The sequence below is a fragment of the Aricia agestis genome, chromosome 4 (assembly GCF_905147365.1).
Source record: "Aricia agestis chromosome 4, ilAriAges1.1, whole genome shotgun sequence".
Lineage (NCBI taxonomy): Eukaryota > Metazoa > Arthropoda > Insecta > Lepidoptera > Lycaenidae > Aricia > Aricia agestis.
The window spans coordinates 18,691,095-18,763,183 of record NC_056409.1 but is presented as its reverse complement, the minus strand read 5'-3'; the positions used below and the strand labels follow the sequence as shown (position 1 = coordinate 18,763,183).

Sequence of the window (72,089 nt, the reverse complement as noted above, 5' to 3'; positions counted from 1 at the left end):
CACCAAGCGAATTTCCCTCGTTTAGGTCTAGAACGAATTCGGGTACGTGTTAAAAATAAAAAGATCTGAATTGGCATTTCGTTTGGCTCCGAAAAATCTGCTCGCGTAAATGGATATTCCTTCGAATTGTGACTGATGAAAAAAGGAATCTTCCCTTTATTGCATTTCTGAAATCCACGCGAGAGGAGTGGAACTATTTCAAATTATATGCTAGTTTCGAGCAGTTTTTATGTTGGTAAATATGGCTATGACACAAAGGCCAAATCGATACAATATGCTCTGCCTGGAGGCAGCTGGTGGCTAAGGAAACCAGTAAATTCATGAAAACAGAACTGACCCCCATAATAGGGATGACGACAAGGTCAAACATTAACTATTTTTTAAAATAAAATAAAGGCACAACGATAAAAAATAAGTATTCTCGAAACAGATTCATAACTTATGTACATTTTTTTTGTTATGAGCCTTCCAAGTTTGACAGTCAAGTCGATTTTTTTTATAAAATTTCTCAATTTTTGTTTACCATTCGATAAGTTTTGAAATTTAAAACATTTTTTCTTATGAAACCACTTTCACAAACGCAATATTTTACATAGCTATCAAACAAAATCTTGAAAACCGCGATGCATACAATCTAGCTAGGTGTGACGTTATAGAACTTATGCCCGTTTTCTCCAACATCACCTAAAATTTAGATGCCCCTTAAGCACAATAAGGGGCACCTAACGTCAGTTTTGTTTTCACCGACGTTTGAGTGACACCTAAACCATTATAATTTAGGGGATGAATTATTGACAACTCCGTAACACTTCTTAGGTGACGTATATCACTACATACCTAATATAAAACAACGGTTTTCTTTAATAGATAGAGTGATTAAAGAGGAAGGTTTGTGATAAATATGAAGATATTTATGGGAGTTCGCTATTTTACAAGTAAAATATCAGACGGCCATTCGATAACAGATTTATTGTCAAGGCAACCGTTACCTAAGTGTTACGGGGTCATCAATTCATCCCCTAAATTATAATGGTTTAGGTGTCACTTAAACGTCGGTGAAAACAAAACTGACGTAAGGTGCCCCTTATATTGGCTTAAGGGACACCTAAATTTTTGGTGATGTTGGTGAAAACGGGCATTAGTATACAGTGTGTTAGTGTAAACCAAATGAGCCCGTCAAAATGAACAACTTTTTCTATGAGAACAATGCTGGGAACTCAAAAAATATGCCGTCTTCATACCCATACGGATGCCCGAATCGTCAATTTATATGGGTATGAAGACGGATTTTTTTCAGTTCCCAGCATTGTTCTCATAAAAATTGTTGTTCATTTTGAGGGGTTCATTTGATGGTTTCAAGGATAACGGTGTTTACACTAACATCTTGTATTTTAGTAAATAACGGCCGCAACTCCGTTACGCCAAAATTTGTTCATTGCGCGGAAACCTAACATTAGCGTAAAGAGGTAACTGATAGACGGACCGATTATCATGGATGCCTTTTCCTGCATTGTCTTCCTCATATTCATAATTTTAAGTTGTATCGCTAGCTTTATTAGTAACATCTTGTTCGTTGTATCTCACCAGGTTCTACGTAAATAATTTTAACATAATTAAAGCATGATTCTCGCCCATTTACGTCGGTTCTCGGCGCGTAACTGGGTGAGACGGTTCTAATTGACAGCATTGTTCGCAACTAAATTGCAATCTCGCGAGGAACCACGTACGAACTGCTGAAGTGAGGTATTGAAAGGTTCAGATTCCTAAAATTGGCGCAGAAATGACTTTTTATTGAAAACATTTGGCCGCAATAAAAGTACCATAAGTCCTCAAAGTATTTCTATAATATAAATAATAAAAGACTGACTTAATGGGACTTATGAATAATACGTGGGAGAGCCATGCTTCGGCACGAATGGGCCGGCTCGACCGGATAAATACCACGTTCTCACAGAAAACCGGCGTGACACAGCGCTTGCGCTGTGTTTTGCCGAGTTAGTGAGTTTACCGGAGGCCCAATCCCCTACCCTACTCCCTTTCCTACCCTCCCCTATTCCCTTCCCATCCCTACCCTCCTCTATTAACCTATTCCCTCTTAAAAGGCCGGCAACGCACTTGCAGCTCTTCTGATGCTGCGAGTGTCCATGGGCGACGGAAGTTGCTTTCCATCAGGTGACCCGTTTGCTCGTTTGCCCCCTTATTTCATTAAAAAAAAAATATATATATACTGTCGTATTTTGTTGTCGTCGTCGTCGCGACTTCGTCCGCGTGGACTTAAGTTTAAAACTGGTTGTTCCCGTACTTCGATTGAATAGTTTACGCACAAATCATAAAAGTATATTGTGCGGGAAGTATATTTTCCGGGACAAAAAACATTCCTTGTCTCCGAGATTCAAAGTACCTCCATACCAAATTTCATCAAAATAGATTAAATAGTTTAGGCGAAAATCATAAAAGTTTATTGTGCGGGAAGCGTACATTTTCCGGGACAAAAAGTATCCCTTCACCTTTCCCGAGACTCACAGTATCTCCATACCAAATTTCATCAAAATAGATTAAATAGTTTACGCGCAAATCATAAAAGTATATTGTGCAGTAACCGTACATTTTTCCGGGACAAAAAGTATCCTATGTTCTTTCCCGAGACTTAGATGACCCGTAAATTTCGTATCACCGTATATCCCTGGACTACCATCAATATTTGAAGACTAAAATTAATTATTAGGCACATCAGTTCAGCCGTTCTCAAGATTTAGAAGGCCTAACATAATTAAAAAAAAACATTATTCTTTATATAAATTGAGTACCTATGGATTAAGCTTACTACGTCATCATCAATCGGGTCAATTACGAAAAAAAACTTTTTTGTTGTTGTAAAAGAAAACGGGTCCATGGTCGAGAGTTATTTTAAACTCTACAACACAAAACCTATGGGATCCATTCCACAACTGGAGCATTCGTGTACTAACCCTCATAAAAATTGTGTATGGAGTTATGAATGCAGTTATGTTCTTTAGATGATTTAGAACAAGACTGCATTCAAAATTTAACGGCCCAAAAAACTGTGGGTTAGGACACTAATGCTTAACAGCGACCAACTATAGTATTCAGCATTACCACAGAATACATTATTAGTACAAGGCATGTTACGAAAAAACTTGAGAGGTGTCAAGTTTATTATTTCTTATGTACAAAAAACCTGTAAACACTAAAAAAAAAAATCGTTGCAACACCACACTGTTCAATGCGAGAGAGAAAGGAAAAACACGCGCTACCGCATGGCTTACAACTATAGCATTTTTGCTACAGTTGTAAGCCGTGCGGTTGTTACGACACTTTTGTGTCGAGTGTCGTAACAACTTTCTTTTTTTAAATGAAATAAGGCAAACGAGCAAACGGGTCACCTGATGGAAAGCAACTATGGTCGCCCATGGACACTCGCAACGTCAGAAGAGCTGCAGGTGCGTTGCCGGCCTTTTAAGTTGTAGGCGTTGGTACGGACGGGTACTGTCTCTTTCTGTAGCTCTACCATGAGTTTAAAGCTATAGTATTTATCGATACTCGATACCGACTACCGTAAATTTTTAGTATGGCAAATTTTACAGCGCTTCAAGCGGTTACTTGCGGAACTAAAATCGCCGTACTAAATATTTGTCGATAAATACTATAGCTTTAATCTCATGGTAGAGCTACTGTTCAGAACACCTGCAAGCTTCTTCGAATCTATCTTGGCCTTACCCTCTAGATGATATCGAAACTGGACTTCGCTTATTTTTTTCTGTCTAGCTAGCCCCTTTTCGCAACGCGCGATAAGGAACTTCGTTCAAAAAAAGCAGGCATAAAATTTCGAAGTAGGTAAAAGGGGATGTTACTTTTCTCGTGTAACGCACTGGTATTGTTTCGAACAGTAACAATTTTCGAACATGTCACGTGACCTGTTCGAAAATTGGTCAGACGCAGGATTCTTACCAATTTTCGACCTGGTCACATGTCTTGACGAGTATTCAACATTTTTAACTATCCCAAAAAACTTCCTAATGCCTCCAAATAAATTTTCTCTTCAAATAAAAAGTAACCGGCAATTCCTCGTTTTTGAATTCAAAATCGACCAAACAATTTTGGACGAGGCGAGAATTAACGATCGTGGTTTACGACTTTACACTGATAATGTAAAGCTTGATTATGTATTTAGAAGTGTATTAAAAAGCCTTAAAAATTTTATGGCGATGTGCAGGTTTTTGTTATAACACCATAAATTTCAACGGTTTATCAGAAACATTAAATTAGGTTTTGATAACAAAGTTATTATAATATAACAAATAATTACAAGCTAAGTTCAAAATATAAATAAAAAGCTTTACTAACTAAAAATTTGTTAATATGACCTTTTTTTTGACCTAATTGAAAAATATTACTTTAACTAAAGACGAAAAAATAAAAAAAATACATAAATCAATACTTATATCAATTAATAAATAATAGCATTTTAAAAAGATAAAACCGACTTCAAAATAAAACAAAACTACTGAACTGATTTTGATGAAACTTGTAGTATTCCCTAAGGGCTAAGTGGAACAAAACCTACTACAACAAGAGAAGAATCACGTAAATCGGACGTAGTTTGGGAGATACGCGAGCACAAACAAAAAATATAGATACATACACTTTGCATGTTGCAACATAAACAAGAGATTATCAAAAGCAATAAAACAAGATAAAAGATCTAACAACGAACCACGACAATATTTCAAATGGCAACACTAATTATTTCATCAACACGGAATTAACATGTCAAAGTATTACGGAGATAATTGTAGATGTTACCAGTCACCAGAATTGCTGGTGTAGGCGTGATTGGTTGCTACAAATTATAGGCTATAACGGCTACTGTGATGAGATCGTCTAAAACACCTTTAAGAGCCTGTAATATGTGGCACAGATAACATAATAGGAACATTCGAAATTCCAATTTGAAATTGGAAATTGGTATAATTTTTGTCTTGAAATATTCGCGGAATTTCAGGGAAGGTTTGTACGGTGAGAAAATATTATGTTTGGTGTTACGAAGTTCAGTCGTTTTGTGAATGATATTATTAAGATGCCTTCCACGCTAGTTTCAGTGACGGTAGTAGGTTTCATTGAAACTAGATGTGCTATATTATTAGCTCCATTGCATTGTCATAAGTTCATAACCTGGAAACTACATTTTTCCAACGCGGGAATCAAACTCACGACTTCCGAAGAGACATTTTCTCAATCACTGGACCACGGAGAAGTACATAGTATCTATTATTACAGAAAAAAATATTATTATTAAACTTTTTAATCGGGACTTAACGCGACTCATTTAAGTAGTAATGCTACTACGAGTACATACTTTTTCTCGACGTTAAAATGTTAAAAATATTATTAGGTAAAAGTAAGACAAGATACACAATAAAATTTAGTTTTATAAAACATTTAAAATTTTAAACACAAAAACTGGATAGTTCAATAATTTTCCCAACCATTGCCTTCTATTCATCATGATATTCCGAATGTATTTTTGAAAATTTTAAATGAACAATACATTTCGAAATTTAAAACAATACAGAGAATAAAGTAGGTAATATTTTTGTTTAAAGCTGTACATTGTAAGGCATACTTCATACTAACGGCTTACCCTACTTTTACAGCACCTGATAAATTTCATCGCCAAATACACAACAGTGTTGCCAATTTTTGCTCTTTATCAACACCTACTAAAAATGCTATACAAAGAATACGCTATACAATATCCTTATCCGATACATTAGAAAGTCGAAAAGAAAAAAAAACTTGTGCGTAGCATTGTGTAAATATTTATAGTTATGGAGAGGGAGGCTTGTTAAGGATGTATATAAGATCAAATTGCGTACTACGTCCAATTAAATTATGAAAGTACTAAATATGTAAAAAATTGGACACCCAGACACTTATTAATCAATGATTTTTTATAATAGATTTTTAAATAACTATTCGACATTTAATTATTATTGAAAAAAAAGTTGTTGTAATTTGACTACCGCAAATGGCGGCCAAGAAATCTCGGCAAAGCTATAAATGAAGGTGGCGAAAAAGGAACTAACGCTGCCACATACAAAAACGACATATTTGACAGTTCTTCTTTACCAGCAGCGCCCCCGCCCAAGTTCATATAAAATCTTGTCGCACCCTTCGAAGGATAATTTTCATAAATTTCAATTTGAAATAATTATTTCCCCAGAATTACCGGTGAACCCACCTTTTTTTGGCTTAAAAAATCGCAAATCGTACAAAGAAATTGATAAGCAGATGTTCATCTTTGATACAAAGTTACCAATTCTAAAGAATTCTCAAAAATTGTAACATTTCCGGCAAACATTACGTATGATAAATGGAAATTTTAAAATGAATTATTTCACGTAACTTATCGGTAAGGTATTGATTTTTTGGTATCAATCGATGCAGGATGTTATATTTTACTATATGTTTCGATTTTAGGTCAGAATCTTTGAATTTATAAATGTTATATACATCCTTAAATCTTAATCTGCTGAATCATTGCTTAAATCAGCTGTTAGAACATTTTTTTCTTTGAGATCTAGTAATAATTAATTATTATTTATTTATGACTCAAGCAATTAATATGAAAAAATTAGTCCTAAATATTAGCTAAATATTAATAGAAGAATTATTATTACCTACGTGCTATTTGCAGAACTTACATATAAATTATAATATAATTTATATAAAAAACCAAACCAACATAGTTTTGGTCATACATCGCACAAAATATTTGAACTACTTTCTTTACAGTGTTGCCAGATTAAAAATTGTCAATAAACTGCAGGGTAGTTTCAGTTTATGTTCGCAGCTTAGTGACAGTTAAAATTACAGTTTAGTGTTTGGCAAGACCGTTTAAGATTTCGAAATTATGGCTTGCCGTGCAGTTTCTGAACCTAAATTCTAAAATGTAACAATAAATAGAATATCATAAATTTAAATAATTATTACTTACCAGAAATAATGAAATTGTTATGTGGATGGTTACCATTTTTGAATATTTTCTGCTATTGGTAGGTAATAATATGAATCAGTGTCTGAGTGTTAAGGGCCCCGGCAGGCCCGGCCGTCGCCTGGCAGTTAATCGGAAAAGAGCACAGACTCACAGTTCCTCTGACGATTTTGTAGATTTTGTATAGACGGAATGACTGTCAGGCAGCCTGCCGACCAGAGCCTGCAGGCGGACTGTTAATGTGTGGGACCCTTTACACTCAAATCTCAACATACACAAAAAGATTCTGCGTAGATCGAAACGCAAACAAAAATTGATGAATCTTCGGGTAGTTGAAGAACTTCAATAAATTGGACGCCTGTCACCTCAGTCCACCCGTGACCACGGCCGCTGTAAAGTAGCCGAAACGTCGGGATGAATAAAAGTGCTCCGCGACAGAATCCGTAAGTGTTTGAACCTTGCAATATAATGAGTGATACTCGCGTAAGCCTAAGAAATCATTACACACAAAAAGATAATAATAATTTAGGTAATAGAGGGAGGTAAAGGATGGTTTTCATTACGTAAAATTAATAAAAAGAGTCTGTTTAAAAATGTAAATATTAACTCTCTAATATTTCTTTTATTTGTTGGTATAGAGATTAATAAAATTAATAAAAGATAAAAAAGACCACAACTAATTTATTAGCTTATTTACTACCTTTATTTTGTAGTAAATGAGCTGAGAGACAAGTTCTCAAGTGCGAGTACTGTAAAAGAAAAATTATAGCCTTTTTATAAGTTTTCCGACTAATAAAAACTTTTTGATGTCTTCATGCTCTAATAGCTAATGTAAGTACAGCAAAGTAACTTTGAAATGTGCTTATTCAATGTTATATTGGATTGAATAATAATAATAAATAAGTAATTCATTTTAAATAAGTAATCAAATTTCATTTACGACGAACAGAGTGATTAGGTTTGATTATTTGCATCGAGTATCGACTAAGCTCCGAAACTACTAGTCTGATTTTGTCATTAAAGGCTCAGACATAGATTACTACAGGGAAGTATTTAAGGGCTTACGTAACTGCAAATTCGCATCGCATCGCAAATATCTGCGACAACTAATCTACTCTATGTCTCTGCCAAAATAGGGCTCCGTAAGTCACAAGACATATCCGATAGAAAGTAGATAAATGTAAGATTACTAGGATATAGTTTTAACGCGGACGAAGCCCAAAAGTTTTAGTCATAGATTTATTAATGCGCTCGCCCAAACGCGCGGCTTGGCGACAACACCGTGACATCACAAGAAATTGTAAGAAATTGTAATAGTATAATTAAATGATATACGATGAGATATACGTGGGAGAGCCATGCTTCGGCACGAATGGGCCGGCTCGACCGGATAAATACCACGTTCTCACAGAAAACCGGCGTGAAACAGCGCTTGCGCTGTGTTTCGCCGAGTGAGTGAGTTTACCGGAGGCCCAATCCCCTAACCCCTACCCTATACCCTTCCCCACCCTCAACTATTCCCTTCCCTTCCCTTCCCTACCCTCCCCTCCCCTATTTCCTCTTAAAAGGTCGGCAACGCACTTGCAGCTCTTCTGATGCTGCGAGTGTCCATGGGCGACGGAAGTTGCTGTCCATCAGGTGACCCGTTTGCTCGTTTGCCCCCTTATTTCATAAAAAAAAAAAAAAATGAGAGCGACACTGCGTTATTTGCTTGTGATCTCGCGGTGCAGTATAGCTCCGCCTAGCCGCGCGTTCGAGAGGACCCATATCCAGCCTTAGTTAAAACTTTGCAGTTATTACTTTTGTATTCATAGAACATCTTTGAATAAATCCATATCCAATATCAGAATGTAAAAGGAAAAAAGGATTTTGTGTTCCAACAGTAATCGAAACGTACCTTTTGAAACGGAATATTTCATTTCTATAGTTGACGCTGAGCAAAGAAAGTCGCAGCCCGGGGCTAGAGATATCGAGAACATAATTTATATCTATTGGATAGTCGTACATCCATAGAATTATTGGACGATGTACCTATTATGTGTGGTAGATAAGATATAATGGAATAGACAATACAAACGAGTGCTCGTCTGTGATACTATATGTCTACCAGAATCTGATGGCAAATTTTGATGGCAGATTTTCAAAAAATATCCTTGATCATTGAATAAATTTTTATATTTGCATATTTCACATACAGAATCAGCATCTATAAGGAAAAAAAATCAGTCAAGTGCGAGTCGGACTCGCGTACGAAGGGTTCCGTACCGTTATAGAGCGCAAATAAGGAAAAAATGGTGCTTTTTGTATGGGAGCCCCCGTTTATTATTTATTTTATTTTAATTTTATAATTTAATATTAAAGTAAAAATTTCAAGTGTCTTTATGTTGCCATTATGGATTACGAGCCAAAAATACCAAAAAAATAAAGTTTGTTGTATGGGGCCCCCCCTTAAATATTAACTTTATTTTGTTTTTAGTATTTGTTGTTATAGCGGCACCAGAAATACATAATCTATGAAAATTTCAGAAGTCTAGCTGCTATAGCGGTTCTTGAGTTATAGCCTGGAGACAGACAGACAGACAGACAGACAGATGGACATACATTGAAGTCTCAGTAATAGGGTCCCGTTTTTACCCTTTGGGTACGGAACCCTAAAAAGGATCAAAATGTTTTATTCCAATCACCCCGGTATTGCTAGAGTCAATTTCTTTTCTCACATCAATTATTATTTATTTTATTTATCTAGTACAACATTAGACAAAAATCTTATGTTGTACTAGACCGAACACAGTCTCAAATAATCTCTGTATAAAATTTCATCAAAATCGGCTTAGCCGTTTGGGTGTGAAAGGTAACAGACGGACAGAGGGACACATATTAGCATTTATAAAATGTAGAACTTTATGTCGTACATAATATGCCGTTTCAATTGTGTTACCAGTTACCACACCAAACATTGACTGTCATACATACAAATTGTTAAGTGACATTATCATGTAGGTGCAATGACTATTTTCGTTGTATTTATTAGTCTCTAAGTTTTAAGCACCACCAGTCGATTTTCTGAAATGAAAATACTTTCAACTTTTACCATAAATATCAAAATCCCTTCGAGAAAAAATAAGAAGAATATTACAAAACAATTACATTAAGCGAAATCTTAAAAGTCTCTGAGAGGCCAAACCCCATTTCAGAGCAACACGACTTTTCCATATTACACATTATGAATACTTTATACTCCGCTAAGTTGGGAGGAACTATGTATGGAGGCTGGGCGGACTGGCGACTACTTTTGTTAAAATATTAAATCCGTTTTATATATTTATCACGACTCCGTTAGTTGGTTTATTTGTAAAAGATCTTCTTCTATTTAGGGCTCCCACACAAAACTGCGAATCCGCATCGCATCGTAATGTCATTTTCATTATAAATTTTGTCGCAGATATTTGCGATGCGATGCGAAATGCGAAATCGCAGCCCTAAAACTAGAGTTAGTACTACTCTGTACTAATAAAAGTTTGTCTGGCAAATTAGCACAGTTACATCGCAAATAAAAATCTGAAAGACACAAAAGTGTTTACATTATATTATTTCATATTATGTCGTTTAAAAGTGAAGAAATAAAAACGTTTTGAAGTGAAACAAAATTACAAGATGTGTAAAACCTACTTTAGGTTTTACATTTTTTTTTCGATAACAATGAAGACAAATTCCAAAATAAATTAGATTTGAAAATCGCCCGTCTGCGCTACCATCTCTACATTTGTATATTGACAATACGACTGACAGAAGTCTAAAAGCAAGCGCAAGGCTGCAAGGTTGTGTGCGATATTTGACTGTAACTCAAGGAGGTTATTTTTAAAGCTAAAGCTTATACGAGTATAAGACGAATATCAGCGAGACTAAAAAAAGTCACATTTAGCAATTCCTCTCAATCAATTCAGCAAATGAATTGTCAAAACTGTCAAACTGACGAATTCAAATTGAAATTCAAATATTTATTTGCCAGAATATGGTACAAATTAAAATTAAATACAAATCAAAATATGTCAAATTACTACGAATTACTAGACATGAATTGCAAGCAGAGTGACCATTTTGCAAATTTTAAAAATGAATCATATTATTATGATTCATAACTTGTTTCTCCAAAGCGACCATTTTAGCGCCGCAATTTAAATGATGTACTATCAGAGAAGTTGATTCCTAGGCAGATGGGGGACCTACGTAGTTTGGTGGCGTTATCAGACCCAGCCGACAGATAACAATAATTAATATTGAATTGATATGATCCGACCAAATGGCGTTGGTCTGTCAACTGCCTAGGAATCAATTTCCTCGATGGTACATTTTAAATTAATTTTTGATCTAGGACTCAATATTTTTTTCTGATCATTAAAATTATACGATACTAGCTGTCCCGGTGAACTTCGTGTCATTTTAAAACCTTCCCTGGGCTTCTACGAATATTTTAAGACTAAAATTAGCCCAATCCGTTCAGCCGTTTTCGAGTTTTAGCGCTAACACAATTGAAAATCCATTTTTATATATATAGATTAATAAAATCTCCATTTATAAATCGATTATTTTTGTTAATGTTCAATAGTTTTTTTAACTTCCATTTGACTTGAAATTTGATTTTCTGCTACATAGTAACCGCAGGCAAAGCGCAGACTTCTAATTCCATTTCTGTAGTTTTTCCTGGAATTCTCGTATATTCCTAGCCTAAGTCTTGAAGTAAGTAGATTATCAGTATATCAAATCTGTGGGATCTTTGTACGGCTTCTCCGAGTTCAGACTTCAGGATTCAGGACATGCGACGTCTTCAAAGAAAGGCAAAGATAACGTCCTTTCAAGCATCAAGTAAAGTAAAATTCAATGCTTTAATTCCTTTAAGACTCCTATAGTATAATAATACAGAGTCTAATTTTGTAATTTAATTTTACCATCATTTAACCATAATTTTGCAATTTAACTATACCCATGTATAGGTCTACCAGAATCTGATGGCATTGGCTACTTTTTTCTATTTGCATGTTTCACGAAAAAAAAAAAAAAGGATCTAAATGTTTTATTCCAATTACCCCGATATTACTAGAGTCAATTTGTTTTCTCACTTTTTGCCATCAGATTCTGGTAGACCTATAGTTTTTTACCCTAGTACTCCTTGACTAGGACCCCTTGCCTCTATGTCTGAAACTAAAAGAATCATCCCGCGGTAATAATACATTTTTCCACGACATGATATTAAGAATGTGTCTTAATATCATGTCCTTCCTCGTGGTCTACTCTATATATCTATGCCCATTAAAATCACTTAATGCAAACAAACTTTTCTCTATAAATACTCTCAGATAGTGAAAATGAAACGACAAATGTAGTTTTAATATTTTAAGGCACTGGGAGAGTTTGTAAATTGTATTTTAATTAAAAATATATCGTAGGTCTTAATTAGCGGCTAACTGTGCAACAGTTTCCGGCGGCTAATCAAGAAAAATTTTAGTATCGCAGTTAATTAAAATAGTGCCTTGAGGCGTGGTCTCACTGCGAGCGGGTGATTAGTATTACCGACTGCGGCGTAGCCTAAAAGGGTAATGATGTTGGCAGTCTATGCATCATGCATGTATGTAAAATATAGCGGCTAAACTACTGGTCTGATTTTAAAAATGCGAGGCTTATTAAAAACGTAGCCGTGGGTGACAAAGGCTATAATTTTCTTAATTGTTTTTTACGTAGGTTATAGTTTTTGCAACATATTGCTAACTTATTATATTAATGGGCACACATTTTAGAACATTTTTGTGGTAAACTATGAATTGTAAATACTTCTCATAGATAATTTTGACACAAATTTAAAATTTTACTTATTTAATATGCAGTAGTTTTGATTAAATTGATTATGGTCATTGTATTCTTACAATGACCATAATCAATTTAATCAAAACATAACACTAGAAAGACCGGAGCGGTCAAATGACCGCATTTTCGTTTTTAATTTGCGATATTTTGGTAACCGTTGCGCGAAATTCGTTTTCCTCTCGTGACATTTAATAATTTCCGATTGTTTAAATTGTGATAACGTGTTTTTAATGATTGCTCAATAATCATAAGTTTTAAATAACAACCTACCTAGAAAGACCGCAGCGGTTAATTGACCGCTTGAATAAAATTTCTAAAGAAAGTGGGTTTTTCTTGCAAGTTTTATTTGTCTTTCAAATTTTTTATTATTATTATGCTTTGTTTGTGTATTGTATTTAAAATTTGATTTAAAATTTATAAAAAAACTCGACTGAAATAGACTTGTCAATGACTCTTAGGACAAAAGTGGGATAAATTCTTTTATTTACATAAATGGTCTAAAATTTTACATTTTTAAATATACAAATATTGGTATTATATTTACAAATATAGTATGTGCACAGATAAAACCTTTTGCCTTGCCTGTTTTGATATTGTAACGTATTTCAAGTTTTTTGCCTAATGAAAACCTGTTTTTTGAAAATTATGAACGTTATTACAAAAATCAGTGTCAATTTTCATAGTATTATTGTCTGAGTTGACTTAACACAGCCATGGTTTATTAGTAGATCGAATTTCAATAAAATATTTATATTGAGTTAATTTTATTTTTTGTTTTATCTACACAAACGAAGCAAATAACAAACTAAAGGTTGCGAATTGTAGTTCTATGAAAATATGATAAAAATTGTTATATTTATGCTAATTTTCAGTATATTTCATTTCTAAAGCATATTTTTTGTACTTTTTAGCTTTAGTGATATTTTTTTTTTATATTGTGACCAAAAATACGACACGAAAAAATAATATTTTTGTCCTCCAATAGGGTATATTCATCAAGATGTTCATGGGTTCTAGACGTGAAATAATAACTACATAAGAGTAACTTCACCATTCTATAATTGCTAAAATAAGAAAATATAAAATCTGAAAAAATTTGGTTTTTGCTCAAATACAGGAACAAAACCAATAAATCTTGTGGAGTCATTATAATGACATTATAATATCAGTACTATATCAGTAGCAGGTCTATAAAATGCTTTTTAAATAATTTTCTTGAATATTTGTTCTATAATTTAATTTAGTTACATTTATAAATAATTACATAATCAATAAAATGCAAAAGCAAAATAGTAAGACACAGAAAAAAAAATTAAAACATGCGATGGGTTTTGACTGCTCTTGGTCTTTCTAGGAAGTTCAGAATTCCGGTCTTTCTAGTGTTAACAGTACCAATAGAACAACTTTTACTAATTAGCTTTAAAGAACATTAGCAACAAATAAAATTATTATCCCCTCGTAAGCTCAACTTTATCAGTTAGTTGAAGCAATAACAGTGAAATGAGATGTTTAATTTTGATAACTCTACTAAAACATTATTACAATTTTAAGGCTAAGCGATAGCTATACAATTATGGTTAAAATGGCCGAAAGTTTGATACTTGTGAATAATTTTGATGACCCAGCAGAGGCATTTCAATTTTCAACTCCCAATCTCAAAACTCACCGTATTGCGTTTAGACTTAGCGTAGACTGACAATACGACACCGGAAATATCACTTAACGTAAGGGACATTTCGGCGTAAATGAGATATAATATTATATATCATTGGATTCAGAATTTCGAGCTCTATCGTTTGGCATACTTGAAATTCCTATGTCTTTAAAGAAAATGTCCTTTACAGTACACATTTTTGAAAGTCTAGATAGGTTTTTTCCTAAAAAAATTGATTTAACGGACGTAAATATTTAAACGTGTTAAAAAAATAACTTAAATGCTTCTTAAATATATTTCAGTCCCTTACCTAACCTTAACCTTAACCTTTAGCTTAGTACAATTCTCTTAAGTTAAGTATTGAGACATAATTATTAGCTTCAGTAAAATTTGTCCTTTACCTTAAATATCATTTTTCGAGTAAGAAATAGTGATAAGTTTTCAAATCCAAATCGAACGAAAATTGATGACAATAAAATATCTCCACACGAATCACATAATAGAAATGAGCGAAGGTTTTATTCAAATCATCTTGTATAAAAATCACAAACTGCTTTCAATGTCTAATTAATAGTTTTTAAATATTATATCTTATATCTTAAATATATCTTAAATATTATAAACAGTAACAGCCTGATTTTCCCACTTTAGTAGCGTGAAACGCTTTCCTGGTGCAGTGGCACCCCACCTTATCCAGTCAACAATGTAGTATAAGCCGCTCTGTGCACTTTATTGAGTTTCAGCGAAAATTCCTAACACATGCCACCCGCCCCGACTTTTAATTCATTATCTGAACGTGTTAACACTTTCATAATAAAACTTCGTTATATTAATATTTCATGGTGGGAAAATTTTACATTTTTCGATGTAAACTTTCGCAATTTACGCCAACAAAGGACTAACTTTTAGATTTTTACTTCAACCTACATTCTGGTTTTGTAATTGCATTTTATAGAATTTTTCCGTCGTATGGAAAATCACATATTAGGTATAACAAATATTTTATAGGTGCTGTCAGTTTATTATTTATACATAAGTAAACGTAAAATATAATAATACTGAATTTTGGTTGTTTTCATAATATGATATGATAATTTAATAAAATGCTAACCTAACCTTAGTTTGCGTTAGATACAAAATATTAGGTATGTAAATGATAAGAAACAGATTTAAGATTTAAGATTGAAGAATTGAACTAGAACGATAGTTAATATTAAAACCAGCCAATTAGGTTTATTGAAAAGGTGAAAATTGAAGATAAAAGTTCGTCATTTTAGAAGTTAAGTAACAATACCATAATAATATTATTTAGCCATGATATAATTATATGTCCCAAGATAGCTATATAACCCAAGAGCCAGCTGCTACTACCAGACTTTCGTCATATAAATAAATAAATAAAAATAAATAAACGTTTATTCCCCTTTTTTGACCATTACACCACAAGAATAATACAATTAAAAGACAAAAATAAATACATTTAACGTACTAGTACAAGATTGCAGATAGTATACAAAACAATCGACATTCCACAATAAGTAAATGTTACAGTGTATAGTGTATACGACAATACAAAAATATTATGCACATTTATTAGGCATAATAAGATTTCAAAGTCCAACGAAGCAAGGCAGGAAGTGTAATGATCAAAACCTGAATTGGCATCCACTCAGGTAGTGACCGCGATTCGCAGTCCCTGATTTTCAGTGGATCCAGACTGTCAGGTGAATGACTGACCACACAAGTCACCAGTCCTCTTTTAATAAATATTATATAATACAAAATAATATACATATACCTACAGTCATATTGTGTACTAATTGCTAAGTATAGGTACTTTACATATGTGTACTTTATGTAATAACTTCAATAACTTAATCACGACGCGAACCCGGAGGAGACGGGAGGCAACACCTGCCGCGCTCTCCGCCGCCCGCGCCGCGCCGTACCTACTCTGCGCGAGGGCTTTGCGCTGCACAATAGTTCCTTTCTAGTTTCTCCATTTAGCAATATATCAGCTGTAACCTTGTAAGCTGTAGTAATCTCGTCGCCTACTGCCGGACACTTATGGCAGTTATCCTAAAGAAAATATAATAAAATAGTTTAGCTTCATACTTTATCGAAGATCAGGCCTTCAGAACTAGAAACTCTATAGTTTCTAGTCGTTCTGACCTCTATAATTATTATTTGTCATATACAGGAAAACTTTCAGCTCTTATAAAACGACGAAAGTCTAGCTGTCCCAGGCTCCTACTATAATAGCACTGACAAGCTATGAACAAGACTTTTTTTTATGAAATAACGGGGCAAACGAGCAAACGGGTCACCTGATGGAAAGCAACTTCCGTCATCCATGGACACTCGCAGCATCAGAAGAGCTGAAATCTTCCAAAAAGGAGGAGGTTATATTATGTTCGGCTGTGGATATTTTTTTTGTATGTTCAATGTCTCAATCTTCATAATTTTGAAGTCGGTGACAGTTCCAAAATTTTCAAATACCTATTCTTCAGAGAAGGAACTGAAGATTCAGCTATCTGGTACCGACTTCAAAATGATGAAGATTGAGTACAGAAATAGTTGAAGTTTAGCCGAATTCGGAAAAAGGCACTATTAGAAAGGAAAAATGATTTAATACTTTTTAGTTCATAATAATTTATTATAAGGATGTTATTGTTTTTACCTTGGAAGTCGGTTTTAATTTTTTGTTAAAAATAATAGTTCGATTATCATAACAATAATTATAGGCCAGCAACGCACCTGCAGCTACCTCTTCTAATGTTGCTAGTGTCCAAGGGCGATGGTATTTGCTTTGCATCAGGTGATCCGTTTGCTCGTTTGCCGCCTTATTTTATAAAAAAAAAAAAAAAAATGGCGGCCCCGTACTTGTATGGAACGCGGTCGTAACTAATTGTTTTCGGAAACGTTTTATGTGATCGTATTTCACCTCAAATATGATTTACAAGTTTCCCGCTGGCGAAATTGAGTTTTTATTACCTACACAGTCAATTAAATCTCATAAAAAGCAAATATAGCGTATTATATTTAACCAAACATTGTACAAAATTTGGAATGAATTGTTTTATTTTATTTTGATTATTATTATAAGTTTATTGATGTAATCAACTTTGTTTCAAACTGTGTTTATGAAAAATGAAAGACAAAATTTTATTATATAATATCTGTAGAGTGTAGACTATAACTATAAGCTTTACTTATCATCTATTAATCTACAATTATATTGGTGCATAAAATGTTTCTCTATAGACTACATCCGATATAAAAATGTATAAAACTGAGACGAGAATAAAATCCATTTCACAGCTTTGTAAAAACTCAATTCCACAATCCCAAAACAAGTGAAATGCAATCCCGATCGAGAAACACGCTCGATGAAACCTGCAACCTTTTGCCGCCGAACAGCACAAGATAACTTAGCACCAACGATTTTGAAAGTAAGGGTAGGTTTCTGCAAACATTTTAATAAATACCATCTTTGTGTGAGCAAATTAGGAATAATTAACGGCTTTGCCTGTGTTTGGTCGAATATATTGTAAGTATCCTATTTGTATTTAAGAAATTAACTAATGACAAGTTGAAATTGTCAGTTGATCACTGTTAAAATATGGCTTGTTAATAATTGCAAATTAGAGAAGTGAATAAATATAATATTTATTAACGCAATTACAGCATTTCAGTTATAAAAAAACCTTTTAGTAGTTTGAACAACCTGGTTGTTGCATTTGTACCTAGTGTATGTTTCGAGAATCGTAGACTCGTCGGTCATAGATTATCCATTTAATGAATATGAACATTATAGGCACCAATCAATAAGAAATCTGCTCATCAGACGTTGACAATGAAAGACAATGAACAACAATTTTATAATTTGCACGAATTACGCACAATAATTCAAGTACTTATAAATGTATTAACTAGTGTATTACAAAATTAAGATGCTGGTCGAGTAACTTTGTAGACGTTAACGCGTAGGTTACGTTCTGTCCTTACTACTATAAAAGTCAATGCTTAGCACTAACGCTGGTTAATCCCAGCCGTCATCGAGTGAACAGGCCATGAAACTATCTGGAAGCCAGCCAGTTCTATTATCCTGTATAGTTTTAGATGCTGAGCACTTGGCATAAACGGTCTCATAAGTTAGCTGGAAGATCAGCACATTAACATGCAGCTGACTGCGTTAGTGAATACGACTGTGTTTTATAGACAAGGATAGCTCAGATGAAATTGACATGGATGTGAAACATCTGTCATTTCATGACACCATCGAAGATTTCTAATTCGATCATGAGATTACTTGGATGATTTTGACTGCATGTGTGTAAATCTTTAAAGATACTTTACAAGATGGTCGTTACTTCTAATAAGGACCGCACGCCAAAACAGCCTTATAGGATTATATTGTAAAGCGTTTCTTTGCTATCGAGCACGTAACGAAAATACACAATTCTTGTCCGAACATATCATGATTTTGTTTTAAAATGGAACTGTTGGTGTGATAAACGCTTTCATACGTAACGCACATATTAAAATTTCCAACATTTTGCCGCCGGGGTCGGGCGCCGGTCACCCTGTTGCCGGAAGATGTCAAAAAGGGGTACAGTGCAGTACTGCTCTAATGGGTATGTGCCCGAAGTGCACCAGTGCAGTGTAACGAACACCAGGGCATTATGCAGTTTTGATAAAAAGTAAGTACCTACAAAATAAAGAAATGCAAACGCTGAAAAGAAATGCAAAATGCAATTAGTCCGCTACAATTTCGACATGCAGACAACTTAAAAAGCAATTTGTTACAAAAAAGGTTGTAAATGTTTTTCCCGTTAAAGCAAACCTCACATTAGTATACTTTCAGGAGCGGATCTCAATTTGCCGGCTTCCTGCGCGGAGTGGGCCCCGAGTGGGCTTCCATGTTCTAATCGCCATCCGTCTTGTCCGGTTATCGCTGACGTTTTTAATTGACTACCCGCGCTCGCTTCCGAATAGGGATGCCAGGATTCCGGATAAAGCCGGACATAGACTTTTTGATTGCGTGTCCATCCAAAGTTTGAGGTAGTCCTTCTTCTGTGGAGCTTTTCTAGGTCAGAGCGTCTGCATGAGGCCGAACATAGTCAGACTTTTTGATTGCATGTCCGGCCACAATTTGAGAGAGTCCGGCTTTTGTAGAGTTTTTTATATGTTTTTTGTAATATTATAGAGATACTACTAATGCTAGACAATTTAAATATTATTTATAACTATTAATAAATTATAAATGGAATATTTATAAGCGCTATGCCAAACCTATTAATACTTAGGTAGGTACATAATATTATACTGAGGGCTTGTTTCACCACTTTCCGATAAAGTGCCTATAATAGGCTATTCACAACTTTTTTGACAGATTCTCCATACTTGATCTGTCAAGGTAATTGGTGGATAGCCTTATCAGGAAGTGGTGAAACAGGCCCTGAGAGATTGAGATGCTGACTACTCAATAGTAAATATATAAAATATGTCCGACTTAGTTCTCCGGCAATTACATTTGGCGAGCTGGCAACCCTACTTCTGTATGCTCTTTACAGGTTGCAAAGGAAATGGCTCGTTTAGATGTTTATGTGTTTACACGGTTCTTTTCTTTATATTTTTTATTTTCTGTCACGCTACGAACTTAAACACGGTTAGAAAAATAATGTATTAATAGACAAAATATAGAAGATGTTTTTGGTTGGGTTGTGTCAAACCTAGTAAACATAATATTAAACTATTTATTGAGAAATTGCAGAAAAAACGTAGGTACCTAAGCAGGCCCCTAGACCTACATTAATATTACACGATATATTATTAAAAGGCGGGCGCGTTCAATATTAACCGTAGACGGTCAATAATATTGCACAATACCTGCGTGATATTGCACAATAATAGTCTAGGAGCTATGTGAAACATACTCGCATTCTGTTAACTTAAAAATAAAATTGAATTCTTGTAAAGAAACAGACTATTATAGTTTCATCTATCACTTCATTGTCAATCGTGGTTTATATAGAAAATGACAAGTTTTGACAGGGAGTCAATGACCGCTACTGACAGAATTCCGCGATTTAAGAATAAATATTTTTAATCATAATTGACGAGACTAGGCTTATTATAACATAATATATTATAATATATTAATTAATACTGACATTTTTTTTTAAGTTGAATGCCTTGATTTGCAGTATAAGAGGCCTACCTATCCTACTTGTTTTATTTTATTACTTAAAAAAATACGTTTATTTCAGGCTTTTCAACCCATATAAAGTTATGTTCATAATAGTTACAAAAATAAATTATTTTAAGTATTTGCCACCTTCTGGCGCCCCGGACACATGCATAGTGCATATGTGTATGGATCCAGTGCCCCAGAAGGGGGCTGTCCAGCTTGATGCTAAGCACTTTCAGGATGCTGTTGGGGCCGCCCCGCGTGCGGATCATCAGCGATGCTATGCGACGTCGCAGTACGGTGTGAAAACCGTCTGTGCGGGCGTGCGCAAACATCGCCGATGCCCTACACCAGTGAGGGAGGCCCACCAACACCCTGAAAGCATTATTATATTGTACTTGCACTTAATTAAACATAGAGGCTGGATTGTATTAAATATATCTCGTAAAGCTTCAGCTATTTCTATTTGCAAGAATATTTTTGTGGAAAAATGTTTGAGCCGGATAATTTGAAAAATTTAAATAATTTTCCGCTTAAAAGAAATTTCGAGACTAATTGAGTTGTCTAAGGCCAATTTAAGCTTAAGCTCTGCTAATAAACGTTATTTTTTAAAAGAAAATCTCATGCCAAGGGAAAAAAAATAATTAAAATGTTAAGCTTTTTCATTTATAATAAATTTTACGATTAAAATATATAAAATTATGATATTATGTAGATATTAAGAATTCCAATGCAACGTCGGTCATACGAAGAAAAACGTAGATAAGTAGGTATAGACAAAACACGATATTATTCCATTTTCAAGGCACAACAAACATCATATTTCTCAACCCTGCCAATTTGTTTATACAAAGAGGCTAACAATTCGAAACAAATATTTTGATTTAACATTCAAAGGATAAACTCAAAGGGAATTACAAATATTTCCGACAATAATTTAATGCAGGTCGAATACCGTTTCGCAAAAATATACGTGAAAATTACTCTCCTGGGCTAATCTGAGTAAGTTCGAAATTTACATAGCATCCCTATTACGAGTGTTTGGAATGCGGGCGAAATAAATTAATATTATTTTGTTCTGTTTACAATACGCGCCTGGGTTTTGGAGGTTCGATGTAGACTATCTGAATCATATTCTAAGGTTATATAAACAACATCGCCGATTCGACTAATTTTACTCTTGAATTATTCGTTTAAGTCCAGGAAGGTTTATTATGAGGAAAATGATACAAATTCACCGGGTCATCTAATATTATTAGACAGGCGCGGTCCGAAGGGGCCCCCCCCTTCGGACCGCGGGGACATGACTCACAGGGGACATGACTCCCCCCAAAATCTATGGTCAAATTGAAAAATCTCAAAATCTTGCCAAATAATAATTGGGAAATTTCTAGCTATCCCCTAACCACCACTGCGTCCGACCTTAGACAGCAGCTGTCAACCCAGAACCGTCCAAGGGCGCAGAAAAAAAAAATAGTGTAGTGACTAGTGAGTGAATTTTTCATAGATTTTCTATAGCTTTGATCAAAGTTCAACTTCATAGTGTCTTCAAATATCAGCAGGCTTAGCATTACAACATAAGAAACGGGAAAGAATCTACATACTAGTAGTATGAAATGTTAGGGATAAAATGGTGGATTTTCTTTGTCTCTTCCTTTGTCTATTCTTGCTTAGAAAGAAACCGCTTCCATGGTGACCATGCTAAGTCTACAGTACACTTCAAATTAATTCTAGAATCTACGCCGTAGTAACGAACACCCGAAAATGTTAATCAAACATTGACCAGGTGTGAGGGAACGTGTCGAGCTCTAAGTAGGTGGGATTCGTGCGGTGGGATTTTATGAAAATATCCGGAATCCGACGTGCTCGAAAATGTCCGGATTCCGGTGTGTTTGAACTTCATTAGCGCCGTCTAACCCGAAATTGCTTTCAGTTCGTAATTAAACTACCTATTTTGAGCGAATTGTGTTTTCTTAATTTTGGTAAATCGTCATCATTTTTTTTAACAATACTACTTTTTTAACAATAGCGGACTAAGGGCTCCCACACAACACTGCGAATGCGCATCGCATCGTAATGTCATTTTTATTACGAATTTTGTCGCAGATATTTGCGATACGATGCGAATTCTTTTTGAAATAACTATAACAATGAGCGCAGAACTTGGCAAATGTCACTTGCACATTTTTTGCAACACATTTCATTGTTAACATGTTTTAATGAATTTTCCGTAAAAATCTTCAGGAAAAAATGATTTGCCTTAATATGTAAATTTTAACATTAATAACGATAACCGACCAAAATTGAGCGGTAACCGTTACCGCTTATCGTTAAATATGGCGTTATTTTAATCACTGTTAAAATTTGACAGTTGATTTCACATTTTAATGTTGTAGTTAAAGTGAGTGGATGCAACCCACACTTATTGTTATTGATATTAAAAGAAACGAATGATTACCCGAAATCAACAAGTGTTATCTCACTTCGGGGTACAATAAAACAAGGGATTTAACAAATTCGGTAATAAAATCGCCCCTTGTATTGGTGAAAGGACATAAAATACACGTGGTCGTATCTTAAAACGACTCGTGCCATTTGGGCGACAATCCGATGCATATTTTATCTTTAATGTCGGCTTAGCATAATTTTATATTCGAATTCTCGTGCGATAGGTTTTACGAGTATTGATGATATTTTGCAATAAATTATAATGATTACTTCTAATTTTAGATCGCAAAAAAAAAAGTTTTTCTCTAGCTTTTGAGGATTCTGTACCAAAAGGGTGAGAAAGGAACTCTGTTTCTTAGACTTCATGTCTGTCCGTCTGTCAGTCTCCAGACTTTTAAATTTTCACAAAATCCTTAAGTAAATGACGTGTAATATAAACTTTAATCAATAATGATAAAATTGAAATAAAATTTAGTATACATATCTATAAATGGGGCTGCCATATAAAAAACACAATTTTTGGCCAATTTTTTGCTCTTTAAATGTGCAGAACCCGTTGTGCGCAAGTCCGACTTAATGTAATATATTATAATATTAGAGATCGGCACTTGGCCAATTTTATTATTTATATTATTTCATATATTTTATCATATGAAATAATATAAAATAAAGTTTTAAAGTTAAACCAGCCGGGCTATTATTTTAAACGGCTTACAAACGGAGAACTAGCATCATAATGTTGTTTGGAAATTGGAATTGCATCTCAAATACTTTAACAGGCGGACTTCGCAAACGAGCGTCCGCAGAGTTGTGAGGACGCTTCCTAACAGCTTGTTCAATGGCTTGAAATGGTTTTCAGCTTCGCAAAATACAACAGGTATTATAGCTGTAGACTTTTTCGTGATACTTATGGACTGCCCGCACTGCGAATTTTAACCACGCGGATTTTATTCGCTCGAATTAATTCATATAACAGCGAAATTTTTATCGCAAGTGCGGATACCCTCATACGATTCAATGTGTTACAGAAGTGCGAAAAAAATCCGCGCGATTAAAATTCGCAGTGTCAACAGTCTCTTATCGGATGTTTTAAAAAACCGGCCAAGTGCGAGTTGGACTCGCGCACGTAGGGTTCCGTACATATTATAGTACACATAATAATATAACTAAAGACTGAGAAAAATTCAAGTACCTACCTGTTGGCATTTTTGATATAGAGCAAAAAAGGCCAAAAAAGTCACGTTTTTTGTATGGGAGCCCCCCTTAAATATTAATTTTATTTTGTTTTTAGTATTTGTTGTTATAGCGGCAACAGATATACATAATCTGTGAAAATTTTAACTCTCTAGCTATTACCGTTCTTGAGTTAGAGCCTGGACACAGACGGACAGACGGACAGACAGACTTCGAAGTCTCAGTAATAGGGTCCCGTTTTTACCCTTTGGGTACGGAACCCTAAAAAAGGCGAAAAATTTTGATTGATGTAGAATATTTTTAGAGTATTCGCACTGCTGATGAAAAAATTATGTGAATAAATTCGCGAGAATATCGTGCGGTTAAAATTGGCAGTGCGGACAGGCGCATAATGGTTTTTTTGGCCGCTCTAGAGTCTAGACTCTAGGCTGTAGGGTGCGGGCGGGACCCGTCTAGACGGGTCGTCACATTTGAGGCAGTAGAAACCCTGTCTGTCGGTTCGCCTGTTGCCGCTCAACACCCCTCGGCTAAGAACTCACGGAGCGGTGTTTTCCCGCGCCCGCCGTGGCTGCGGGCCCGCGGCCTTCGTAGAATACAGTTTTGTATGTGAAAAATGAAAGCAAAACTCACACGGCGAGTTTTTCGCCCGCGGCTCTCGCGGTTGTTTGCGGCTCCCGCTGCACCGGCGCGGCGCGGCGGGCGGCGGTCGCCCGCAGCCTCGCCGGTTTGCGTCCGTAGTAAGTCCGTGCGTAGAAACCTGCCGTCTTGCGATCATCGCTCGCAGAGTTTGCGGGCGCTGATCGCAACCGCGGCGGGCGCGGGAAAAATTCGCTCCGTGAGTTCGCGTGAATCGATTTATAATTTATATTAATTATTATGTCAATATGTCATGTACTTTGAGTTCCAGAAAGAATATAATATTATATACTATATGCGAGACTGTATATTATATCTGTTACTCGTTCACGCCCAAACCACTGAACAGACCTACCTATATTATACATGAAGCTGCAGTTGCACATTAGTCAGTAGAATATTATCAACTAGATGACGGCCGCAACTCCGTTGTGCCAAACTTCGTTTATCGCGCTGGAACCGAACATTTTTCCGGGATAAAAAGAATCCTATATAAAGGACATAGCCTTTTCCAGGACACAAAGTATCTCAATATTAAAGAGCAAAAGCGGTTTGGGCAATGGCCACGCACAATGCACGCGCGCACGAGCCCATGGCAAATCTTCCAGTCGGACCGAAATTCGAGGATTGAGAATCGTTCTCCAGACTAACAAAACCCACGTAGCATTGAATTTATTTATACTTTTTGTTTTCGGAACAAAACCATTGAACGTAAAACTCATCGGGCTGCATCTAGGTAACCGTTTCCGCTCAGCCGAGCCGAATGGACGTACATCACTCATATCGCACTATACTCTATTTCAATTTATTTCAATCTATGTCAGGGGCTCCCAAACATTTTTTGTCTACCGCCTTTCGTCGATCTTGACTACCGTTTTTGAGAACAAATTATTAGCGTTTTCGGCGTCTGGAACTGCCCCGGGGCAGGGCAGACAGGGCAGGCCGAACGGATACGAAAATAGCCGAAGTTTAAATTAAGAACTTAAGCTACGTATTGCACTAGTACTAAGTCCACATTCGTAGATCATCGGTTTTGTTCGGCTATTTCCGTATCTATTAGGCCTGCCCGGTCCCGGGGCAGTTCCAGATGCCGAAAACGCTATAATTTGTATTAGTGCCCCCCATGGTTTCAATTTAAAATGCTTCAATCAACCCCCAAGCATCTACACAACGCACCCATTTTGGCCCCCCTTTAGACCTCGAGCGCGCACAAGGGAGCGTTATCGCCCACTTTGGGAAAGGCTAATCTATGTGTAAACAATCCCTCCTCTCTAGACCTCTTCACGCCCAAACCGCTGAACCGATTTTGCTTAAATTTGATATAGAGATACTTTGTGTCCTGGGAAAAGACATATTAAGTATAATAATACTTTATATTCCGGAAAAAAATAGTTCCTGCGTGATAAAGAGTTGCGGGCGCCTTAAACACTCCGACTGGATTTCGTTGATATAAAATCATCAAAATAATTGCTTAGCTAAAAATTTATTATAGAAATTCCTATTCAGTTATTGAATGGAAGCTCTTACCCCGTTGAAAGCAAATATTTTATTCGCAAAAACTTATTTAAAGGTAAATGAAAATTTCAATTACGAAAAATCGAACAACGCTTCGGAATTTCTGTTTTAAGTTATGTTCATTGTTCAAATCTAATATTATCATCGATATTCGATACACAAAAAGTTTATAGCTACGAATTTGTGTGTCACTTGTACATAAAAAATAAAGGTCCGTATCATTATTATATTATCATACATAATATTATATTTATTACGTATGTATGTAATCTATACTTATAAAAATACATGTCCTGACTGACTGACTGATTCATCATCGCTGAGCAAAAACTGTAAAAGTTACAGCCACGAAATTTGATGAGTAGGGTTGTTTTATTAAGTAGACACCCACTAAGGAAGGAATTTTGAAAATTTTACCCAGAAGGGGGTGAAATAAGGGTTGAAAGTTTTAATGAAAGTCCGTCATTTCTTGAGTTGGAAACATGAAACTTTATTTTTGGGTTTCTGATTAAAAATGAATGGATACGTATTTAAGCGTTTTTGGAAATTCTACCCCCAAGGGGGTGAAATTGGGGTTGAAAGTTTGAATGAAACTCCGTTATTTCTTGAGTTAGAAACATGAAATTTTATATTTGGGTTACTGATCAAAAATGATTGGATACGTGTTTAAGCGTTTCTGAAAATTCTACCCCGAAGGGGGTGAAATAGGGGTTGAAAGTTTAAATGAAAGTCCGTCATTTCTTAAGTTAGAAACATGAATGTGTATTTTTGGACTGCTGATTAAAAATGAATGGATAGGTATTTAAGCATTTTTAGAAATTCTACCCCCAAGGGGGTGAAATTGGAGTTGAAAGTTTGAATGAAAGTCCATCATTTCTTGAGTTAGAAACATGAAAGTTTATTGACGTTTGCGTTTGACGTTTGCTTAAATAGGGTGCGTTTTTACCCTTTGTATAAGGAACCACAAAAACAAAAAGGAGAAAACTATCCATCTTTGTTATTCTACTATGTTAACGCGGATGAAGTCGCGCGGATGAACAGCTAGTATGACAATATGATATGTAGCTTTACTTTTAAGTGTATGTATACATTCACTTTTAATACCTCAATCGTGGGAATCGCAAACACAATAGTTATTCAATTGTTATGCGGCACCCGGGTATCGCTTACGAGTTGATGGGTTAAAATTTGGCACATTTGTTCAGACGCTGATATAGAATAATTATATTACGAAAACTGGGCAGTTCTGGAAATATTACATACATATACGGGTCGAATTGGTAACCTCCTTTTTTGAAGTCGATTAAAAATTATAGGTGTTTATAACTCCTTGCAAGTTCGAGTCTCCAGTTCTCGTCCCCATAAAGGTGATTGCACATTTATCAGCACGCACGCGCCGAACGCGCCGCTTTGAATTCTTTGTATCATGTATGAAAATGTAAAGCCTCGCACATTCGTCTGCACCACCGCCGAATTTCGTGTACTATGTGGTGCGTTTGACGCGTACAGCGCATACGGTGATGACTGATGACTAATGTGCATTGTGCGATCAGCTTAATCCTTACTCCGTTAAGTTATTCAAAATACAGCCTGCGCATTGTTTCATTGTGTTTTTCTATGACGCTGTGGCTTTCATCCAGCCTGCCCAATCGTGCTGAAAGTAAGGTAAGGGGACCCCCCTTACCTTACTTTACCCTTAAAAATAATAATAATAATAATATCTATGGATGCTTCACACCACGTCAGTCTGGCCCCGTGCTAAGTGCCTGAAGGACTTGTGTTACAGGTACGAGACGTACAGGTACAGGTACAGGTACTATACATATATTTAAGATTTTTATTATATCATACACATATTTAATACACATCCAGACCCGGGAACATTGAAAACTTTTTATTCCGTCGGCGGGATTCGAACCCGCGACCCCCGGCTTGAGCTAGCAGAAGTCGTCGAAAATGGATCTGATTCTAGTATGTAACACTGTATAACGAAAATTTCTTATCAGAATATAATTCCATATTAGAGTATAATACCTCGCCCCTCTATATTTCGTTGCTTATCCCCTGTCATAAGCCGGCAGGTGCTCTTAAAGTAATAATTTTACGATATCCTACTTAAGTTCCTGGAGAACGCCTGGACCATAATGCCGTTACATAAAAATATTATTAGGCGAAAATTAAAAGTGGACGGACGAATATTAGGGTTGTTCGAGCGAAATGTTTGGACGCCTTTTTGTGTGTTCTGACTTCTGAGTAGATCCTTACTAATTTTTCGAAATTGAAAGTGTCTGCGTGTCTATCTATCTGTTACCTCTCCATGCTTAACTGCTGACTAGATTTAGAGTGTATTTGGTTATCCACTCTAAATCTAGTCACCAAATATTTGATATATTGAAGGTATCAAATATTTGGTATCAAAGAAGTTGCTTCCTAGGCAGATGGGGACCTACGTAGTTTGGTCGCGTTACGTCAAGCCCATAAAGTTAATATACTCGTACCTAGCGGAATAGAGCAACAATCTCGAGCTGTCAAACGAAACCGAGATTGGTTTTCATCTGTGTGAAAAATATGTGTACGTATACACTTACACAAGCATGATTGACCATGAATTCTATGAGATTCAATTGTCAACGTGCGGCACGTGCCGACTGGACGTCAAAAAAAGAGTGCTGCTGTCATGTATCTTTTTCTCTTTTTACCACGCAGTGTTACTGATAGTGACATCTCTCTTGCTCAGGCCTTTGTTTCTCTATTCCGCTAGGTATATTAAACTTTATGGTCAAACCACGACAGATCACAATTAACATTGAATTGATATAATCCGACCAAATGACGTTGGTCTGTCAACTGCCTAGGAATCAATTTCCTCGATGGTATTTTAGGAGACAGTAAGGGATATAGTTTTGTTGCCGAAAAATCCTGTGCGATAAACTAATTTCAGTGCAAAGAGTTGCAGGCGTCATCTAGTACTATTTTCTTTTTAGGGTTCCGTAGCCAAATGGCAAAAAAACGGAACCCTTATAGATTCGTCATGTCTGTCTGTCTGTCTGTCTGTCTGTCTGTCTGTCCGTCCGTATGTCACAGCCACTTTCCTCCGAAACTATAAGAGCTATAGTATTGAAAATTGGTAAGTAGATGTAGTCTGTAAACCGCATTAAGATTTTGATACAAAAATGGAATAAATGTTAAAAATTTTAGAGGTCCCCATATGTACAACTGAAACAAAATAATTTTTTTTTCATCTAACCTATACGTGTGGGGTATCTATGGATAGGTCTTCAAAAATCATATTGAGGTTTTTTCTATAATGTTTTTGTAACCTGAATAGTTTGCGAGAGAGACTCTTCCAAAGTGGAAAAATTTGTCTCGCCCCCCCTCTAACTTCTAAAGTAGGGGCATGATAAGTCTAAAAATGATATATGATGTACATTACTATAAAAACTACCAACGAAAATTGGTTTGAACGATATCTAGCAAGTAGTTTTTTTTATACGTCATAAATGGTGAACCTTAAATTAATTTTCATTAAATCAACTGAAATATAAAAATAAATCAAAAACCTTTTAATTTAATTAAAATAAACCTTATTACTGCTGCGGAACCCTTCATGGGCGAGTCCAACTCGCACTTGGCCGCTTTTTTTAAATAAAATAAGAAGGCAAACGAGCAAACGGGTCACCTGATGGAAAGCAACTTCCATCGCCCATGGACACTCGCAGCATCAGAAAAGCTGCAGGTGCGTTGCCGGCCTTTTAAGAGGGAATAGAGTAATAGGGGTAGGGAAGGGAATAGGGGAGGGCAGGAAGGATATAGGAGAGGGTAGGGAAGGGAAAAGGGTAGGGGATTGGGCCTCCGGTAAACTCACTCACTCGGCGAAACACATCGCAAGCGCTGTTTCACACCGGTTTTCTGTGAGCCCGTGGTATTTCTCCGGTCAAGCCGGCCCATTCGTGCCGAAGTAAGGCAACCTCATCATAATTTAAAGAGTTTGATTAATTTTAAGGTTTGATTTTTATTGTATTGGTGTCATTTGAAGTGATAAATGCAACCATCCAATGGCTGCATTTATCGCTTAAAATGACACCAAACACATCAAGAAGATGTGGATGAGGGTTTTTGATGTTCTATTTGCCACCAGGTGCTGTTATTATAGCCTTAGGGTCCCCGCAGACTTACAATTTAAAGTTGGCCGACTATCGTACAAACCACAGAAATAGATCAAGATAGAAGCGCCATACGCTCGTGTTCATACAAATTGGAGCAACATGGCGCTTCTATCTTGATCTATTTCTGTGGTTTGTACGATAGTCGGCCAACTTTAAATTGTAAGTCTGCGGTGACACTTAGGGTCTACATAGCGACACCTGTAGTGCTAGCACGGCGACCAGCGGAAATGCGAAAGTATGGACAAACTGTGGAAATAAACCTAAGGTGCCGTTCCGATCTTTTTTCGTCCCGAAAAATTCAATTAAAATGCCACTTTATGACAGATTATAGTCACAAACTGTGGAGATAAACTTAAGGTGCCGTTCCGATCTTTTTTAGTTCCGAATAATTCAATTAAAAAGCCACTTTATGACAGACTATAGTTCTAAAAATTCAAATAATATCCTACATTATGACATATACTATAGTGTGTCATAAAGTGGCATTTTAATTGAATTTTTCGGAACGAAAAAAGATCGGAACGGCACCTTAGGTTTATTTCCACAGTTTGTCCATACTTTCGCATTTCCGCTGGTCGCCGTGCTACCGCTACTGGTGGCAAATATAATATCAAAAACCCTCACTCACCGTAGCTATGTGAACGTGCCATAAGCCTAAGAGTCCGGGTGCCATTAAAATTCTTATAAAAACGTAATACCAAGATCATTTCCCATACGAGAATATTTACCATATTTGAGTTATTATTCAGCTTATGTTAGTAATTACCTAGATTCCTATACAAAGATTCACTGCATGATATTTACATACCAAAAATATGAACGATTACAATATTTATATAGTAAATTGTAATCGTTCATATTTTTGGTATGTAAATATTACGTTTGTATGAGAATTTCGATGGCACCCGGGCTCTTACTAGGCACTATCATTCAAATGCCTCTTATAGTGCCTTCTGGGTCAGTAGATTTCGCACGTCTGTGAACACGTAGTCTAAGCTCAGACTACGTTCACATCAACGTCGATTACGTCCAACGACTCGTCGATAGACTTTGATCCATTTTCATGGTCCATTCAAAATTAAAAATTATTCACTACACAGAAGATACATAATAAATCGACAGTCTCGCCGCCTGCGGTGATGAGCCTGCTTCAATTTAATAAATATTCAAATCGATCATTTACAAAATATGAAACGCCTCGCAACGTTCACAGCGTAAATTGCGCAACATTTAATGTCATCTTGGCACAGGATCCTTGTCAAAGGATTGTAAACGCGCGAATTCGCATCGAACGTGGACCAAGCTTAAGGCCGCGTTTCCACTGACGCGGAGCGGAGCTTAGCGGTGCCCGAATTGACCAATCGTGCTATTCCAGCGGAATGACAGCGAACCGGAGCGAAGATTTCGAGCATGGTGATTGGTCAATTCGGCACCGCTAAGCTCCGCTCCACGTCAATGGAAACGCAGCGTTCGCAATGTCAAACGCATACAATGTACGGACGGAACGCGACGTAATATATAGTGCGTCATCGCTAATTTAAAATACATTGCGAGCGAATTCATGCGGAATTTACGCTGCGTAACTTCGGCCTAGTGTGTATAGACACTAAGTCCCAACTCGCAACGCTAGTCACATCGTCTGGCGGGTCACAATGCCGATAATCCCACACCTGTCCATATTGTATTGATTTTGACTTATCAGACTCAATCCCGGTCCCGTCTAATAGACGTTTGATTATTTGATATCAAATTGTAAAATTTATAACTTTAATGCGGCTAAGGAATTATGTTTTACGGCAGGTAAGTATGGTACCTATGACGTATGGATATTTGTTTGGCGTTGTACGCTACAACTCTACGACTAAAGAGCAAAGAAAAATTTATTAATATTATGTGTATTTATAGTTGTGTAGTACCATCAAATAAATTGATTCCTTGGCATCTGCCAAGGTCCTTGTAGGCCTATAACTCCATAATATGGAGAACCTTCCTTAACTTTCTTGGTCGGATTTGACATGTGCAACAAAAGTAGGTTCCATCTACCTATTATGAATATATTTATATGAATATATTATAACTTCTCTGATAGTAGGTTCTATCAAAGAAGTTAATTCCTAGGCAGATGGCCTACGTAGCTTGGTCGCGTTACCTCAAACCCAGCCACAAGTAAGATTAAATTGACATCCGACCAAATGAAGTTGGTCTGTCAACTGCCTAGGAATCAATTTCCTCGATGGTACATACTTTTACTAACGTACCAAACTGTACATTAGTAACTTTGGTACGTTAGTAAAGGTTTAATATTATTATGTACTTAGTAAGATTGATCTTAACCATAAAGTTGTTATACCTAGTTAACTTTATGGATCTTAACTTACACTATACTCCACTCGGGCTAGCTTGTCGCTAGCGGTCGTTGACTCTCTGTCAAAAACTTGTCATTTTCCATATTAAACCACGATAAACAATATCTGACACTTCATTGTCAATCGCGGTTTATATGGAAAATGACAAGTTTTTGACAGGGAGTCAATGACCGCTAGCGACAAGTTAGCCCGAGTGGAGTATAGGTAATGTTACTTACAATCCCCGTGTAGCGATTTTGTCATGAAACTCCAACACACTTTTCACCACATGGCAAAACAACGTTGCCGGTTCAGCAAATCTAATACACGCTTTTATACGTAACATCCAATACGTTAGTGAACCATTTGATGCATGGATCTACTCCCGTTGCATGCTGTTCACCGAAATTGTAGTTTCGGTGTAACTCGAAACAGTCTGTGGTTAGCTCCACTCCGCTATCTACTACTACGCTCACCGAACCGAAAGACAAGATTTCAAATGTTAACATGGCTTTGAAAACTAACCTGTCTATGTGTCTATGTTATTTTCAACCTACGTTTACTATCCCAGGATAGTTGAATTTGTTTTGTTTTGCGTACAATATTCATTTTATACCATCCATACTAGTATTGTAAATCTAAGAGATAGCAGACGACAGACTTTTTGTGCGATCTCCCTAAAGTGTATCTGGCTGTATGTCAGTTTATATTATAACCTCTTTACGCCAAAATTGGTAAATCAATTTAAATGATATTTGATATGGAAATTCCCGGGAAAAGACAAAAGATAGTTTTATCCCGTAAAAATGTTTGATTCATTGAAATTGACGAAAGCATCTTGGCTCGGAGCCCAAGTCTAATACAAAATACGTTAGCGGTTAAGATAAGTATAAAATGTAATAGTTTCTTTTACAATCTTTTAACTTTTATCTCCAGATCGGTAAATGATAAGGCAATTTTCATTTAATGGCTGAAAACTTTGTCCGTAATAGTTTATCGATTTTATTGGCTATAGAAGTTTCTATGTTGATTGTTGGTGTAACTCAAGAGTAGTGGCGATGTTCAATTTTTGACAATACAAACAAAACTAAGTGAGCGCTTGTCCTTACAAATCACAAAAAAACTCCTTCGGCGCTGCTACTTTCACAGTGAACTGTATAAGAGACAAATACATATACAGTATACACATAATATACAGTGTGTAACAAAACTAAGTGATAATACTTTAGGGTGTGTATGTGTTCCTTGTACCGAATTCACCGTGAAAGTAGCAGCGCTGAAATACCAATTTTTTTCACTTTTGTATGGGCAAGCGCCCCAGTGCATCGTCACGAGTATCCCCCTACAAAAGTGAAAAAAAATTTGGTCTTTCAGCGCTGCAACTTTCACAGTGAACTCTCTACAAGGAACACGTACACACCCTAAAGTATTATCACTTAGTTTTGTTACACACTGTATACTATGTGTATACTGTATATGTATTTGTCTCTTATACAGTTCACTGTGAAAGTAGCAGCGCTGAAGGAGTTTTTTTGTGATTTGTAAGGACAAGCGCTCCATTGCAGCGTCATAAGTTTGCTCATACAAAAGTTAAAAAATCGGCCAGGTGCGAGTCGGACTCGCGCACGAACGCAACGCGACGCTCGAGCACAACAAAGCTTTCTTGTTGTGCTCACAATTTAAAAAAAAAAAAAATTAAGACTAAGTAAATTTATTGTTCAAAGTTTCCGTTAATAAAAAAAGAAGTTGAACTGAAAATTCAGATCAAAGTACTAATATAAGTTCCTAGAATTTTCTTACGCGTGGTCACCTACACTTTGCAAATATATCACGTACATTTAAAAAATCATACGCCTCCGAGTTGGAGGGTCTGGCTCCAAGAAACGCTAGCGCCAACTGTGCAATGATTTATATCGCAAATGTTACACGACGATAAATAACGAAACTCCGCCGCGTAAATATCAAATTGTGTTTTGATGCTCATCCTTTTAATAAAAAGTACCTGGATGACCGAGCTTTGCTCGGTATAGCAAACACTCATTGACTTCGTGTTACTTAATAACGCCGTCTGCTGGTCGTTAAAACAATTAGTTGCTAACAAAATAGTATTATTATTCGCCAATAGATGTAAGAAAGAGTCATATTTTTCAGTTTATCGATTATCGATAAAACACGAATAAAAATACATTTTCTGAAAATAATTCCTAGCTAGATCGATTTATCGATCCCGAAACCCCCTATGTACTGAATTTCATGAAAATCGTTGGAGCCGATTCCGAGATTCCAATTATATATGTATACGAGCTTTTGCCCGCGGCTTCGCTCGCGTTAAGAAGTATTATTATATGCAAACTTTCATCCCCTATTTTAACCCCTCGGAGGTAGAATTGATCAAAATCCTTTCTTAGCGGATGCCTACGTTATAACATCTACCTGCATGCCAAGTTTCAGCCCGATCCGTCTAGTGGTTTGGGCTGTGCGTTGATAGATCATTATGTCAATCAGTCAGTCACCTTTGAGTTTTATATATACAAAATGTATAAGTTATTTATATTCACTTCAGAACTCTTGGAAAACTAATTACATTAAATATTTTAATTAGCAACTTCACTTGAATAACACAATTATAACACAAAATAACGAAATACTTTTTCAAATTGATCGTAGCACTATCTGTCGGGACAAACTAAAATTAAAATAGAATAATATTGAATGCGATGATAGCGCCATCCGTCGAATCTGATGTAAAACATTCCAAAATCAAAAACTCCTTACAAATAAAAATTAATTAAAAAAACATCTGAATTCACAAAATTATTTATACACACTTCAAAACTCTTTAAAAAATAATTACATTTAATATTTTAATCAGCACATGAACTGAATAACAAACATTTTTTCAAATTAATCGTAGCACCATCTGTCAGGACAAACTAAAATTGAAATAGAATAATATTGAATGCGATGATAGCGCCGTCCGCCGGATCTAATGTAAAACATTCCAAAATCAACAACTCCTTATAAATAAGAAATTAATTGAAAAAACATTTTCCAGTAGACCAAACTGTAAATCTAAACCATTCTCGAATCTCCACGAACACACACAAAAAATTTCATCAAAATTGGTCCAGTCGTTTAGGAGGAGTTCAGTCACATACACACGCACACAAGAAATATATATGTTAAGATATACAAGAATTGCTCGTTTAAAGATATAAGATGTACTAATTTAACTGTCAACTCTTTGCAATTTAGGCAGTAGGTGTTAGGGTTTTTTTTTCTACGAATAATAAAAACTAAGGAAACATATTATTATACCGGTGGTAGGCCTCATGTAGACACGACGTTCTAAAAGTGTTAATTTTGTTAACCTACTTAGAAAAAAAAATATTTATCATTTCATTTGTCTACCATTTGTATCATTTGTCATTGGTCTACCAGGATCTGATGGCAAAAAAAGGAAAAAAGAAGTTGATGCTACCAATACCTTTTTTTTACATGGGGAAACCCCGGCCGATTGGGGACATCGGCCGGGGTATGTGGGACTCTCCGAGGAACTACCCAGTAAACCCCATGGAGCTCCACTCCCCGCTTAGGCAAAAAGGCACGATCAACCCACCGCAACATGCTACCAATATCTACTGGGGAAATTGGAGCAAAACGTTTGATACATTTTTTTCCTTATAGCAGCTAATTCTGTGTGTCATACATGCAAATGTAAGAAAATATCCAATGAACAAGAATATTTTTAGAAAATCTCCCATCCAAATTTGCGATGAGATCCTGGTAGACCTATAACTCCCATACTTCAACCGTTTTGAATTTGGTTCCTATTCGCACATTAAAATATGGCAATAGCAATGAAACACTAACACTCAAATTTACGAAATAAAGCCGTTGACATTAATTGTCACTTCTACATTATACATCTATATATTCACCGAATACATGCATAAAGTATGCATGTATTCGGGTCACATTTTGTTGACTGGTGGACAATTTTTTTGACACAGTTACTCTTTCTTAGTTTTTATTATTCGTAGCCCCCAGTACTAGTCTGCAATGTTATTCTCATATTTTTCAAAAATATCGGTTCGAAAGTTCCGTAATAAATCACAAAAAATTCCGCAAAGTACAACGAAATAACAAACGACAATTAAATCTACAAATAGCATTTAATCCACAAAGTGAGACTCTGAACAACTTAGACACTTTCGCAAATGACAAAATTTATTATCCCGTCCAAGAGGATTGAGTTCGGACTCCTTTACTCGAAGAAACAAATTTAAGTGATCAAGGAAATTAAATTTTACGCTCTCTTTGTCGTACAAATTATTTCGGTATAAGTGCAAGCTTGCTAGGAATTTCGTTGAAAAGAGGACAACACTACACGAATCTTCTGAATGTTAAAAACCGAGCTAGCTTATTTCAACGGTATACATTATTTCATCCATCCGTCTGATGTTATATTTATAATAAAGTAGTGTTCGTTATACTTTTTATAACTCTAGAACAGTGGTGCCCAACTGGTATTGCTAAAAGGGCTATTTTGAAAATATCGATAAACCACGTGGGTACCACGAAGTAAAGAAAAAAGCTTAAGCGATATAAAGGGAACTACGTAATTTAGTTATTGTTTATTTAATTTATTTTTTTACCCATATTGTTCGCGGGCGCCTTTAAAACAGGCCACGGGCTACCGGTTGGGCACCACTGCTCTAGAACGACTGATCCGGTTTCGCTAAAAATTGCCGGAAAAATTGTTTAGGACTAGGAATTATAGGACAAAGGATACTTTTTTACGCATAACGAGGTGGGCACGGAACAGCTAGTAGGTACACAATATTTAAATAATATAGAAGGTAAGTACGCAAAATAATCTAAAACTAATCATTAATCAGAAAGTTAATACTTATAATAATTTTAAGCAAACTCAAGCCAAATAGACTGCTTTTAATGACAAAAAGCCACAGAAAATCTGGATAAAACCAGTTCATACCGACAAAATGCAGATTGCAATACTTTCATAGGAGATATAATCGGAAATGTTATTACGGGCTCAAATGACCTGGGTTCGAATCAATGTAGACACAATTAGGTACACAAAGGCTTCGAAGGAACGGAATTACGCGGTCGTATTACCTTTAGCTCGCAAATAAGCGCCATTTTGTTCGTGCTAGAATTTTTACCTCGCACTTTTAACAAAACTATGTGAATAGCATTATTTAAGTAATTTTGCTTGTATTTAAAGTTAATTTTAGTTACGGAATAATATAATTATTTTTGTACGTCCAAAACATGGTTTATTGTTATTCGTTGGACATTTTCAAGTAGCTAGGTATGTATCTTATATCTCTATCTATATATATAAAACTCAAATGTTGATTGACATAGTGATCTATCAACGCACAGCCCAAACCACTGGACGGATTGGTCTGAAATTTGGCATGCAGGTAGATGTAATGACGTAGGCATCCGCTAAGATAGGATTTTGATCAATTCCACCCTCAAGGGGTTAAAATAGGGGATGAAAGTTTGTATATAATAGTACTTCTTAACGCGAGCGAAGCCGCGGGCAAAAGCTCGTTATTATATAAAACTCAAAGGTGATTGACTGATTGACATAGTGATCTATCAACGCACAGCCCAAACCACTGGACGGATCTGGCTGAAATTTGGCATGGTAGATGTTATGACGTAGGCATCCGCTAAGAAAGGATTTTGATAAATTCCAACCCCAAGGGGTTTAAATAGGGGATGAAAGTTTGTATAATACTTCTTAACGCGAGCGAAGCCGCGGGCAAAAGCTCGTAATGTATATGACTAATTCTTTGGTTGGTAGTATTCACTATTCGCATATTTTTAGCTTCATACCTTTCATTAGGTTCTCCCTGTGGAGATCTCGTGGTCGTCATGAGAGTGAAAATCTTTCCCAAAATTAAACCAGCGTTAGTTTGATGTCAGCCATGTGCAAAATTATATTATTGATTTACATTGCCTGTATAACAAGAGAACGCCTCCGTGGTCCAGTGATTTAAAGCGTGGCTCTCGACTCGGAGGTGGTGGGTTCGATTCCCGCGCTGCAAACATGTTATTTCCAAGTTTGGTTAGGACAATGCGGGCTGATCACCTAACTGTCTGACAAGTAAGATGATCGATGCGTCGGATTGGCATGTAAAAAGTCGGTCATCGGTCCCACTGGGTTATGCTCTGATGTGAGTGTGAGGGAAAGGAATAGATAGTGCTCTTGTGTACTGCGCACACACTTGGGCACTTTAAAATTACTCCTGCGTAACAGGCCTGGTTTCAATGAAACTGGCTACCGTCACCGAAACCGGTGTGGGAGTATTATTATTTATAACAAGGGAAGATATTTAGATTTCAAAAGATGACGGCGCTAGTTTTATTTTTGGGAATGCTCAGCGGGGCTAAAATATTCACGTTTAGCAAATGAATTGTAAAAATCAGCTAAGTGCGAGTCGGACTCCCGCACGAAGGGTTCCGTACTGTTATTGATAGAAAGTTGCCAAAAAATGTGTTTTTTGTATGGAAGCCCCCCCCCCCATATTTATTTAATTTTAATTTTATTATTAATTATTAAAGTCCAAATATAATTAGTAATTACCTGCTATCAATATCGATTACGAGCATAAAAGGCCAAAAAAATCACGTTTCAATTTTAATCACAATCTGTGAAAATTTCAGAAGTAGATAGCGGTTCTTGAGTTACAGCATGGAGACAGACGAACAGACGGACAGACATTGAAGTCTCAGTAATAGGGTCCTGTTTTTACTCTTTGGGTACGGAACCCTAAAAACTGTCAAATTGACGAATGTCAAATAAGTACGAATTACAAGACATGAATTGCAAGCAGAGTGACCATTTTGCGATTTAAAAAAAATTAATTATATTATGATTCATAATATGATTCTCCAAAGCGACTATTTTAGTCCCGATGCAATAGCCTTGTAGAGATACAGCTGCGAGAATTGCACTTTATAGTACATCACTTGGATCGTATAAATGGTTGGATATAATTATACGCTTATAATATATAATTTTACGCTTGTCAATTTCGAAGGTCCAACGTTAACTTCCAAAGACAATATAAATTAACTGAATCAAACATGCAAAACACATGTTAAATGACTTGTAAAGGTCTGATTACGAGTTTGGGGCGAAACTTTGGACAATATTGCCAAGTTTGAACTGCGAACAAGACATCAAACGTTACGCCCACAACACCCTTCATAAATTCGCTTTCCGCCTGTCACACCGAGCTTTAGAACTTAGATTAAATTAATATCATAAAGTTAATATACCTAGCGGAATAGAGCAACAATCTCGAGCTGTCAAACGAAACCGAAATTGGTTTCATCTGTGTGTATATGTGTACGTATACACTTACACAAGCATGATTGAACATGATTTCTATGAGATTAAATTGTCAACGTGCGGCATGTGCCGACTGGACGTCAAAAAAAGAGTGCTGCTGTCATGTCTCTTTTTACCACGCAGTGTTACTGATAGTGACATCTCGCTTGCTCAGGCCTTTGTTTCTCTATTCCGCAAGCTGTATTAACTTTATGATTATTGATTAATATACATAACTTATTATAACTCTGTGCTAATTGAATTTATTATAATAATATGTAAATAATATTGTATTTATCAAATGGTGAACATAATATTAATTAAAATTGAACATAGTCGCTATAGAAGAATATTATTATTATTAAAGTGAAAACTTCACTAGCGGCCATGTACACTTTTTGGTGTGGTTTGAAAATGTGAAACCTAAATCAGTTACATATATTAAATAGACGTGACCTGATCGAAAAATAATAAGACGAAATCGCAATGTTCTGAAAACGATTTTTGAAACAGAGATTTACAAATATTTTTAAAAACTAAAACCTTAAAACTAACAAAACCATCCATCACAAACATGAAACACGGGAATCTATTAATGACAGCCGCCATCCATCAATCATTTTAACCAATAACTTTAATTTAACCGATCCAATCAGAATTCCACCAAACTGAAAAGTTTTACCTGCGCCAGAAAGAGTGTTATGATATTTGTTACCAATTATACAAAACCGATACTTATATTATTACAATTGCGAATATGTTTCTGTCTGTCTCTTACCTATTTAAGCCCAAACCACTAAACTGATTTTGCCGAAATTTGTTAAGAAGATACAGAAGTCTCGGCAAAAAGCATTCTGAAAAAATATAATATTCTGAAAAAGTGAACGGCGCCTGCGCGATAAACTAATTTTGACACAAGAGAGTTGCAAGCGTTATCTAGCACTATAATAAATATGTTATAATTAAAATTATTTAAAAACGTGCAAAAAATATTGGGCTCATAAAGAAATATTCTAAAATTCTAAATTTCTGCATGCTATTTATAATTTTTGACAATTTTCCTATTAAATGCTAAAATAATTTAAAAAATAATGTACTAATTTTTATTAATGTAATTTAATGAATAACTAATAAGAATTTGTAGAATAATGTGACATTTAAATTATTAGCTGTTATATTTGACATACTAAGATTTTGTGATTTAAATTAATTTGCTTTCAGATTTTTTTGTTATAATAATTATTGACATGCAGAAAATGCAAAATAATGTACTTACTTAATATAATTTTTATAAATGTAATTTAATGAATATATAATATTATATGAATTTGTAGAATATTGTGACATTTTAATTATTAGTTATATTTGACATCTGATATTGTGATTTAAATTAATTTGCTTCTAGATTTTTTGTTATAATAATTGACATGCAGAAAACTTTTTTATAATAATTATTTTTTTATGTAAACTCAATACTTTATGGAATTCAATAAAGCTTTATTTATTTATTTATTTTTTTTATTTTAATTAAAATTAAATAATAATCTATACTTACTATAAAACAAAGGACCACTTTTTCCCTCATGTCCTTTGTTCCCTTTAATCATTAAAACTACGCAACGCATTTTGATGATTCTTTCAGTGTTAGATAGCTCATTTATCGAGGAAGGCTATAGGCTATATTTTATTACGCTAAGACTATTAGGAGCAAAGAAATAGAGGAAAATGTGAGAAAAACTCATAATAATAATTCAATAATATTCAGTCCTTTACCTGTGGTTGCTTGGAAAAATTACTAATTAGTAATAAGGCCGCCATTGTAGTACACTGTATTAGTTAATAAATGTTGTAATTTTCTTCTTAACGTGTGCACAATAAAGTATATTTATTATTATTATCATTATTAAAAACAGGGAAAATTATTTGAAAGGGCTAACTTGAACGCGCTAATCTCAGGAACTACTGGTCCGATTTGAAAAATTCTTTCAGTCTTAGATAGCCCATTTATTTAGGAAGGCTATATTTTATCACGCTAAGACTAATAGGCGAATGTCCACATTCTTCTTTTTTTTTAAAAAAAAAAAACGGGGGAAATTATTTGAAAGGGCTTAAATCTCGCGAACTTCAGGAGCATTTTTTATGTTATTTGGCACAGATAAGAAGTAGACCACGTGAAGGATCATAAGCTATAGATTTTAATCATTTTTTCAGTGGCTATATATTTTATACCCGTGCGACGCCGGGGCGGGTCGCTAGTAATATTATATATCGTTTTATTACATTGCTACGCACCTAATTCGTGCTACGGCCTACGACGTAGACCCGCTACGCTACTTTCTTTGCTACGCTAACGTAGCAAAGAAAAGTTTATCGTTACTCGTATATAAAGTTTTGATTTTACGTTTTCTATGTTGTCCCTGTTTTTATTTTATTTCCACATTAATATTATATTGTGAACATTTGTCTGACTGCCTACCACTTGACGTTTAAGATGAAATTCATCATGGATAATGCGAGTCCTCGGAAAAATAACTTTATAACTAAACTGACGAGGTTCCGGAAAAAAAAAATTACTTATTCGTAATTTTTTTTCGATTGTCCTTCGCGGATTTTTTCAAATTTAAGTATACCATACTGTATTCACTTTGATTAATACGAGTGCAGGTTTATATAGGTAATCAGTTGCACTAATAAATCACTAATGACCTGCACTTATCACCTGCGCTAATTAAAAATCATAGTTTGACAGTGTCCTGTCACATTTAAATGGTTTTACCGATTTACGGTGTAAAGCTCGTTGACGGGACACTGTCCGTTTTCATTAAGACGATTATTGGCCAGTGCGGGCAGTGTGAATAAACCATGCCGGGTTAAGTTCAATTATTAACTAGTTGTTTACGGCCAAGGCTAAGAATTTACCGTTATACTGATGTTATGGGCTCCATATTCCACTAAGAGTAAAGTGAATGAGATATGTAACAGCAATGTTTTTTACGCTAGAAGCAACACCAGCATTCAAGTTGTGGGAGCATTCAAGTGTGGTAGAGCCATGCTCATCATCATGCGACCCCTGGGGGTTCACCTGGACCACTTTGGGAATCACTGCCCTAAACGTTATTTGATAAAACCCTAATCTCGCGATACTTCAACAAAAAGTACGACAGTAATCCGAATCACAAATCCATTTTAAATCGAAAGAACAAAGATTATGAAGAGAATCCTCAAGACTTTATTTACACAACAAAAGCCCACAGAGATTATTCGGGAATGAAATGTCTAAATCACGGGGTGACAAAAAAATTTCTGAACAATCAAAAGTTTTTCCATTTTCGTGGAGCTCGCGGCCTCCTCGGTATCTTTCAAAGCAATCTTCGGGATGAGGCCCGACGAATAATTCAAAAACTTCCCAAATACTTCGGGTTAATCACTAAGAGATATTAATCGGTGTACATTTTTAGGAACTGTGTACCGGCGATGCCAGAAGGAGGGTTTTAGTAGCTCATGTAAATAAAACACGTTAAATTTGCAAAAAAATTTACACATTGTTATTCGGTAGGTATGTTTCCCGCAAATCCTTTGAAACTTTAATATCATTTAGCGCGCAGGAACCGTCAATTTTGCTACAGTAACAACTATCAATATTTTAACGCCTCCGTGGTCCACTGGTTCAGAGCATGGCTGTTGACTCGGAGGTTGTGAGTTCGAATTCCGCGTTGGAAACATGTTATTTCCAAGTTTGGTTAGGACAATGCAAGCTGATCATTTGATTGTCTGACAAGTGAAATGATCCATGCGTCGGATGGGCATGTAAAAAGTCGGTTCTGCGCCTGATCTCTCACCGGTCGTGTCGGTCTTCCGTCCCACTGGGTTATGAGAATAAAGGAATAGAGAGTGTTCTTGTATACTGCGCACACACTTGGGCACTATAACATTACTCCTGCGTAACTGGCCTGGTTTCAATGGAGCCGGCCACCGTCACCGAAACCGGTGTGGGAGTTATTATTATTATTTATCTTAATATGTCCTTTTCTTCGGGCTTCGAAGTAGCTACTCATCGAAATCGCAAAAATATAGACTTTCGTATTCACAATAGTCTGGATAACGTAATTCCGGCAACTGGCTTAAACCACTGTAACAAAAATGATAACATTTTAATAAAATAATTAATTGATTGTATCAATTAGACGCGACAATTGACAACGGCGACACACCGCAGGCCACATTTAATAATTGCGACGGTTTTGTTGATTGCAGCTACTTTCGTGTTTTCATTTGTGGTCGGCTGTTGTCAAATTATATATAGCCAACGTTACAAAATGGACACGACATTAAGTGAGAATAGATTAAAATACAAGTGATTTTTTGTATATTTTTCATTATGATTTGTAGGATCCGCTCGCGTTAAATAATCCAGAAAGAAAATAGCATCTCTGGAATAACTGACCTGCAAGCCTTCAAGAAGAGAGCGTATTCCCTCTTAAAATGCCGCCAACGCACCTGCAGCTCTTCTGATGTTGCGAGTGACCATGGGCGACGGTAGTTGCTTTCCACCAGGTGACCCGTTTGTCCGTTTGCCGTCTAATTTTATAAAAGTAAATAAGAGTCGGTAACAACATATTAATATTATGGCAATACAAAAAAATTACGGTGCTGAAACAATTTTAGCAGTCCTATTTCTACTGTATGTTTATTGTAGTCTCCACAGACATAGATCAAGATAGTTCCGCATGTATATGTACATCGCGTGCCATATCGAGTTCCCAAACGACGAGCAATGCTCATATTTCGATAGTCTGTTCTTTAGTCTGCGCTCCACCGTTATCGGAATCAGACGTCGATCGTATTGAAAAATGCCTAATTGTGCCATATTGAGCTGTAGAACTTCGAATAGAAACGTTGGCCTAGATTATGGACACGTTTCTTATCATCGGTACGTCACAGTAGGTAGGAAAAATTGGCACGTTCGTTTTCATACAAATGGAGGGACATGCGGTATCTATCTTGATCTATGTCTGTGGTAGTCTCTCAGTTTTATCTTTAGCTGTTGTTATAGTCTCTCGACTCTCAGGTGTTTGAACAAGAGTTTATTCTATTAAATAGCCTTGTTGATTGGTTAATATTTTGACGACGGCCAAGCAAATGCCTTATTGAGTACAACTCTTGTCAAAAAAATTAAGGAACTGGACATGAGAGGGTGATCCTTATGACGTTAACATAAGAGGTCTGTCAGAGGTAAAATAAAACTGAACAGCCTGTATTTCTAACAAAGCTAATCAATTATTGGTATCTAATATCTGTTCTCGAATTAACGATAGCAAACCAAACAGCCGGCGGGCATCCAACATTCATACCTGCAGTCATACGGAACCAACCATACGAATATAACGGTGCGGTGCTCGGGGTACGTGAAAATCGTTTGATACTAAAATTTTAAATAAAATGTGAGGTGGACCCACTTTAAAATTTATAATCAGGACGTGAATGACAGACGATCATTAGCAGAAGGTTGCTTATATCTATTTACTCGCGAGCGTAGAGCAAGAAAAAAAAAAACAAAGCGTAGAGCAAGAAAAAAAAAACAAGTTTCGTGCATGAGCAAAAAAACAATCTGTAGCTTTCTTACCATGCGAGTTCCGGTAGTAACAACGAAACAGCTACAGGATGCATTTTCGCCGCACAGTAGAAAGACGCTCTTATTTTTCTACTTTTCAGCGAAAATTTAAGGCCCTCTTAAGTATGTTACAGAAAAGATGTAGTATTTGCTTTAAAATCATCAATAATGAATTACAGATAAGAATTGTTCATCCTTTCTGAGTGCGGCCACAAGTTTTATAAATATACGGTAGTTTTATATAGATTTTAGATTGATTTTAGATTATTGGACAAGTTCTTTATCGCGCGTTGCGAAAGGGGGCTAGGCGGAAAAATTTGTAACGACATTTTTCTTAATTCCTGCGCTGTACGAGCAGAGGGCGTTGATAGTATTCCTGGGCGTCAACTAAATGGCGTTTTTGAAAATAAACAGTGACATCTACCGGACCTATTTTATAACTTCGTTCCATCTGGGTGTCCCTAGACAACTCTCAAGTTTTTTTTTAGATTAATCTGTTGTGTCAAACAAAGTAATCTTTAAAAAAATTAACGAATTTTTTTCAATTTCGTCTCTAATCCCGCGTCAGGACCGGAAGTGCTAAAGCGTTTAGCTGAGGGCCGGTATCGAGATAAACAAACGCAGGTCGACGGCGCATACAATATTCATACCGCAGCTCTACCGTTCTAATTTCATGGCCGCTTCAAATTGTTCACAACGATCAAATACTAGCTAATATTGTGTACTTCATTTTGATCTATATCTAAACAAAATATTATTAGAATTTAGATACTATCAAGTTGCTGCTGCTAATTACCTAGTCAAAAATACATTACTCGAACTTCTGTTTTCGACAGTTAAAACTACATTTTTTTTAATGCTTGTTTCCCCCGTACATTATACAGGCAAATTTTCTGCCTTGTTTTTTCTTTTTTACATTTTTCATTTTTTATAAGTCTGTAAGTACACTTTAATATTTTATCTTCTATGCTTTTACATATTCTATACATTCAAAGTACCTACTGCATTGCGTTACATAATTTTGTTATCGATTTACATTTCTATTCTTTTTAATTTACATTCCAATCAAAATCGTGTGTGATGTATGTAATTATAGGCAATTAAGAACGTATTACATGTACTGAATAACGGATTGGAATGTTAAAACTACATTGTAATCATTATTAGGTTTAAGAAATAATATTATCTACTGTTCTTGATGAATGCTGTACATACCTATAATTGGCTTTCACATAAGTGCATGTTTTAGTTTGAATATATTTAAAGTTTTTGTGTTTTGCTGTTGGCGAGTCTAATAAAGAAATAAATAAATAAATATGAACTAACTCTAAGGGCGTTTGTCCACAGTCGCCGTCACCGTCCCTGTGATTTCATTTTCTACCGAGTGGCATGTATCGCTAGCGATACATGCCACTGCTGCTTTGTTACGGCGTAGAGCAAAATGTAACCTATAGCCTACATCATAAAGTGGTATTTTATTTGAATTTCTGTCCGTGACTTCATGGTGACAGCACGGTGGATAACTTTAAAGCCTTACTTACTCAATGAATACGATTTTAGATGAAAGTCAAATAGCATAATAATTATTATACTTTTGCCTATAGATATTAATTATTTCATGTTCCCCGAATCGAGGGACAATAAGTGAAATTCGTCGAAAGAAGACGCTCCATGGTCTCGTGATTTTAATGAGTTTTGCTCATATTTAACGTTGAACTTTTACTAATCGATTCTTTAATAGTACTTATACCATTATATTAGGATACAAAATAAAAAACTAAATAATTTAATTATTCTAAATATTTAATCAAAATATTAAATTAAAAAACATAAGAGGTGTCAAAGGACACCCAAATGGAACGAAGTTATTTCTTATGTTCAAAAAAACCTGGAAAGATACCTACATAATATGTTCTTATTATTCGTAGCTACATATACACAAAAAAAATATTTAAAAAAACGCCATCTATTAACGCCTAGGAATACTAATAACGCGTCACTGTTTATTCTCAAAAATGCCATCTAGCTGACGCACAGGAATATTATCAACGCCCTCTGCCCGCCCGCCATGTAGGTACTAATAAAAAACTGTCGAGGTCAATTAATATCGTTCTGTCTAGCCTCCTTTACGCCGAACGTGCGATAAGGAACTTCGTTCCTATAACTGCAAACGTCAGGAAAACGTAGGTATATGTGTCAATATCCAAAAGTTGTTTAACACTGAATAGAAAAGCATGTATCACGAGCAAGATAAATATAATTAATGCGTGCAGAAAAAATAGAAAATCTGTTTTGAATTTTGGCTCACTAGATAGTAGTATTCATTGTAAACCTCGTTACTTATCCTTAGAATCCGTACATCATATTATTAATATCATACAAGTACTACTATTATTAAAAATGCGAAAGTTTGTTAGTAAGTTACTTCTTCACGTCTAAACGACTGAAATAATTTTAATGTAATTTGGTATTGAAATAGCTGACACCCATCCTTAACATAGGCTTCATTTTACTATGAAGCCTATGTTAAGGATGGGTGTTATATACAGGGTGTAACAAAAATAAGTGATAATACTTAAGGGTGTGTACGTGTTCCTTGTAGAGAGTTTACTGTGAAAGTAGCAGCGCTGAAAGACCAAAATTTTTTTTCACTTTTGTATGGGGAAACTCATGACGCACGGGCCCTTGCCCATACAAAAGTGAAATTTTTTTTTCGTTTTTCAGAGCTGCTACTTTCACAGTGAACTCTCTACAAGGAACACGTACACACCCTAAAGTATTATCACTTATTTTTGTTACACACTGATAATAATTGTATAATATTTTTACTTTCAAACGCGGGGCATAGCATAGCTGACGTATATGCCAGTCTAATTCTGTTTTTAACAATGATTAGTATCTGCTATACGGAATCTGGGTCAAGTGACATCTTTAGCGGCAAACTGGATCATTGCATCAGTGGCTGCGATCCATTTGCAGAACAAACAAATCTAAGTTTAGTGCGCGATAAATCAAAAGCATTCCAAAGCCGTATAAATGTAGTCCCTGCATGGAAAATTCGTTCCACAAAGAGTGCTGCAAAATACAGGTTCTTTGCTTTTAGCTACGCCGCTGTTTTCCTTTTAAGCCTTTGTGTACGGGCTTTTTTATCCCTAGTGATTTACTTTGAGGTTTTGCCGTCACTTCAGCTATTTCTTCAAACTATCACATTGTTATATTAAAGACGGAATTGTTTATTGGCTTTGTTGTTTTTATACTGTTCTTGGTATTCTCGCTTCGTGTTTTGCACAAGGGGTTTGTTTTAGTTTTGACAAGGGTTTTTGTTTTAGTTTAGTTTAAAATTGTGGATTATACTTCAAAGCATTCACGTTGGCTAAAATGGATAAAATTATGTTCGCCACCATGATTTTGTCACCTGTCTACAATATGCAGCGGGGCTAAAATGGTCGCTTTGAAGAATCATGATATGAATCATGAGATTCATTTTTCTAAAATCGCAAAATGCAACTCTGCTTGCAGTCAGTTTTACAGTTTTGACAATTCATTTGCTGGATTGATTGAGAGGAATTGCTAAATGTGACCATTTTATTTTATATGTATTATTATTTTATATTATATGTATTATTCGTATGTATAGGCTTGTCACTCAAAAATCTGTCATTTTTCCTAGTGTGTGTGTTGTAGTGTGTGTAATGTTTTATTTGTTAAAAAAATGTATGATAAAAGCATAATTTCAAAATAATATTAGCTCGATGCACTCCTTCACTATGTAAACTTATAACTGTGCAAAATTTCATTCACCTACGTTTCCCAATTTTTCGTCAAAAGGGATACAAAGTTTTTGGCTCGCGTATTAATATATAGATATACTCGTAAGTTTACAGTTTCGTGATAAGCCAATAAGCAATATTTTATTCATCATGAGCAAACGTGGACACTGGACAGGCTATTATACAATGTCCATCCATGTAGTTGCAGTATAATATGGAATTCAAAATATCTGAAAATTACTTAGGTACGTTTAAAAAAATTATGGAACATTTTACACAATATCTTATATCTTTAAACGAGCAATTCTTGTATATATATAATTGGAATCTCGGAATCGGCTCCAACGATTTTCATGAAATTTAGTATGTAGGCGGTTTTGGGGGCGATAAATCGATCTAGCTAGGAATCATTTTTAGAAAATTTCATTTTCATAGAATACTAATTAATAATAGCTAGTATTGACTGATACCTGCAGTTTTAGCACTGGAAATCCTTTGTGCCAATGATGTAGGTAGGTATTCATTATAATTCGAACTCCGTACATTTTGTTTTTATGAACGAGCAAATCCTACATTTACCTTTTCATTAGGCAAAAAATAGTTCCACGGGACGTGATCCGAAAGCCAAAAATTAGGTGCATTATTAGCGCTACACGAAAGTGTCACTTAAGTCTCTGGGATAGGGGTTATTATGCTAGCGAAAGGATGTTGCTTTAATTTCGCCCAACCCTGTAAAATATTCGTGAGAAAATGATCAGGTGCACGGAGCTTACGCCCTCCTACTAGACCTTTTTGCTTTGAAGATTTCTACCGATAAAGCGACGCAACTTTCATGAGACGGGATTTTACTGGGATTCTTTTACCTTTGTAGGGTGACCATGATAGGATTATGGACACCGATGAAGTTGAAAGCGGAAAAGTACTTGGTATCTTACAAACTATTACTTACATATAGGGTTTTAGATTGTACAAAAGTTGTTAAATATGTAAAGATGTTTTATAGATTGACTACAAAACATTATGATAATAATAAAAACGTGTTTTCACTAATAATCCTCAATTAAAGCAGGTACTATTAAACTTTATTTATTTTTATAATATTTTATGTTGATTTTTAGGGTTCCGTACCCAAAAGGTAAAAATGGTACCCTATTACTAAGACTTTGTTGTCTGTCCGTCTGTCTCCAGGCTCTAACTCAAAAACGGTAATAGCTAAAGAGTTGAAATTTTCACAGATTATGTATATCTGTTGCCGGTATAACAACAAATACTAAAAACAAAATAAAATTAATATTTAAGGGGGGCTCCCGTACAACAAACATAATTTTTGACCTTTTTGGCTCGTAATCAATAATGGCAAGAGGCACGTGAAATTTTCACAATATCCTTGATTTTATCTGTACTCTAATAATTCATAATAAAATTAAAATAAAATAAAGGTTTAAGGGGGGCTCCCATACAAAAACACAATTTTTCGCCTTTTTTTCCTCTATAACGGTACGGAACCCTTCGTGCGCAAGTCCGACTCGCACTTGGCCGATTTTTTAATTATATATTAGGTAGGTATCATGTAACTTGTAAGTGATGACTGGTTGTTGTGGTGAAGCTTGTAAGTTGTAAGTGAAACTGAGTGGTGGTGTTGTGTGAAATCCTTGGAAATTATCATGTTGGGCTAAATTGTGAATAAAATATAAGAACCAGTGTTATATGAATCATTTATTACTTTAAGCCTAAAAGTAAACAAAAATGATGACCCTTACCCTTAAATAAGTTAAGTAAACATCAATACACGTGTTTAAACCAAAGAAAGAAGGATTTATTTGTTTGGTTACCCTACCTTAAGTTACTTTAAGTAAAGACTTAAAGGAAATAGTGTTAGGAAAAGTCTTTTATATTATTTGAAGCTGTTGGAATTGCAGCCACAATACAAAGTTTTGAGGCAACACTTCTTTACCTACTTGTCTATTCAAAATCAGCTGTTCCCCGCGATTTCGTAAAATAAAATGTCTCAGAAACCGTGCATTATCCTTTGACAAAAATAGTATTTCCATCCCTGTAGAGTGTAGACCTTTTATATTATGTAGACAGATAATTATCTTCTTCTCTTCAAATGAACCAAATATAGGTAATATATAAAAATGGATTTTCAAATGTGTTAGTCGCGCTAAAACTCGAAAACGGCTGAACGGATTGGGCTGATTTTAGTCTTAAAATATTCGTAGAAGTCCAGGGAAGGTTTTAAAGTGGCACAAAGTTCACCGGGACAGCTAGTAGGTAAGAAAAAACAGTACTGTCGTGTACAATTAGTTATTTTTATTTTAAGACTAATGATTCCATAACTTTCATCGACAACTAATGTTTGTTTCACATTCACTGTATTTCACTTAAATAAAAACGCCCTTACTTGTAAAAATATATAAATACTACGGTTTTTTAAACTGACCTGGGGGCCTATTATGAGCTCTTAAATCCATTCACTTTACGTCCTTATACAGTCAGTATAAGGACTTAAAGAGAATGGATTTAAGAGCTCATGATAGAGGCCCAGACAAGAACAAAAATCTATCCAGTGTCTGAATATTTCTATTTGAATTTATAAATGTTTGTGTAAAAATTATAAAAAAACTTCTGTGTCATCGTGAAAACTATTTAGCAGCAGCTTTTTCTTCGTTTTCTTGTTCTAGTTCGAGTAATCGTTGCAGAACTTTTTGGCGTCGTCTCTCCAAAGGCGTTTTAGACCACCAGGATTCTGCTGCAGCTTCCTACAAAATACAATTATTGCTGTTACGCTTAATAATATTTTTCAAAAATTTGTTGATTTTACAGCTAAAATATTTGAACTATAAGTTATCATCAATAGGATGTATTACAAATCCCTAAAACCCTGCCGCGGTAAAGCTATCGCATAGCATTTTTTTTTTATCAGCTTATGCAATTATAATTCGCATACGTCTAGTCGCACGCACACAAACACCGTGCTGAAGTCTGACCGGGTGTTAGGTTTTTTCGTTACGTAATTTCTTGATCGCCGCGCTCAACGTCCGCCACAAAAGCAATAGTTTTTAAAAAAATTGATACCTGCTCAGCATACACTGGCTCGCGACAGCTGAGTTGCGTGGCGATCTCGTGCGCTGTCAACGCTCGAATTTTCAATTGCAACCTTCTTTTCGTTGTCAGCACAGAATTCAGAGCCGACAACAGCGTACCTTAGATCGGAACAGCTTAGATTAAATAATGATTGGTACAGGGTGTAAGCGTAGGGATGTGACGACTCCACCGCCCGCCTGATGGTTGTTCTGTCTCACAATAATTAGTGTGGGATAGAGCTAACATCAAGCGCAGTTAGTCAACCGAAGGATGGCGGTAAAACCATCAACGATAGGGTCAGTGAAGAAATCCATGGTCATCAATGGGCTGCAGCATTGATGGTTTGATTCATTGGCCCCCTGTCAGATTGCCAATCGGCGTGCTCCGCGTGGCAATTATGAGCAAATGCCTCTTATGAAACGCACCAGAAAAAGATGGCCCCTAGTTCCCGGTAGCGGTACTATTCCTGGCCACGGTAGCGGCTATGGTAACGGCACTGCGAGGGGTGCTAAGGCTACGTAATCTCCGGGCTACGGATCGCTACTACCAACTGGACCTGGCGACGTACAACGGACGAACGCTTAGACTCGAAGACCACCTAGTCGAACTGGAGGTAGAATTGAAAAAAATCCGTTGGCACGTATTAGGGTTGTGCGAGGTCCGAAGACAAGGGGAAGACACCATGACTCTGCCATTGGGTCACCTTTTCTACTTCCGAGAGGGAGATCATATATCCCGGGGCGGCGTGGGATTCCTCGTCAACAAATCTCTCGTCGACAACGTTGTCGAGATCTCGAGTGTGTCGGAGAGGGTAGCGTACCTTGTTTTGAGACTCACCGATAGGTATTCTCTCAAGATAGTACAAGTGTACGCACCAACCTCGACACATTCCGATGACGAAGTGGAGACCATGTACGAAGACATCTCCAAGGTCTTAAATACCACCCCTAAGACCCACTTCAAATTCCAAAGTAGGAGTACGAGCTAGCGGCGAATCTTGCTTGGGACAGCACGGTGTTGGGATTCGAAACCGCAGGGGGCAAATGCTGGTCAACTTTCTCGAAAAAGAGGGGCTCTTCTTGATGAATTCCTTCTTCAAAAAGAAGCCCCAAAGAAAGTGGACATGGCGAAGCCCTGACTCTGTGGAAAGAAACGAGATAAATTTCATCATTACGGATCGGAAGTATATATTTAGGGATGTCTCTGTGATCAACAGGTTCAATACCGGTAGCGATCACCGACTACTGCGAAGAGCCTTGAATGTATGCTTCAAACTCGAAAGAGCCCATATGCTGAGGTCTACTCTCCGACCCAACTTCCAACAATCCGTCGCTGACACTTAGACATTTCAGTTACAACTGAGAAATAGGTTCGACGCTCTTAACATCTCGGAAACTACAATGGAAGTTGACGAGGCTTTAAATGCAATTGTGGAGAGCATACGGGTCGAAGGTGAAAGGTTTTGCAGGCCCAAACATGCGGGCAGGAAATCCAAACTTTCGGATGAGACACTCAAACTTATGAGGGAACGGAGGGAAAACACGGACTCGGGTTCGTCAGATGTAAAACTTCTCTCGAGGCGAATACGGAAACTTACACGTAGAGATCATCGCCGCTCGAATACGCTGGAACTCACGGAAGTGATTGAGCGGAATAAAGGGTCTAAAGTTTTCGTAAGGCGCCTCGGGAGGAGTCATCTGACGAAGGTGAAGAATAGCTGTGGCCAAATCGTTTCCTCATGAGGGGGGGTTCTGTCCGAGATCGAGGATTTCTAGAGCCGCTTGTATGCTTCACATGCTTCGCAACCTGATCCTCGTGATGATGACCCGCGTGCCAAACTCACCCGGCATCTTTCTGGCGAGCTTCCTGACGTCAGTATAGGCGAAATCGGATTCGCTCTGAAACAACTTAAAGGAGGAAAGGCCCCGGGGAGGGACGGAATTACGATCGAACTTCTCAGAGCGGGAGGCGAACCCGTCTTGAGAGAGCTTCGTAAAGTCTTTAATTTTGTCCTTCGACGGGGAGTTTCCTCCGAAGAGTGGCTTAAAATCGAGGTGGTTCTCTTTTTTAAGAAGGGCGATAACACCCTTCTTAAAAATTATAGACCCATCTCGCTTTTGAGTCACATATATAAGTTGTTTTCTAGGATCATTACGAATCGCCTATCCAATAAACTTGACGAATGCCAGCCACCGAAGCAGGCTGGGTTTGCAGAGGCTTTAGCACCATAGACCATAATATTCACACCTTAAGGCAAGTTGTACAAAAGTCACATGAGTACAGGCAGCCATTGTGTCTTGCCTTTGTGGACTATGAGAAGGCTTTTGACTCTGTTGAGACCTGGGCTGTTCTGGAAGCCCTGCAACGATGTCAAGTCGATTGGCGTTACGTCGAAGTTTTGAAAGGTCTATATAATGCCGCGTCTATGTCCGTCCGACTACAGGGGGCCACAACAAGGCCAATCTATTTACATCGAGGAGTGAGACAGGGGGATATTATTTCCCCGAAACTGTTCACAAATGCGTTAGAGGACGCCTTCATGACCCTAAACTGGAAAGGATGTGGCATAAACGTTAATGGCAAGTACCTCTCACACCTTCGTTTCGCTGACGATATCGTCATATTGGCAGAATCGTTGGAGGACTTGCAGGAAATGTTGAACGACCTAAATGAATCTTCCCGGCGGATCGGTCTCGGGATGAACTTGGACAAAACGAAAGTCATGTTCAACGAACATGTTCTCCCGAGACTGGTTGCAGTTAACGGTGTCTTTTCCGAAGTCGTAACGGAATATGTCTATTTGGGGCACATACTGCAGGTAGGTAGACAAAACTTCGAGAGAGAAACCAATAGGAGGATACAGTTGGGTTGGGCGTGCGTGCTTCCCGTTATGACCTACGGGGCGGAAACCTGGCCTTTTACAACAGGGCTAGCTCGTAAGTTTTCCGTCGCTCAGCGTGCTATGGAACGCGCTATGCTCGGAGTTTCTTTGGCGGATAAGCTTCGAAATGAAACAATTCGTCAAAGAACTAAAGTCACCGACATAGTGCAGAGAATCAGTACGCTGAAGTGGAACTGGGCTGGTCACGTAGCTCGAAGAACAGACGATCGCTGGAGTAAACTTACTCTGGAATGGAGACCAAGGCTGGGAAATCGGGGTGTAGGTCGACCTCCAACTAGGTGGGACGACGATCTCCGCTTAGTTGCAGGCCCATGTTGGATGCGAGTAGCAGGAGATCGGTCATCTTGGCGTTCATTGAGAGAGGCCTATGTCCAGCAGTGGACGACTATAGGCTGATATGATGATGATGACAGGTTGTAACATAATGAAGTTGTAGTACTTTAGAGTATGTATGCCCTATTGAATTCACTGTGAAAGTAGCAGCGCTGTAAGAGATATTTTTTTTGTTATTTGTATGGGCAAGCGCCCCAGTGATTTTGCCTACACAGGAGACACAGTCAACTCTATACAGTGGAATCATACACACCCTAAAGTATTATCACTTTGTTACGCCCTATAGAATACGTAACTTTCTACACAATGTGTGCTAATTATAACCACAACTCAGAAACCCAGTTAAAACAAATTAAATTCATGAACACACAACCAAATCGTTTCCTTAGTGTCAAGTGAATTATACCAACTAATTTACATACCAATTGTGTATGAGTCTGAAACTCTCGACAGGCACGACAAATCTAATCTCGGAGATAAAGCCCCCGCTCTATGCAGCTGACATCTCCACATTAATGATATACTGCCGTAATCTGCCCTAGGAATCTGTATGACTTTGGAGTAGCACTGGAACAGCAACTTTTGTTCAGCGTCCCACGGCGCTCGTGATGTCCCAATAAAGAGCACTCGATCTTCGGGGTTGATGGCTGAATAAGATTAATTATTTCATTAAAACATAGAGAATAAAATATGTGTAAATGACTTGAAATATATAAATTTCGCGCTTTGATGGAATCAATCTATAGCTTAGCAAAATATAATTATATAATCGAAACTGTTTATTTTGGGCTCCCACACAAAACTGCGAATTCGCATCGTATCGCAATATCATTTCTAGATTTTTGTCGCAGCTATAATTTGCGATGCAATACGACTTAGCCCTTATCAACACAAACCTTTGATAATTTTCACCAAATCTTTTTTCAACCTTTTCGGATCGGTTTTGTCTGTTTTGGGTATTTTCTTCACGAATGGCTTTTCAGCATCATCCATCCAGATGACTGATGGCTGCAACAGTCTCGAAACTTTCGTAACGAGGTGAATAAGCATAATTAGTCCAGTTTTCCCGGGATACTTCCCAACTATGTTCGCTGGTGTTAAGTCGAAAAGTGTGGCACCCACTTCGCTACAGATCGCATGGACTAACATTTTTTTACCACTGCCTGATGGTCCTGTAAGGTAAATTATATTGTTTTTTTTAGTTCTGTAAATTTCCCTATCTTATATCTTTAAACGAGCAATTCTTGTATAATATATATATACTAGCTATTTGACCGAGCTTTGCTCGGTATTTGATAAAACACGAATAAAATGACATTTTCTAAAAAATATGATTTCTAGCTAGATCGATTTATCGCCCCCGAAACCCCCTATATACTAAATTTCATAAACGAGCAATTCTTGTATATATGTATAATGTATATATATATAATTGGAATCTCAGAATCGGCTCCAACGATTTTCATGAAATTTAGTATATAGGGGGTTTTTGGGGCGATAAATCGATTTAGCTAGGAATCATTTTTAGGAAATGTCATTTTATTCGTGTTTTATCGAATACCGAGCAAAGCTCGGTCAAATAGATAGTTTACTTTGTCTTGCATATTATTAGCGTACTGATACATACCTGAAATCAAAACTGAGCGAACTAGAGGAGCACTGTTTCTTACAGCTTCAGACCCGAGAGACAGAATGCAGTACTCTTTTACAAGCTGACGTATATCTCCCAAACAAGGAGATGGCTCAATGCCTTGTTTTCGCATTTCATGTCCTAGATAGTTTTTCTCGCCAAAATAATCATCAATTCTTACGGATGGATACGGTCGAATAATTCCATTTGTAATTAATTCTTCAAAAAGGGATTCCGTTGTTCTATCTGGAGTTAAATCTTTTTCTTTCTTCTTTTTATTCTTTTTACCTCCGCGACGAACCTAAAAAAATATAAACCTTATTTTAAACTACCGTTTCAAATGTGCATTGGGTTCTTTTAATTTATTATTAATATAGTTGAGCATATTTTATACATTTAATAATTTAAATATAGATATAAATTCTACAGTTGCTGTTAAAAAAAAGTACCTTTTTCTGTGGCTTCTTTGCTTTTTTTCCTTTATGAGCTCTGTCCCTATCAAACGCCGCTTGTAGAAGATCTAATTCACCCCTCATCACTTCGTCAACGTTATTTCTTATTTCTTGTTCTAATTTTAGCATTTTTTCTCTTCCAATCATGTCTTTATCAAATTTTTCTTGTTGTTCATCGCCATCGTCCTTAAACTTCCAAATATCCTCAAACCTATCATTTTGAAATATTTATAAACAATAATTTATATACTTACTAAGCATTTCAAAAGGCGATGAATTAAAGTTTAAGATAACTTTCAAGTAGTTTGCAAATTTTTTAACTTACTCTTCATTAGCACTAATTATGTCCTGTAAAAATGCTGATTCAGTGCACTTAAATGTTTTTAAATCTTCACTTTCATCTTTATTTTTACCATCTTCAACTTTGTCATTCTTTTTATCCTTGCTTTCCTTACTTCTTTTTGAGTCCTTAGATGAAATAGGCGACATTTTACTGGGATCGCTATCTGCGGCAGTTCCTGTAAATAATATAATATGTTTAGGTTATTTGATATTCAGATTCAGACCTAAAAACGAAAAAAAAAATGCTTCTTACCTTGTCTACTAAACATAGCCCTACTTCCACCTGCGTCTTCTGAAGGAAACTCTGGCAAGCGTCCTGTTCTTTCATAATACTCTGTAAACCATCTTCTCAATTCATCTCCGATTTGTTCATTGATTTTAGCTTCGTGTTGTACTCGTAAATCTTTTTCGATCTTATCCAAGGCTTCATTGTACTCTTTCTTTAATTCATTTTGTAAAGTTCTCCGATGTTGTCTGATCTTTAACATAAAATTAATTTTATGATTATTTTGATAAAAATACTACTTACAGTCAATTGAAAAAAAATTACCTGCTCAGCTTTCTTTATTTCTTCAGACTCTATAAAAGGTTGTAGCTCCATTCCAATCAACAATTGTTCTAAGTGTTTTCTTTTTCTAGTTTCCCGTCTAGTTATGAAACCTCTCCAAACTCTTTGAATAGCAGTCGCTGCAGTTGCTGACATTTCGCTCTTTTGATCTCTACCTTTTTCCTTTAAAAGACGAATCTCTTTCATAAATTGACCCCTGTAAAGAGGTTTTAGTAGGAGGAGAAATTTAATAATTTATAATTATTGTCACTTCATTAATTGTTTGATAAAAATAGCTTACCTGAGTCGACCCTGTCTCGCTCTTTCATGACTTTGTATGATAATAATTGCCTGTTGTTCAGTCAATATAAGAGGCCGAGGTTTTGGGGATTCGTAACCTAATTTTCTTAAAACTTCTGTAATAAAATTACGACGCTGCTCCACCTCCTCTTCCCTTTCTCTGATAAAGTACTCAGGAATACAGGGTTCCGCTTCGATAGGCGTAACATGAAGTTTTTCAAGAGCCTACAAGCAAGCAAAAAACGCATTTTATTCGAAAAATCATGTAATGAAAGAAGCTGATCACTGATCAGACAAACGTTGTTTTGCCCTTAAATACAGTGTTAGAGTGTTATACTTGAGCCCTCTGTTATCTAGACGTTGTCATGGAGATGTTGTTTATGCAATGCATGCCATAGGCGTGATTCAGGACTGTGCAGTGTTTTGATGTCCTAGAATTTTGGACCTGTAGAATAGGCACACAAAGATAGGTTTGGTCACAAACACACATTTAAAGAATAATAAAGTCTATCGAATTCTATTTTATTGACATGAAAATGAAACTATTAGCACAATTATTAGTCATAAGAAAAGCCGAGAATAACTTACATCGTCATCGTCATAGGTATGGTCCGATAGATGAATTTCCACCAAATCGTGCTTCACTTCAAGAAGTCTTCCGAGACAGGCTTCGAGCAGTCGTTTCACGACCAACCGCTTTTGGGGCTGCAGCATTTGATCGTATACAGTATCCAGTCTTGCCAGTAATATGGTATACCTTATTCGTAGCTCAGAAAGAATCGGTTGAATCGCTGTTTTCTCAGTGATGCCAATTTCGAATAATGCTTCATCGGCTTGAGTAGCTTCTCCGAGTAGCTCAGAAGTGGTGCAAATTAATTCGTGATAAGTTTTATTGGACATTTTTATACTATAAATAAAATTTTAACTAATTGTAAATTCAACTTTAGTTTCTTACATGTAAGCTGCAGAATTAATACACGCAACGAAGTTAGCTCATGGTATTTCAAATAACAATTTTGCACTTACATTATTATGAATAGTATAATAATTATTGTTGATGTAATACACAATAATACAGTTAATAACCCTACAACCTTAAGCAGCACAATATTCAACACCCACGTTGTGTATAATCTCAAAAAATATGCGAGGCTTTATCGAATAAACAAGCCGTCACTAGAGGACGGGGTGCGATGTATAAAAAAAGATGAAACATTCTTACTAAAGTAAAAGATGCAGATTTTTTTTGAAGACTTTACTTGAGAGGGCGACTAACCCAAAAAATCAAACATTGTCCTTTTCTCTTCACACTCACGCCCGTCTTTCATATGCCAGGTGTAAAAGGACGACGCGGATTCATCGCCAAATTAGTTTTTTCTCAATAATATACAATATTTCAATATTTCTTAATATACAATATCCGCTAGGTCGGTTTCTCAATGATAGAATTTTATACGATGTGTTAAAATATCAACTTAGTTCAATGCACGGTTATGGCAATAAATGAAAAATTCGTGAAAATTAGATGCATTTTATGAAGAAAATTTTAAGGTGTCGTGTTTTTGCTCAGATCGAATTCTTGGAAATATAATGTAGTATCTAATTTAAAAAAATGAAACAAATCGGGGCTTATTTTCAAGTATAAAAATGAATTATAAAATCGTAAATTTTGGGTTAGTCGCCCCCTTAATACGGGTAAGAATAATATATTATATTATGATTTTGTAATTTTACATTGTATACACGGTAAGATAAGTTTATCATCTTAAGTTTCGGTTAATGTCTTAAAATCGATTCGGTGGTTTGGGCGTGAAGATGTAACAGACAGCCAGACACACTTTAGTATTTTAACATTTAGTATTGATTAAACCGAATTCTCTGAATATGTTTTGATAACAAAAAAAATGGAATTTAGACCATTGATCAGAAAAAATAAGCCAACAGAATCGCGATAGTTGAAAATTTAAATGAAAGTTGCTGGATCTATAATCTACAGCCTATCGCGGACGTCCTATCACGTAGTTACACTCGGATTAACATGTTTATTTTTTGTTATTGTTAAATTATTGCGCCAATATACACGGGTCAGGGGGACAATGGGGGATCTTATCCCCTGATTTATTCGACGCCTTTGTAATGTGCGAATTAAAATGTTCCTCCTAATTATTATTTTCCTCACAATAGCGGTTTCGAGTTACACAAAGAGACCGCCTCATTTTATTGTTTAGTTTAAGCGGTGGTATTTAGTAAGTTTTTGACAAAGGCATTCGCTTTTTGCGTTGATATCCAAAGTTAATATAATGTGTATAATGTTGCTATGTGGTGTCAGAGAAATTGAGTAGACAGTATAACGCTATTTAGTCAGGAATTCAGTATATTATGTTGATAAGTCAATGTTGATTATTATGTCGGGTCTCGCTCAGGGCAACATAGCCCGACAAAGTTATGTAGGTCTGTCATTTGCTTTTGAATCAATTTCTTTGAAAGTAAATTGTACATTATACCAATGACGTATATTTTACATACAAAATTAAAGAAATACTGTCGAATGCTGTGTAATTATTATATCTTTATTAAACTAAAACAATAAAACTAAATTACAATAAAAACTAGCGTAAAAAGAGAACAGTTTAAATATATTAAATGAGAAATAAGTTAAGCATTTTACAAATACTGAGACTTCACTTATCATAGTTTTGTGATAAGTACAGTCTCATGAAATTCGACGTCTTATAATACTCGTATAGAATTAGCAATTTATGAAATAAGCAATTTATGAAATAGTGGGATAGTTCTAAAGGAGTTAACGCATCTTAATGCACGCTATAACTCTATTATCTCAAAGCAGAGTGCAGTACATCTAAATTCTAAGCCTTATTTCCGAGCACATAAAGGTCAAAATGGTTTAAAACATTTCACAATATACACGGAAAGTCAAAGCTAAATTATCATGTTCATGGAATAATGAGTTGTGTCTTAAAATAATATAGTCTAAAATTGCTTGAACACAGGCCAAGCAAAGTTCAATTATTTGTTTAAGAATATAATATCCGTTGCATTTCTCGGGACGCTGCTCGGCGATATTCTGAAACAAGTCTATTCTGCAACATTCAGTAATATTGTTATAGGTAAATTAAATTAATAAGAACCAGGGACCATGTAAGGCCACCCTAACGGGGAAATACTTTTTGTTTGTTTACTGACTAAATATATTAAGGAAACAAATTATCAAGCATGATCCGTTTTATTAGATTTCAATATATTATAAATCACTTTTTAACTTAGCTTCAATTGCCATTTAATAATCTTAAAATTTGTTAAGCTCTTCCAAACGGCCTTGTAAGGAACACAGCTCCAAACAAGCTGAATTATTGAGTATAGAGTTACAAGTATATTTTATTTATCTGCTTTTACTAAAACGACATTATAATGTATTTTAATTAAGCAACACATAAAATGATCAATAAATTTATATCATCTAAAAAAACTTTAACGAACATTGCTTGAACATCATCTTATAACTAAGAATATATTAACGGAAATTCACATTGATACCTAATAACTAGTTGCTAACGCGTTTTATAGTGGCAATTAAAAAAAATAATCTTAAATAGCCTTCTTAAGGACCCGTCCTCTTTATACCAAAATGTTCAATATGAGTGTATTAGTTTAATAATAAGTTAAGATATTATAAAAAAAATATTTTAATTTTTACGGTACGCATTTTTAACTAAAAAAATACTTAACTGTTTATATGTTAATGATATTGACATATAAACAGTTAAGTAGATATAATGATTATTAGATTTTCCTTGTAAAGTCCATATACCCTAGCAAGGCCAACCATCAAATCTTTGGTTAGGCTTTATAAGGAACCACCGGCCTTCCCAAATCCCAGGAACATTACCAATATTTTAATTTAAATCAAGGCATAAGTGGATTTTCTTTTACTGTTATAGTACTACATGTACATAATATTATCCTTATACGACAATTCATTGTAATAGTATGTGAGTTAGATATAGGTTATGTAACAAGAAATTTAAGTTTGGCAGTGTGCGGAAATTACAATTATAACCTCGACAACCAAAGTCAAAAACAGTGAGATCGCACTGCCACAACTGCGGCGCGATCGACTCGCCTCCATTAAAAAGTAATAATTCATTACGACAATTAAAAAGTATTAATTCATTATGTAGGTCACCCGAGCATCCGATCGACTCGATAAATATGCGTCGCGGAGCTCAGCGTGACTCACCGTTTTGCACGTCAGCGAAATCGAGTGGGTCAGCAACAGCCGCCGTCGTCAGCTCGCCGTCCGCGTCCCCGCGTGACGTCGACACGAAATTGAGGCCACCGACTCAAGCAAAAAATTATGCAAGCGTCGCTGCTTGCCCCGCACTGCCCCCGCGGGCAAAGGCGAGGGGCGCAAGGCTGAAAATCTTCGACTCGACAGGGACGAGAGCAGGAGGTCCGACGAGGAGGGCTTCGTTCTGGTGGAGAGGAGGAAGAAGAGGAAGCCCACCGTCCGCAACCACCGCGGCACCGCACCTTATGTGCCCGAGCTGCGCCTGCGGAGCGAGGTGCCCGCGACGCCGCTCTACGTGTCGCGCCTGCACTGGTCCATGACGGTTGAAGACGTCGTAAACTACATCCGCGAGAAGACCACCTACACCTTGAGGGTGGAGCGTCTGCACTCTCGCCACAAAGTGAATTTCAGTTCCTTTGTGGTGAGAGTGCCGACTCAAGTTTTATCCATCTTCGAGGTGGAGGAGTTCTGGCCCGCCGGTGTAGTTTACCGGAGGTTCCGGGGAAGGCTCCCGAACGAAGCGCGCATCACGTCGCCGAAAGAGACTTTACGTGATAAAGTGTAGTGTGAATGTGTAAATAATATATATTAGGATAAAATTGTTCGGCGTGCATCCGTTGTCTGATTGCCATAACACAAGTTTTTACTTGGCATGGGATTGGACGACGTGATGTACGCTACCTAGCTTTATACTATTGTATGCTTAATAAAGAATTTGAATTTGTGGCCTTAAGTTTGATGGATGGTGTAGTAGAAGGAATATGTGATATGTCTTACCGTGACGATAACTACGACTTTTTAATAGTTGGCCTTCAAAGAAGCGTGGCCTTTCATGGTCCATGGTCCTTATATTTCAAAGTTAAGTCACGTTCAATTTTTGTATTGTTTTAGAACGGGAAATGAGCGGTTACGATAATTTTAATTTTTAAAATAGAAGGTCCGCCGTCCCAATCATAGTAATTATGTTATTAATTATTATTTTGTATCAAACAACAGCTGTAGCTCTACGTAAAGTACAACAACGGTAGAGTTATATTTTAGTTTTGTGATAATTATTGTACTCCATAATACATAATATAATTTCTTCCTATTCAACTCGCATGAAGTAATATTATCTACAAGAGATATCAAATTAAAATTTTATTAATAAATTGAAGTCCTTCCCAAAAGTCCAAAAAGTCCAAAAAAATTAAAATATTTGTCATAGAATTCACAATGAGCTGGTACCGACTCAAGGGCGTCGCCAGGGGGGGGGCAGGGAGGGGCAGCTGCCCCTCCCCTAGAGACTCTAAAAAACGTTGCCAAATATAATGCAAAAGCAACGACCACTATAATATTAAAATCTGGTAATAGATGTAAGGCTCGTAGTACAAGTGAAAAGTTTCATGTGCTGTCGACTTTACCTACAATTCATACCTACTTTTCTCATTTATAGAGAGTGAGTAAAGTATGAATTGTAGACTGTAGTAGGTAAAGTCAACTTGCCCCCCCCCCTGCGCCATCGGCTGGCGACGCCCTTGTTAACCGACTCCAAAATAATGAAGAGTGTATTACAGAAATAGTTGAGGTTTAGGCGAATTCCGAAAGAGGCACTACTAATGATTTAAAACTTTTTGTTCATTTAAAAATAAGTTATGTTATTGTTTACGTCTTGGAAGTCGGTTTTAATTTTTTGTTAAAAATAATAATTAAAAACAAAAACATTTAATAAAACTGCCGGCTTCATTGTCTAAACAATAAAGCAGTTGTTACGTGACCGAGCCTGCGGACATCGACGCCATTTTTCAAGATGGCGAATGGATATTAAGTCATCAAATCGCCGATGATAGTTTATAATAAAGTCATTATGTGAATAAATGTTAACGACCATCTTTACCGGGCGTCTACGTGTTGAGGGTTAGCACTGTAATAATGAACATTGATATAAAGCCCCTGGAAGATCCTTTACCCTAATATAATATTTTCTGTGCCTTTACATCAACATCCATACTAATATTATAAATTCAAATGTGTGTATGTCTGTCAACTCTTCGCGTCCAAACCACTAAACCAATTTTGCTGCAATTTGGCATGGAGATACTTTGAATCCCGGAAAATGACATTAGGATACTTTTTATCCCGGAAAAATATACCTACCCGATTTTTTGAGCAACGGAGTTGCGACTTGCGTGAGTCATAATCAGAGCCCCCGTAAGGGCTACTGGCGTGTGCAAAAAAAAGATCTTGGCGCCCCTTAAGGGAATTTTTTTGGAACCTTGGTTTTGGCGCCCCTAAAGATGGCGATTTGGCGCCCCTAGAGGATGGCGCACATGTGCATTGCACATAATATGGTAGCCCTGGTCATAATAATAATATAATTAGAATATATTTTTCCGATTCTGGAGCCCTTTAATTTAACCTCTCCATGTTGACCCATGTATAATATATAATAATATGGATGTAAGTAACAATACAAGCGATTACAAATATTTACTCTTTTTTACATTTCTTTTTTATTGTAGAACGCAAATGCTAAACACCAATTTCGTGTACCAAACAATTGAAGAACAGGTTTAAGTAGATAATTATAATAGACACAAATATATTATTCACCTTTCACATCACATTAGTTTGAAAATAAACTGAAATATTCTAAAAAGTTAGCTAAATAATCCAAAAAACGTCCTCCTCGTTTCTATACTAAAGACTAATGAAAAGTCAGTTTAATCTGACAAAGATAACTCGATCGGGGTGTATCGTAGGGTTGTATATTAGACCCAATTGACTTCAATATCGAAATAAAAGTCGAAAACAGTTTTACACTACTTCTCAAACCTTATATTATTATAAAGATTTTTTTATTTGTAAAAAAATACACATAATAATTAACCATGTCTCATCCAGTCTCTCTATGTCCACTACTCTCAATATAATAGGAGCGGTGGGCTTTGTTTCGTTATAACGAGAACACTTAATGGTATATTGTAAGCTTTTTGCATAGTTCAATAGCTATCATTTGTTACAACTCAATGTAATTTTTGATTGCGCTATAAAATTAATTATTACACATGATTTCTTGAGAAGCGTTGGGCAACATTGATGATGGACGCGCAATTAAATTGACTAAAACTTAAGCTTACTTACAAAAACAAGTTATTAAGTTATATAATATATTAATATAATTTACAAATTATTATAATACAAGATTCTTCCGCCGGTTCTCTCTTGCTTGACAAAAATTATAATTATTATAAATCAGCCAAGTGCGAGTCGGACACGCGCACGAAGGGTTCCGTACCGATACAGAGCACAAACAGGCTAAAAATCGTGTTTTGGTATGGGATTATATTCCCTTAAATTTTTATTTTATTTTAATAATATTATTAAATATTAATGTGCACATAATATAACAAAAGAATGTGTGAAAAATTCAAGTGGCTACCTCTTGCCATTATTGATATCGAGCGAAAAAGGCCAAAAAAATCACGTTTGTTGTATGGGAGCCTCCCTTAAAATTTAATTTTATTTTGTTTTCAGTATTTGTTGTTATAGCGGCAACAGATATACGCAATCTGTGAAATTTCAGAAGCTATGGGCTATAAGCTTGAGATACAGCCTGGAGACAGACAGACAGGCGGACAGACAACAGTCTTAGTAATAGGGTCCCGTTTTTACCCTTTGGGTACGGAACCCTAAAATATGACTACTCATAACTCAGTTTGAGGCCAAAATCCTTTTCGCATTTAGTTCATTCTATGCGTAAGATGACCTTTCTTGACCCTTTAACCTCAGGCAAAAATGAAATAGACACGACAATCGGTACTAACATTTTGCAGTTTATTTGTTATACTCAAACTTTAACGAATGAATAATTAAATTAGGGGAAAGAGATTTAAATTCTTATCGGGTGAGGCTTATGAGCTATGCCCACGTTTATGCGGATTTTTAAAATTCACAATATTTTGGGCATTCAAACTAATAGCAGGTTCACATTATTCTAATCCAGTAATCCAATTCAGCGCTGGATTGCTACTAATTATGGACGATTTACAATGTCCCATTCCAGTCATGCACTGAATTGCATTCCCGTGTCCGTTTACATTAATCCAGTGCATTCAGGTCTGGATTGGATCACTGGATTAGAACAATGTAAACCAGCTATAACATTACGCCAGCACACACACACACACACACACACACACACACACACACACACACACACACACACACACACACACACACACACACACACACACACACACACACACACATTATGCACATAGAAATTAGCCATCTCTGTCTTTTCCTCGCTCTATGTCGGTGAGATCACGACCCGTCGAGATAATGTCTTCATCTCGGATAATTCACGTTTTTGCATTCCATCTGGGTTGTAGATTGTAGGTGGTTACATCATTTTATTCGCCCATTGTTGTCTGTCTCGCTCACTTGAATTTGTAGTATCAATTATAACAATACTTGAGACATTGAGAAGTGTATTTATAGGGTATTTTTTATCAAATCACATTACACTAATTATAGGTAATAATATTATATTTTATACGAAAGCGAAAACCCACAACACCTATAAAGTTGGATTTTGGTTGGTTCGTTTTTATAGGGTGTAGACATCCTGAACCATTAAGTATAGCCGGATAGTCGGCTTTACCGACTAGTCGCCGATAAAGCTGACTATTCGGCCACTTTGGTAGTCGGCGACTAGTCGGCGAATAGTCGGCAAAAAGCGCCGACTATCCGGCTTTTTATTATTTTACTATTATTGATATTACATTTAAGAAAAACCTTGATTGCTTGAAATTATTTTTTTTTTCTGAAATTACTTGCTTATAAATAAATATATCTATGACATTTATTTATTAACAACATAATATCTTCTTTATTCTAAACATTTTTAATAAAAAATACGTGTGGCACTCGAGGACTGCCACGGTGAAGCTATTGCACAGCTTTACCGCTTTATATCATGACGTTAACATAACCAAAACACGATCCAACACGATCGCAGGCGGCGTATGCGACTTACTTTAGTAAACGAAGCGTTACGAAAACATCTGAAACCATGATCGTTTGGCCGACTAGTCGGCCGATTAGTCGGCTTCTTTGCAACCGACTAATCGGCTAGTCGGCTAGTCGGCCAAAGTCATGATCGGCACATCTCTAACTAAAAGTTAAAACCAATTATTATGTAAGTATAATTTACTTTACGTCGCGTTGGAGACATAATTTAGACAATAATGTACTCTATCGCTTACTAGAAGTAAATTATTAAACTTGTGTGGGCCTATAAAAAAATTATGAATAGTGCAAGCGAGCTTATCTTCGCTTGTTTCCTTATTTTATTGGCTGTCAAAGTTACTAAAACTTAAACAAACGAACAAGAAAACTTACTCTAATGTTATTAAACAAACATAAAACACCTTAAAAAGTCGTAAAATAATTTAACTGCGCTGTGTATGGATATTTTATAGCGATGGGATTGTTCTTAAAAAGATTATAAACTGGAAAGCGAAAGTTTTAAGAACTTTCCAGACGCGACTAGGGTCGTGGGATTTCTTGCTTTTCTTGGTTGTATCGGTTTGTTGATAGTAATCCTGGATGCTTAGTCAACTATTATACTTCCCAAACTATCCCCCGCAAGAGGGGCGCCATGAGTCGATCCTCAATCGCTATCCGAAACCACAAATATTATAAAATAAAATTATAATCTGGGGGCACGGCAGTGCCCCAGCCAAGCTTTTTACCAAAGGTACTAATATAAAATAATAATTATAAAATAAAGAAATCTGTTGATACATTTACTGAATGTTGATTTAAATTACAAAATAAGTTGAAGGGCTTGGCTTGAATGTGATCTGAAAACTTTTTACGACAGAAGTATTAAAGCTATGCAATATTTTGCTTAATGCAATACTTTGAGCATTACCACAGATGACAGAATTATGAAATAGTTATACAAGGCACTACGTCATTACAATACTTTCCCCTGACTGACGAGCATTCGCGTGTAATGTAACATTCGACTTTGAGCATTCGAGTTCCATAGCTAATTGATGTTACAAGTTGTATCAAGGTGCGCATTGCAATGCTAGACTCTGTAATTACATGCAATACATTACATGCAAGCGAATGCCCCAGGTGAGGGAGCACCTTTAAGTTTACTCCTGTCGATGGCATTCAAGTATCATTTTACATGTGGGCGAATAACGAAATATCGCATCATTATGTTTGACTGCTGATTCGCGCCCCCATGTCAATCACCCGCGCTCTAAAAGTTTCAAAATATACATATTATTTATTACTGGAACGGCCGGATTTATATTTTTTAAGATTATAGGCCACTTTAATTTTGCCGCCCCTATGTATTAGCTCTGCCGTCGTCCTAGAACGCCATAGGACGCTGCCGCCCATGGCCTATACTGCCTATACATAAATCCAGAGCTGGATACTAGTGATGAGCGAAATTGGTCTTGCTCTTGCAGTCTTGGTCTTGCAAAAAGGCAAAAAGGCAAGACTATCCTAAGACTAGCAAGACCAAGACTCCATGCAAGACTCTTGCTGAAAATTTTACTTAGTCACAGCACAGAATATATATATATGTCGTAGGATGATTTGATAAATCCGTGTTTTCGCGAAATCCCTAGAACTTTCGCGAAAATTCGATTTATCAAATCATCCTACGACATCGTAGGATGATTTGATAAATCGAATTTTCGCGAAAATTCTAGGCATTTCGCGAAAACACGGATTTATCAAATCATCCTACGACATATATATATATTAGTAGTACCAAGTCACAGTCACTATAGTATGAGATAAAATATTTACTTACCATGAATTTCAAGTTCTTGTGATACAGCCTGGAACAGACAGATGAAAAGGGAGTCAATGACCGATACAGACAGAATTCCGCAATTTGAGAATAGCCAGTCTAATAATTTAGGTTTGAAAATGTTCCTTTGAGAAAATAACGTTTACAAAAAGTTTTGAAAAATGTTAGCAAGACCAAGACCAAGACTAGGTGTGCAAGACCAAGACCAGGACCAAGACCAAGACCAAGACCCACGACCAGACAAACTTGAGCAAGACCAAGACCATGACCAAGACTGGTCGAGTCTTGGCCTTGGTCTTGCTTTGCTCATCGCTACTGGATACTGGCCAGTGTACAGTGCTCATGGCGTCATGCTTCCAACGCCATAATATTGAACCGCTGCTTCGTGCCTCATTGCAAAGGCTTATTAAAAGGTAGGTAAGTAACTGATTTTCTCAATGATAGCCCACCCTGGGAAAAATAAGCTGACAGATCATAGGTCGCTTCTATATAAATATACCACATTTTTACTTACTTTACTTAGTGTTAGTTTAAGCTATCATTGTTATTTTCCACCTTTTTGGTAAAAGGTGGGCCACCTTTTACCAAAAAGGTGGAAAATAAAAATGATAGCGTGCGAGTTTCTTACGCCGCGCCGGTTCTTCTCGGCGGGGTAGTTCCCGAACCGGTGGTAGGCCTCAATATGTAGACACGACGTTCTGAAAGTGTTAACTTTGTTAACCTATTTAGAAATAAATATTTTGATTTTGAATGTCATCCACGCGCTAAAAGATACTTGTGGGTCTACTGTATTAAGTTTTTGCGTCGTTTTTCTATTATGAAGTTCTATATTTTAACTTTTAAGTGACACATTAATGTCGGTTATTAGCATGGCGCGTGTAGATAAATTTTACCCCGTCATCGGAAACATCGAAGTACACAAGTATGCTATCCATCAATGTTGGGAATTTCAAAGTGGAAAGTATTCGCGAGCTCGAGTTTGATCGTTTGAGTGGCTTTTACTCGGGGCCTATTATTGAAATTCCATCGAGAGGAAACTTTCCGAACTCGCTGATCTTTTTGGGCGTGGATTTTTCTAGGTTATGTCAGTTTATTGATGTATTTTTAGAAGTTAGGCGACATCTTGTTCTAAAACGACATTTATTAAACTTAGAAAACATTTATCACGGTAAAAAGGCCCTCTTTACATATTGTTATGTTATGACTATAAGTATAATAATATTATTATCGGAATTTCTTAGATTCTAAGACTATATGAAAATTAATTGGATTAAAGATTTTTAAAGTACTTAATAAAAAAATTATTAGAAGTTTGACATACTTTATAAGTAATAAGTTTATATATAAGTTTGACGTGGGAAAGCCATGCTCGACCTCGGCTCGACCGGAGAAATACCACGGGCTCACAGAAAACCGGCGTGAAACAACGTTTGCGCTGTGTTTCGCCGAGTGAGTGAGTTTACCGGAGGCCCAATCCCTTTTCTCTTCCCTACCCTCTCCTATTTCCTTCTCTACCCTCTCCTATTCCCTTCCCTACCCTCCCCTATTACCCTTTTCCCTCTTAAAACGCCGCAACTCAC

General features: G+C 36.2%; 1 protein-coding gene and 2 long non-coding RNA genes across 3 annotated transcripts in view; all 3 read right to left on the bottom strand.

The window, feature by feature from the left end:
• Positions 1–49,194: 49,194 nt before the first annotated feature.
• LOC121726397 lies at positions 49,195–65,272 on the bottom strand. Its single transcript, XR_006035529.1, has 3 exons — positions 65,209–65,272; positions 64,360–64,364; positions 49,195–49,205 (listed from the first exon to the last, which is right to left on the bottom strand). It is a non-coding gene; the product is annotated as an uncharacterized LOC121726397 (long non-coding RNA).
• On the bottom strand, positions 52,427–60,274 carry LOC121726395 (dynein regulatory complex protein 11). Its single transcript, XM_042113746.1, has 11 exons — positions 59,963–60,274; positions 59,376–59,599; positions 59,078–59,291; positions 58,781–59,006; positions 58,511–58,703; positions 58,183–58,396; positions 57,731–58,034; positions 57,000–57,275; positions 56,526–56,750; positions 52,860–52,987; positions 52,427–52,543 (listed from the first exon to the last, which is right to left on the bottom strand). The coding sequence occupies exons 1-11, from the start codon at positions 60,272–60,274 to the stop codon at positions 52,427–52,429; spliced, it is 2,433 nt and encodes an 810-aa protein (XP_041969680.1).
• A 5,404-nt stretch (positions 65,273–70,676) lies between the features above and the next one.
• LOC121726398 overlaps positions 70,677–72,089 on the bottom strand; it is a 1,621-nt gene continuing 208 nt past the window's right edge. Inside the window, exons 2-3 of the long non-coding RNA XR_006035530.1 lie at positions 70,756–70,831; positions 70,677–70,694 (exon numbers count right to left, since the gene is read on the bottom strand). This is a non-coding gene — a long non-coding RNA (uncharacterized LOC121726398). The remainder of the gene's footprint in view (positions 70,695–70,755; positions 70,832–72,089) is intronic.

What these genes read in the sequence shown, in the direction of transcription:
- LOC121726395 (XM_042113746.1), bottom strand. Translation starts at nt 60,274, where the DNA reads ATGTCCAATAAAACTTATCACGAATTAATTTGCACCACTTCTGAGCTA. An exon ending in TCGCTCAGTTTTGATTTCAG is followed by an intron (nt 57,276 to 57,730) that starts GTATGTATCAGT and finishes TTTACCTTACAG; the next exon opens with GACCATCAGGCAGTGGTAAA. An exon ending in TTTGGTGAAAATTATCAAAG is followed by an intron (nt 56,751 to 56,999) that starts GTTTGTGTTGAT and finishes AATCTTATTCAG; the next exon opens with CCATCAACCCCGAAGATCGA.